We start from the raw sequence: 53,712 nt of genomic DNA, 5'->3' as shown, positions 1-53,712 counted from the left end.
ATGGTCTTCGAGCTCAAACCTATGGAAAGGTCGGCTACTTAATAAAAATTTTAAGTTGCTCAATCCTCGGCTCAAATACCAGAAAAAGGTTAAGGCTATGAAAGTTGTTAGGAAGGTGGTGAAATGCCCTGTTACCCAGCAACCTGGAGGGGCTGTTCATTTTTTGGGTTATATGTCTTCGGATGATTACCTCCTACACCGCGCTGAGCATTCAGTAGTCATCTCGGCTATTTTGGGGTAAGTGTTGTTTTCTTTTAGGTCGGCATTATTGTGCCAAACAACTCTATTAAATTCATGATAATATCTTTTCCTTAGCCAGAGTTTTGATCCTAGGTATCATTAGTTCAAGTCGGTATTATTGTGCCGAACAGCTCTCATAAGTTCATAATAGTACCTTTTTCCTTGATAAGGGATTTCGGTCCTAAGTATTGTGCTCTCAGGTCGACGGTATTGTGCCAGACCACCCCAATAAGCTCATCATAATATCCTGTCTTTTTCTTCTTAATATGGGTTTTAACCCTAAGTATCATTTGTTCGATTCAGTATTATTAAGTTGGATAATTTTAATAAACACAGAGTAAGATCTTTTTATTAACTGAGATTTCGGTCCTAGACGTCGGCCAAAGTGTAAAAATAAAAATGATTCACAAGATAGTATGTCTATTCACGGCGTAACCATTTCAGAAATAAAGAGATAGAAGAGGTGAAGTAAAGCAATAACGACTTTTATTAATATAAAGATGTATTACAACGTACAAAGAAGGGCTTAAACAAGCCTATATAGAGGGTAGATTACAAAAACAATTAAAAAAAAAAAAAAAAAACCATAACAATACAGACAAATAAACAGTCAGATGCCTTTTTAAACTTGTCTCCGAAGTCCTTCCGAACTCTGCCCCAGTAAAGCCCATATTGAGAGGAGGACCTTCTTCAGAAGAAGAGGGACGAGATGAAGAGAGAGAAGGAGGAGAAGAAGAGGAAGAAGGAAAAGCACCAGGATAGATATGATAGTGGAAAGAAGAAGAAAAAGAGGCAAAAGGAGGCACCAGTGAACGAAGAGAGGAAGAAGCAGGGGCACTTAGTCCCTGCGTCAGTCCTGACTCCTAACACGCTGGTGTCATGTTAGCTATGCTCATGAGAGAGCGGCTGGTACTGATAATGGGTGACCCCAGCTCAGTCACGCCGAAAGTTTGACGTGAAGAGCCCCTGCTTCGGATTTTGGCTGAAAGGAGAGTAAAAAGGATCTTGAGTCTCTGTCATCCTCGCCCTAACCGAGTCATTTTAAGCTTCGTAAGAATGTGGTGTTTCTGGGAGGGGAATGGTTCTTTCATTATTTACTCCTATCTCGAGTGTATCATAAGTTAAGATACAACTAGCGGATAAAGTAAACTCTGGAGGAAGCTAAAGGTTTCAGACTTTAGAAGGATTGAAAGGGTCTCTGTACAAAAGAAATAACCTCTTGCCTTCCTTCTTATACGAAGGGTAGAGCGAAAGGTATTTAATCCGTCCAGATTTCCAAGAAAATCTGTAAACGAGAATGTACCCATTCCACTTCCCCACATCGTCAACAAACCGTCGAATTTAAATAGTCTTGTAAATGTAAGTAATTAAAGGCGCATTTCGGATAATCAAACGGCAGGGACGCATTGTGAATGAATTCATAGGAATGTCTCGTAGTCCGGTATGTTTCCTGGATAGATGAAGAGACACCAGCATTAATGAAAGACAGAGTTAAACGAGCCGCAATAAAGGCTCGGCGTTACCAAAATCCTCCTCTCCCGACTAAGAGGTCGGACAGCAGGATTTTGAGGGACTATTGTGGGGCCCAATAGTTTGTGGCCCTGGCCCATTTATTCATTAGGGTCTAAAGACCTGAGCCGAGAAGGGTTATAGCCCAGGATCGGTAATACAAGTACAAAATAGTCTTGGGACACAGCCGAGGACGATTCAGTCCTCGGCATGTCCGAGATCTCACAAGAAGAAAGGGCAAAAATGGTATAGAAACAACTTGAGAAAAAATCTAAAATATCTGTGTCAATAGAAAAGGGTATGCTGGAAAGTATAACGACCAGGGAAAGCTGCCCTTACTGCCATTCAATACTCTGCACCTGACAGAGCCATACTCTCCAGCTTTTACAACCACCCCCAACCACTCTAGATATGGGCTGATGGGACAAGTATCTGTCTTGGAATGTCGATCCTACACGTGGGCGAAGGATAAAAAACACAGGCTAGTATAAAAGGAAAAGTAAGCAATCCATAGAAGGGGCTGGGAAAAATGGCCAAAAACCAGAGCCTCCCAGCCCGCCTCCAGGAGAAAGACTCCTAGGGCGAAAATGACTTAACCATGTATGAACACCACGAAAAGACCCGCCGCCTGGTGACTAAGGCCTAGCCTTTCAAACCCACGCTCTACAAATGAGATTGTTTGGGCCTTTTTACGTGCGAACCCAACACTGTCACGGATCGTTACGAATCGTGTCCTTACAAATACAAAGCCTAGAATAGCCAATACTATTTCTAAATTTAAGCTTGATTGGAATACAAAACGTGATGGGGCTACGAAAACAATTAGTATTCAAGTGGGTTGTGCCTGGAAACATAAATTTAAAAAAAAAAAATTACCAAAATTGCAAATGGGTGTGTGATTTTGGAACTTGATAAACAAAGAGGCTGAGAAAAGGAGGGTATGGGATCTGAAAATTTAAAGCAATGCAAAGCAAGATTAATAACAAAATCAAAAACCAAACCTAACATACCATATCGTCTCCCCAACGACCAGATGATTCGTAGCGTTCATCTAGAATCGGACTCCCCCAGATCTCGAATTTCTATAAGTTATAGGAAAGAAGTTCAACAGTGACTTTAACTTTGGGCAATCGCAGATCTTCAGAATCGTTTTTTGCTTTTGGGTTGTGGGTTTGATATGGTCTGATTATGGTGGTTTGTGTGTTGCGGTTGTTGTGGGTGGTGGAGGTGCTGCTGCCTACTAAGTTGTGGTGGTTGTGGGTGAAACGGGAAAGGAGAAGGGGAACGGGAGAAATAGGGTCTGAGGAAGGAGATCTCGTTGGTTTGTGAGTATGGTGGGACTGTTTTGACTGAGGAAGGAGAAGGCAGAGATTGGGTTTTGTGTTTATCGGGTTTTAAAAGTTTTATGTTGCATGAAAAGTTTTTTTTTTATGTTTTTTTTTTAAATATGCTGACATGGAAAATTGTGAGAGTTTCAAAAGCTTCGGTTATATATATATATATATATATATATATATATATATATATATATATGAAGAGTTGACAATTAAAAAGCAACTTTTGAAAAGTCACTAATGTTGGGACACAGCTCTCTAAAATGTTACCAATGCTATCACTACTAGCCGTTAGGGACTCTAAGAGACTTGTTTCCCTTTTTATTTTCTACATAAAATACACTTTCTATAATTGTATTGCTCGAGTGAGAATGCAACATCACTTAAGGGAATTATTTAGTCTGTGACTTAAGTTTTAGACAACTGAAAAACACAATATGTTTAACCTAATTTATTAGCCAAGTTGTTACTTAGGTTAATTATTCAGATCTAGGTTAAACAATCATCACATGTAACAAATACAGAGGAAAAGTAAATAGCACAAGATGTGATGACCTAGAAAAACCAATGAAACAACTCGTTTCAAGGTAAAAAGAAATGTGAGGGGAACTATCTCAAGAGAACAATCCACTATATCAAGTTGAGATTTACAATTAAGAATACCAATTCGTAGTAAATCTAACACAGTTACCAAACTGGACTCTAAACTTCACAGACTTTCTTGATCTGGATCTGTTCTCACATGAACCACCTGTTCATGCCTTGATCTTCAGTACACTTGATAGCTGAAGGCTTGGCTACAACTTTACTTCACCAGTACTAGCAATATGGATTTGATCTCTGGTAGGTAGGTAGAGTTAGAAGGTACAAAACCTCACAGATCTCATAGGAGTAACTCTCAAACTCTTAGAAGTATTGGACTCAAACTCTAAACAGTTCTCGAGCTATTGGGCTTTAATTAAAATTCTACATATCGCAATTCAATTAGTCAAGGCTTCTCTTCGATCAGTCGAGCTTGACAGATTTTCAATTCTTCTTTCAGCAGCTTGAATGTTCATGAATTTTGATTTGTATCAACTTGAGAAATGTCTAAAACACTTTAAAGACACTAAGATCTTATACTAGACATATTTTTGTTCTCAGTTTGCTAACATACAAAAAATTTAGTTCCTAAAAATTTATGCCTAAATATTTAGAACATAACAAGTTCATCTATCCCTTGCTTGTATCTCGCTCGAACGAAATTTAGACAAAAAATTCATGTCCTTTGCTCGTCACTCGCTCAAGTGAAACTCAATCTCACTTGAGCAATATTCTTAAACTCAGTTTTAATTTTAATTGGTTTTCATTCTTCTACATTTTAAGTAGGATATTCTCATATATTACAACATATATGTATATATACTTATATATTTACAACATAAAAGGCCCAAACGTTGCATCTAAAGCCGTGTATAACTACCTAATAGATAGTATCTATAAGGTCTCTTTCTTGTTTTTCATTCATAAATATGAGATTTGGTTCCATTAATTTTTTTTTTTTTTAAGTTTGAATGTAACTAAATTAATATACTTGAGGACTCCAATAATAAGTTGTGGTCATATTCAGTAGTGGGTCTTGTACGTCTTGTTTTTATTATGCTTGTGTCATTATCTAATATATGATATAGTGTAGTGTTTTAAATATGATACATTATGGGTGGCATTCACTATTGTTAGGTTCTAAAAACTTAGGTATTTATGTATTTAGAACTCTAATGTGTATTGTTAGCAAACCATGATCAAAACAATGTGTTTAGAAGTGTTTTAGTCTTGCTCAAAGTTGTATATTTTATATAAAGTTGGAATGGAGCTAATGTAGAAGTTATTGTGCATTTCAGCCTGGCTCGATCGATCGAAGTTTAGGCTCGATCGATCGAATCTCGGGTAGAATGCGTTTTTCTGTAGATTTCCAACTCAACCCTAGTTGTTTAAAACGTTTAGGGTTTTCTAATTTGTCCTAAGCATAAAAGGCAAACCCTAGCCACGTTTTAGTGTTGCTCATATTGTTGTTTGTGTAAATCTCTTGTGAGATTTAGAGGAGCTTTCCTTTACACAAACTTAGGGTTTTCAAGGATGAGATTTTATCTACACCTTGATGATCAATTCGGTTGCTGCCATTGAAGCTTAAAGAAAACACAAGCGGGTGTGCTTGTATCTGGTGGTGAATCCAAGAAAGAAGGAGTCTGTGAATTGGGAGCTTGCACGTGGTCGTGTCAGTAAGTTCTACTGGTGGGTAGCAATAAGAAATCGAGCGTGGGGGCTTGTAAGTCTTATTGTATGTACTTTGATTCTTTCAAGATAATGGATTCAAGTTTACCTTGAGGATAGCTAGGTCAAATCCTCCCCAGGTTTTTACCAGTGTAGTTTCCTGGGTGATCATATCTTTGTGTTATTTATCTTTCCGCTGCTTTGCATAATATGATTGTTTTGATTGTAATAACCTAGTATTTGTTAAATTGGACTAAGTAACAACTTGGCTAATTACCTAGGTTAATCCAATTGTGTTTGTAAGGGGTCTAAAAACCATCAAGTGGTATCAGAGCAGGTAGCTCTTCTGTTTTAGATCTTTTGATCTAAGAGCTGATCCTTGACCCTTGTTGCTATGGATTCTTGGAAATTCTTTTTGCTTATTTATCAACTTGCTTACTTTGTGTATTTGTCACTTGTTGTTTTTGTTAAATCTCTCCTTGGACGTCTTGGCCATATCATATGTGATAATAATTATTTGTGTTATACTGCCTTAACCGTCTTAAAGGCACGTGATTCTTGTCTTTGGTATTTGGATAGTGGTTGTTCCAGGCATATGACAGGAAACAAAAGATTATGCAAGACCCTCTTTGAAGGAAAGATTGAGACAATCACTTTTGGAGATGGAAGCAAATCTGTGATCAGAGGCATTGGAACTGTGGACATTCCAGGGTTACCGGTCTTTGAAGATGTTTGTTATATTGATGGACTGAAGGCAAATTTACTCAGCATCAGTCAAATTTGCGACAATGGACTGAATGTTCTCTTCACTAAGTATGAATGTGAGATACTTGATGGAGGAGGTGACTGTATGTGTGTTAGTGTAAGGACAGCAGACAACTGTTATGGATTAACACCAAGCATAAGCAACAAGTGTTTTAGTACAAAGATTGATCAAGTTGATTTGTGGCATCAACGGTTGGGGCATGCAAGTCATAAGTAGTTAGAAAATATTTCCAAATGTGATGCAATTGTTGGTTTACCTAAGTTTGAGAAGATAGATAAATGCATATGTGGACCATGTCAGATAGGTAAACAGATAAAATCTAAACATCCGTCTGTAGCTAGTGTTCAAACTTCAAGATCTCTAGAGTTACTGCACATTGATCTTATGGGTCCTTCTCGAGTTCAGAGTTTAGGAGGAAAGAAATATATTCTAGTAGTTGTGGATGACTTTACTAGATATACTTAGGTTGTGCTTTTGAAAGATAAAGCTGAGGCTCCTGGGAAGATGATACATCTGTGTAAGAAATTGCAGGTTGAAAAAGATACTGTGATAGCCAGGATCAAAAGTGACCATGGAAGAGAATTTGAGAATACCAAGCTGACTACCTTCTGCAATGAACAAGGCACACATCAAGAGTTCTCTTCACCCAAGACACCACAACAAAATGGAATAGTTGAATGGAAAAATAGGATTGTTCAGGAGATGGCACGTGTCATGCTACACGATAAAAAGTTACCAAAATCCTTCTAGGGAGAAGCAGTTAATACTGCTTGTCATACACTCAACCAGGTGTATTTCAGACCTGATTCCAAGAAGACTTCGTATGAACTCTGGAGAGGAAAGAAGCCGGTTGTTAAGTATTTCAAGATATTTGGTAGTGATTGTTACATTCTACATGATAGAGAGAACTTAGAAAAATTTGATGCAAAGAGTGACAAGGGATATTTTCCAGGGTACTCCTCTACTAGTAGAGCATATAAAGTGTACAATCTGAGAACCAAAACAGTCACGGAATTGTCAAATGTTGTGATCAATGATGAAGTATGTCCAGAAGCACATTCAGAAAGTACTGCTCCTGTTGATTATGTTGAGAAACATAGGGATGAGGAGTTAATGGTGTTGAATGATGCAGTTTCTGTGCCATCAAGTCCTAAACCATCCACTTCGGTTCATGAAACTTAACAGGCTCAACATGAGTTTAACCCTTCATCAGAACAGAAAGGTACATCCACATCTCTAGTTAAAGGTCCTTCCTCTAGAGTAAGGCTTAATCATCCCTCCTCAAATATATTAGGAAGTCTGAATGATAACATGAGATTAAGGTCAAAAGCCTTAAGTGTAATTACACACTCATGCTATCTGTCCCAATTTGAACCGAAAAAGGTAGATGAGGCACTTCAAGATGTTGATTGGGTAAACTCTATGCATAAAGAACTTCATCAATTTGTTCGGAATAATGTGTGGGAATTAGTTCCTAAACCAAAGGGTGTAAATGTAATTGGAACTAAATGGATCTTTAAGAACAAGTCAGATGAACATGGTACTGTTATCAGAAATAAATCAAGACTTGTTACTCAAGGTTACACACAAGTGGAAGGGATTGACTTTAATGAGACCTTTGCACCGGTAGCAAGATTGGAATCCATTAGGATACTGTTGGCTATAACTAGTCATCTGAACTTCAAGCTATATCAAATGGATGTCAAAAGTGCTTTCTTGAATGGAATGTTGTAAGAAGAAGTATATGTTGAACAATCAAAAGGCTTTGTTGACCCTCACAAACCGGATGATGTGTATAAATTGAAGAGAGCTCTGTATGGTTTGAAACAAACTCCACGGGCTTGGTATGATAGATTGACTGCATATCTCACTGAGCATGGCTTCAAAAGGGGATCTGCAGACACTACTCTCTTCATAAGAAAGGATAAGAACAGTTTTGTTGTAACTCAAATTTATGTTGATGATATTGTTTTTGGTGCTACTAATGACTCTCTTGCTCATTCTTTTGCAGATGAAATGAAGGTTATGTTTGAGATGAGTATGGTTAGTGAACTAACTTATTTCTTGGGATTACAGGTGAAGCAAACGAACTCAGGGATCTACATCAACCAAGCAAAATATGCAAGAAATCTAGTCAAGAGATTTGGACTAGACAACACTGCACATGCCAGAATACCAATGGCCGCCAATGCAAAATTAACAAATGATCCGTCAGGTGAGTCTATTGATGTTACATTATACAGAAGTATGATTGGATGCCTTTTATATTTGACCGCTAGTCGGCCTGATATTGCTTTTAGTGTTGGTGTTTGTTCTAGATTTCAATCTAATCATAAAGTTTCACACTTAAATGCCGTCAAAAGAATCATTAAATATGTTGGTGGAACTTGTGATTATGGATTATTTTATAGTAAAGAGTCTAATATGTCTCTTGCTGGTTTCTCTGATTCTGATTGGGCTGGTAATGTTAATGATAGAAAAAGCACCACTAGGGGGTGTTTTTATGTTGGAACCAATCTCGTTGCTTGGATGAGTAAAAAGCAAAATTCTATGTCCTTGTCTACTACCAAGGCAGAATATATTGCTGCTAGAAGTTGTTGCTCACAACTTCTTTGGATGAAAAAGGTTTTAACTGATTATGGGATATCCCAAGATATCATGGTTGTTTATTGTGATAACTCTAGTGCTATTGACATATCTAAAAACCCTGTTCAACATTCTAAGACTAAGCACATAGAGATTAGGTATCACTTCATTAGGGATCTTGTTGAAAGAAAAATTGTGTGTCTTGAGTATATTCCTATTGAACATCAGAATGCCAACATCTTCACCAAACCTCTTGATAGAAGTAAGTTTAAGACACTTCATCAAGTAATTGGTGTGATTCTGTGTCCCTGATCTGTCTTGGCCTTCTTGGTCCTTGTGCTTCATTGCTCTACCCTTTGTGACCATTGTTCTTTGGTTTTTTTTTTTTTCTTTTCTAGGAATTGCATTGCATAACATTCATGCATTTCATTCTAGGTGTTTTTTGTTAAATAATAATAAATAAATATAAAAAAAAAGGGAAGAAAAAGGAAGCAAATTGTGTTTTGTTCTATTTTCTTGGTTTTTGAGAACAAAGTTGGTCAATTTATATTCACATAACATGTCTTTTGTACCTTGTTTAGGTTCTAAAGACTTAAGTATTTATGTATTTAGAACTCTAATGTGTATTGTTAGCAAACCATGATCAAAACAATGTGTTTAAAAGTGTTTTAGTCTTGCTCAAAGTTGTATATTTTATGTAAAGTTGGAATCGAGCTAATGCAGAAGTTACTGTGCATTTCGGCCTAGCTCGATCGATCGAAGCTTAGGCTCGATCAATCGAATCTCGGGAAGAATGCGTTTTTCTGCAAATTTCCAACTCAGCCCTAGTTGTTTAAAACGTTTAGGGTTTTCTAATTTGTCCTAAGTATAAAAGGCAAACTCTAGCCACGTTTTAGTATTGCTCATATTACTGTTTGTGTAAATCTCTTGTGAGATCTAGAGGAGTTTTCCTTTACACAAACTTAGGGTTTTCAAGGAGGAGATTTTATCTACACCTTGATGATCAACTCGGTTACTACCATTGAAACTTAAAGAAAACACAAGCGGGTGTGCTTGTATTTGGTGGTGAATCTAAAAAAGAAGGAGTTCATGGATTCGGAGCTTGCACGTGGTCGTGTCAGTAAGTTCTACTGGTGGGTAGCAATAAGAAGTCGAGTGTGGGGGCTTGTAAGTCTTATTGTATGAACTTCGATTCTTTCAAGATAGTGGATTCAAGTTTACCTTGAGGATAGCTAGGTCAAATTCTCCCCAGGTTTTTACCAGTTTGGTTTACTGGATGATCATATCTTTGTGTTATTTATCTTTCCGCTATTTTGCATGATATGATTGTTTTGATTGTGATAACCTAGTATTTGTTAAATTGGACTAAGTAACAACTTGGTTAATTACCTAGGTTAATCCAATTGTGTTTGTAAGGGGTCTAAAAACCATCAACTATAAATATAAGGTTAGGTCCCCTTTTTGTTAGGAACCTAGTGGTTCCTATTAGGGATGGATAGGAATTGTAGGGGAATTGATAGAAATTGTAGGGAAATTGACTTAATTCGAGGTAGTCACCCTCCATAGAGAAATATTAAGAGAGAGGGAAAAAAGAAATGCACTAAGTAAACAATTGGTTTATTCTTCATTGATGGAAATGTGATTACAAGTAAGTATTTATAGAACTATAAACTATTCTATTGACCCACATGGCCTTATTTTAATGGTCCTATTATTCCCCTTGTGAATTAATAATTTTAATATGTGTTAAATGTGATTAAAATGTTTGGAATTGTAACTAACTAACTAAATGCAACATTACAACAATTATTATCTATATACCTATAGGAGTTCCTAACACTCTCCAATCTTAAAGGTTAGACAAATCCAAGGGCTCATTAACTAAGGTGGCTTGCCCCATCTAGAATGGGTCTCCCCCCAAATTGGTTGGGGGAGGGGGTTGGGGGTAGGGACAAGGAAGAGCTCCAAAAAGATGACCAAAGGAGAGCTGAGCCAAAAACTAAAGGAAAGTTTAGTAGAGAAATGCTTAACCAAGTTGATTACAAAAGAGCTTAGCATAGAAAAGTTCAAGAAAAATTACTAAAGGGGAGCTCAACCAAGATGACCAAATAAGAGATTAATAGAGAATAGCTCAACGTAGAGGAACTTATCAAGGAAGAGAGAAAGAATCTAGATGTCGCAAACAATAGGTACCTTGATTACACCTTTTTGACATTAATATACCATGTTTTGATGTTGTTTTGAGAATATCGGTTCTTAAAAATGATCACATATAAACGGTCAACCTTGCATACTAGGTCATAAGAATGAACATAGCCACAAGATTGGTTGAGTTCATAAAAATGGCCATAGTCACAACACTGGGAAAACAAACCAGGTCATAAGAATGCATGCAACCTCATTGCCCGAACAAACTAGGACCTAACAATTACCAAAGCCACAAAATTGGCCAACCAAACTAGGCTTTAAGATTGACAATGACCATGACCACGAGACTGGTTGAGTAAATCAAGTCATAAGAATGACCATAAGCAAGAGATTTGAAAAGCAAACCAAGTCATAAGAATGGTCATAACCACCAGATTGTCAAGAATACTAGGATCTAAGAATGACTGCAACCATGGGATAGGTAGACTAGAACAAGATTTAAGAATGACTACAACCAGAAGAGTGACCGAGCAGAGAAAGTCATGAGAATGACCACAATCATGAGATTAGTCAAGCAGATCGAAAACCCAAAATGAGAGCCAAAATTTCCCAAGTTTTCAAAGAGAAAACTAGTTGTATTATCCAAACAATAGAATGGAGAAACCCAAGCATTAAGTGCAAGGCGAGGAGCAAAACAATTAGACTTCCTAAATAAATAAGTGAAGTACAAAAGTACCCTCGGAACATGAGATTCCCTCCTCCATTAGACACATCAGGCTCAAGAATGAGATAAAATATCTTACAGCCACTTTCTCCAGGATAGCACTCTTGTTTGGTGGGACTAACCAATGGATGAATGACACATGTAAAAATAAGCCAACTCAACCTTATACTACCAATACAACATAAAATACAATCTTACCCCTCAAAATTTCAATCGCCCGCCAACTATCTACATTTTTACTCTTCCTCTGGAATCTAAGAACATAATTTCCCTTTTCATCTCTCTCTCTCTCCCTCTCTCTCTCTCCCTCTCTCTTCCATTTTAGCTGTTGTCTTTAGGGTTTTAACAACTCGCTTATTCTTAATAGTTCTAATATAAAAGGAGTTATGATTTGCAAATCTAGGCAAGCAAGATGTCAAAACCCTAAAGACAATGGTTGAGAGAGAGAGAGAGAGAGAGAGAGAGAGAGAGAGGGAGAGAGAGAGAGAGAGAGAGAGAGAGAGAGAGAGAGAGAGAGAGGAAAAAGGAAATTGTGTTCTCAAATTCCAAAGAAAGAGGGAAAATGTAGAGTAGTTTGCGGGTGATTGAAATTTTGAGGAGTAAGATTGTATATTAGCTTGTGTTGGTAGTGTAATGCTGAGCTGACTTATTTTTACACATGTCAATCATCCATTGGTTAGTCCCACGAAACAAGAGTGCTAACCTGGAGAAAGTGGCTCATAAGATACTTTCTGTCAATATGGATTTAGTTTCATAATTTGGCTTGGTAAGTGGCAATCCAATAGAGACATATGTAACCATGAATTATGCCCCAACAAATGAATTAACCACACCTCATGAATTATGCAAGAATTGTACAAGTTATACCTTGTTTCGTCACCACTTTGTGGAAAATCATTAGGTATAAATATGTTAGATACCTGTAACTCAATTGGTGAAATAGTATCTCTCTCCATAAAAACTTTTTTTCTTTTACTGCCGTGCAAAGAAAATATTTTGTTGCAAATGAACAAGATATTGAGGAATTGTCCATACGTAAAATCATAATTATTGACACAGGCCTTTTCCACATACAAAGGGAATCTTTTGGACAATTAGCTAGAGCAGCAAGTGTTGTAGCGAAACTGATTGCAAAAGAGGGGAAATCAGCCACATAAAAATTACCTTCTGGGGAGATTTGTTTGATATCCAAAAATTGCTCAATAACAATTAAACAAGTGAGTAATGTTAGTGTGAACCAAAAACGTTTGAGTAGAGCCTGATCTAAATGTTGGCTAGGTATGCGTTCTGTAGTAAGAGAAGTAGTTATGAACCCTGTAGACCATCCCCATGGGGGCAGCAAAGGGAGGGCCCCGACAATTACAACCCATTTACCACAATTGCAAAACTTAAGGAAATGGTTCTCCATTAATTAGTAACCACCTGAAAACATCCCTAAAAAGGAGAAAGGTACACATAAGCCAATATCCTAAAACGAAATATTTTCCTTCCCTTTTGTAAAGAAAGCTTAATCTCGGATTTAAGCACTCGAGAGCCCAAGGCTTCACCACCCCGGTGCCCTTTGATAAACTCTTGTGTGTTTTATAGGTGATCATGATCAAGATCATTTGTGCAATAATTGTGCATCAATAATAGAATGCGGAATTGTCAAACTAAATAGTATGGCCACACCTAGTCTCTGTCAAAATGTTATCCACATTTATATTCATTGAGAAAGTCGCTTCGCTTGGACAGACCCACTCCATTGTCAAGTCTAATCGAAAAAACTTAAATATCTCACAGTTCAAACCCTTGCTGCACATGGCGGAAAAAGACAAGATGATTTGAAACTTGGATCCACTTGTCTTAAATTTCAACATGAATTCCAGATGATCCTCAAGGTGGAAGCACATACCCAATGGTTGATACTTAGAACATTATTGTCAAGCCTTTTTATTCTTTTTCTTCTTTTTGAGAAGGTTATTGTAGACCTTGGTATTCTTGAATCTTGAGCTTATTACTACTACCTTAGGCATTTGAAATACAAAAACCAGTCAAGAAGATAGTGCAATTGACGCAATGCCCCGTTACAAATCTACAACATAGTTGCATAACTTTGCTGCTAAGCCATTATCATAAAATTAGTTGACAATTATATCTCTTGTACGTATGAACAAATCGCTGAAAAAAAATCTCATTTTAATTACCTTTGATCCAAATAGAATGACTTGCAATTTTTCCCTTTTTGCCAAAGTATCATTTTCCAATCCAAGGACAAGGAGGCTGTAGCATATCATGCTTCACTTCCTCCTAGCTAGCCATCTGCATATTGCATTGACAAACTCTGCCCATTAAACGTGGGCGGTGAAGCGATTGAGACCAGTGAGCCTCAAGATAATTAGACTAATGAACCTCAGAAGCAACAAAAATTCGACTGTTCTAGGATAGGCTGGGATAGTGAACCCAAAAGACGTGATTTCTATATAGAGAAAGCCATTCATGTTAAGTCACATCATTGGACAGCAGACTCAGCACTTGTGGAAGCAAATACACGCATGAAATGATGAAGATAAGCTCTTAGTTCTAGCCACATGCATATAATGAAGACTGCACCAAGTCATTTGCAAGTGTAAATAAAAATGGCAGGTTTTAGTACTCTTATGGCATTCAGTGTTGAGATATGACTAGAAAATATTTTTGTATGATCGTCTTGTACTTTCATTGAATTTAAACCGTGTGGACTCATTGTTCTTCAGAACTCATAAGTTTTAAAAGTAAAACGTGTTTGTAATATCTACTTGTGTGAAGAATCTTGAGCTTGTTTTAGTTCCAATTTAGTGTACAAGCTACATACCCCATGTGTCCCCTCTTACACATGTTAGCCACGGAACAAGAAGCTATCACAGTATCACCTCACTTTCTCTGCCCCCACCCTCTTTCTTAGACATTGATAATAAGCACAATTCAAGATTTACAAACATTTAGACTTCTATATATATAGAAATAGAAGCTACCCGTTTAAGCACATTCACTTTAGTCTCAAAATGGCTAGGAAGCATGACAATGAGGGGACGAAAAGAGCACCAAAGGGGCACTTTGTGGTGTACGTTGGCAAAGAACTGAAAAGATTTGTCATCCCGCTTTCTATGTTGAAGAATCCCACTTTCCAGCAATTGTTGGAGAAGGCTGCCGATGAGTACGGGTATGGTAGCCAAAAAAGCATTGTCCTTCCTTGTGATGAATTCACTTTCTTAAGGACCACAGACTTCTTGGCTAGCAGCACATAAACATTTTTACATGATTATTAGGAAATTTTAATAGTGATATTGAGTACAATAGTGACCTCAACAATATTGTCATTGACTCAATCTTGCTTCACTTCCAGTGATGCAATTTATATATCACAAACCAAACTTGTAATGTTCTATTGATTTAACGCTACTTCATCCCCTAATATATTGTGTTTCTGATCTCATCTCAGCTTAACTTTGAATAGCTATATAGCTAAACTCATTTATTTATATATATATAATCGATAGTTGGAGGAGGGAGAATTAGAACCTAGACATCTTTGTTAAAGTTGAATTATAAAGCTCGTGGCCTAGCAAGTAGGTTTGAGTAGTATAAGTTTCTTTCCAAACTTGTAATGTTCCATTGATTTAACGCTACTTCGTCCCCTAATATATTGTGTTTATGATCTCATCTCAGCTTAACTTTGAGTAGCTATATAGCTAAACTCATTTATTTATTTATATATATATAATCGATAGTTGGAGGAGAGAGAATTAGAACTCGACATCTTTGTTAAAGTTGAATTATAAAACTCGTGGCCTAACAAGTAGGTTTGAGTAGCATAAATTTCTTTCTAAAACGATTTTAAACAAAACCCACCCGTCAAAAAATGTCATTCTCTCAAAAACGATTTTAAAGATCCTTGTTTTTCCCCCATTTTTTTTTTTTTTTTTTTTTTTTTTTTTTTTTTAATAAACAAGGTAGATGATTTTCAAGGTACAAGTCAGATCAGTCTCAATAATGATTTACCAACCACTGATTTGTGCACTTTATGAAAAAAAGAATTGTTCATTTGTAAGTAAAATACTTCTACTTTCTATGAACTCATAAGGATTATATTCTGGTCAGGTTTTAAGGCAAAGTTCTCCACTCTTTTTGCAACTGTACATATAGAAACAATGGAGATGGAGTTTCAACTCGCATTTAGCGTTGCACTTAACTTAAAAGTTGGGCCATTATATGCAGTGCATATTATGCACCCATCCGTTCACCGTTCTGCCTCATTCTTTATGCCTGTCGTATTGGTTATTCATTTACATAACTTTATACCTTGAGAGAGAGAGAAAACTACAATGCCATTGTTCAACCATTCTGCTTCATTCTTTTTGCCTATCTTTTTTCTTTTCTTTTTTTGATAACTTTATGCCTATCTTATTGGTTATTCATTACATAGCTGAAAACAACCAGGAATACAGAACCCTTTAGCATGAAACAAAGAGTAAAACAGAATAACCTCAGTATCGAATAACCTTTTTTTTTCCTTTTTTTTTTTTTTTTTTGAAATACAATTTACCATATCTGGGAGAAAGTCAGATACATTTGCGTTGAAAGTTGAAAATATTCATTTGAATCTCCTATATCAAAAAGTATCTCATATCACAGTTTTTGAGTAGTGACTAGTGCCTAATATTCATTTTTCTCTGCAAAATAATATTTTATGTTGGTAGACAAAATTTCTCACTACAAGAGGAAGAAACCTCATAATTTAATCAAATTGAAGTTACAAAAGTAAGACCAATTGGCTATATCCCTTCCCTATGGCTCTCTTTTGATGCTACAATCAGCACCAACTGCAGAGCCATTCAAATGATGCCCAATGCAGTTCCATCCACTCCGCATCAAGTCTTCATTCACTCAGACATGTTTCTTCTTTTCTAGATTAGATGCAGCAAGCCGTTGTCGCTTCTTCCAGGCTGGAACCTTACCAGGGAAAGCCCACCTCAAGAGTCTCTCCCAGGAGTAGCAGGCCAAATACATGAGTAAAGCCCAAATCAGTAGCTTATTCCTTAACCCCACTGGCAAAGGCACCAATTTCAACCAGTCATTCAAGTCCCTAAATAGATCGGAAGCTATAACTGTGAAAAAACCAACAGCAGCCAAGAGGGCATACAAAAATGGTTTGTTCTCAGAGACGCTCTGGTTAAAAGGATGGCCCATGTAGTTTACAGCAAAAGTAGCCACCTGGATCATCATGCTCACCATGTATGAAACTGTATTCACCAGGTTGGGATGGAAATCGGAGTCTGGCTCGATGCACTCATCAGGCATGTGTTTCTCAGCCTCATTTACAGAAGAAATCAAGAAACATAAGTGGATTGCAAACTGTCCCAAGAGAGAAAGTAAGACGTAGGAGCAAAAGACATTTGGGTGGGGCCGTGCAGCTGAAAGAGTGGGAAGGGGACGGGCATGTGAGATAAACAGGAAGAAGGCAGCTGTGAAGACACCACTGATTGTAGCCTGGACATCTCCAAGCTTGACACCATCCAAATACATAACACTCAACACATATGCTGTAGCAAGGCAGTTAAGGCCAAGTATTTTGAACATCTGGAGGGTAGTTACTAGAGTACTTCGACCCTGACGAATTATGTCAGTGGTTGGGGCAACTGATGCATGCTTTGCAGTGAATGGTGATGCCATTGAGGCATCACCAAGCTTGACAACAGGAGCTGCATGACCATCACCCTCCTCATTTAGCTCATCCATCATCTTCTTCAGCTTTTGTCTTTGAATCTCTGCAGCTGTCAGATGGCGATTACCAGCTGAAAGGTTAGTGTCTGATCTTGTAGTACCTTTACCTTTTGAAGAGCCTTCTCCATTTAAAATGGTAGCCTTTCCAGTTGCCTCCAATGTGGGCTTCGATTTTTTTGATTTGATGGACTTCATACTTTCATCCTTAGATTTTTCAGAGGATGAGTTTCCACTTTGACTTGGAGGCACCGCATTCAATAAGGCAACTCCTACATCAGCCTGAAAACAAAAATAAATAACATGATTGTACCTTTTTCTGATGCATCTGATTTGGCAAAACTAGATACAGGATTATACTTTTTTTTTAATTGGTATATACAGGATTATAACTAGAAAAAAATTTCCAAGTTTATTGTCTATTGACAATGTAAATCCTTCATGCCGAAATTTGCCACAACCGAATTTCCAATCACAGCATAACCAATGAGATAGAGAGAGAGAGCTAGCTTTGTGCAAATAGCATCTCATTATATATATATGAAAATTTCCAAGTATATCGTCTATTGACAATGTAAATCCTTCATGCTGAAATTTGCCACAACTGAATTTCCAATCACAGCATATCCAATGTGAGAGAGAGAGAGAGAGAGAGCTAGCTTTGTGCAAATAGTATCTCATTATATATATATATACACACACACTAGCCTCCGAGCACACACGTGAGATTCTATTTTTTTTGTAAGGTTAATCATTTTCATTCATCATAATTCGGGACTGCATTTTTCAATAACAAAAATACCTACGGGTGTGATGAAAACACAAAATCGAAAAGTGGATAAAGCAATTTGAAAACCAACAAGAGAGTGGTCTTGTCTTGTAGGCAATGTTTTAGTAGGAGTTAGAGATGTATTTTTACCAGATTGTCCTCCAATCTTGCATGTGCTTAAACGTAGAGTGTAAGGGTATTTTTGAAACAGAGAAAAGTTCATCCCAAACAGGGGAAGTCTCTTAAATAGTAGTATAGATAACTGCAATTCTAAATCTAAAGCTACTCTGGCAGGGTCCTAATACAAAAGCCAACAGAAGCAGCTTCCCATATTGGGTAAAAGTGCAAACCTATAGCTGCAGAAGTAGGAATAATGGCACCAGAAATAATATTGTTTCCGTAAACCCAGAAACAAAGTGAAAAGAACCTGAGTAAACTTTGCAGGTATATACAATCATTGGCTGAAAGGAGTCACTTATAAATAGGCAAATAGCAGTGTAATCGAAATATCAGTTTTAACAGTTCTGGCAGGGTGGTTTAACCAAAAATGTTGTGGGTGGAAATCTGGTTGGAGTTAAGGGTAATATATCATCCTATAAGAAAAGATAACTTCTGAATTCTGACTTGGGAAAAATAAATATCCGTGAAACTTGAAAAGATTAAATGAAAAAGAAATAACTATCTTTAGCAACATATTACCTGCTTCAGAGCTCCAACATCATTAGTTCCATCCCCACACATCAATGTTATCCTTCCCACTGTTTTAAAAGTGGTCATGATCAGTTCTTTTTGCTCAGGAGCAACTCTTGCAAAAACCTGAGACAACAATCCAGATATGCATTACAAAGGCTACAACATCAACAACCAGTTCGACATATGTATGAATCAGAACCTTCACATAAGGAATGACTTGTAAAACAGCAGAGGTCTGTTGTAACATCTCAATGCAGTCCCCACCAACACAGAGATCATGACTCTCTGATAAAGCTTCAACCTCTTTCTCACTGAAATCAATTACACTTCTTAGATCAATCCAAAAAACAAAAAGTAAATCATAATTTGGAACAGTGCTCAACAAACTGGTAAAGCTATTTAAATGACTTCATAATACGAGATAAGATGCATGAAGCCATAGGACATGAGTTCAAAGCAAACATAGTGTCCTATGCAAGTTTAATAGGATATAAAGCCAGGATGAAATATGGATCAAATTAAACAAAATAGAGGTAACCATGATAAGAAAGAAGGGGGGCCACCAGGGGGAAGAACGAATAAAACCTTCACCTGTATTGAAACATCTGAGTCTCATCAGTAGATATCCACTCATACCCGTCACCGTTCCTCGCTGGACCAAGAATCAATGCTGGTTTTGATACAATATGAACTTGACTAGCAACATGGCAAGCTGTCAGAGCTTGGTCACCAGTAATCATCACCTGTCAATAGGAAACAGTGTCTTCATGTAGATATTTACAACTTATTTTCTAGATATAAATTTGAGCTGTAGCCCAAGCAGATGAGGGGCAAGGAGGATTGGTGTAGATTTTAGATTGGACTAAGTATTGAAATAAAGATTAAAAAAAGGCCACAAAAATAAGAATTGGGGGGGAGGGGTTTGCATAGTTTCCATAATAAAGAATTTTTTTAAAAAGGAAACAAAGAAAAATATAGTGGAAGGAGCACAAAGGAACTAGTTACTGTCTCCATACCAAAACCTTCAGGCTGAAGACAAGAGGCCTTCAGTCCATGCCTAAAAGTTTGAGCATCAATTAGATGAATTGCCAAAATTTAAAAAGAAACATGTGAATGATCATCCTGTCGTAAGCGTGTTTTATCAATTGATATTCATGGGAAAAATAAGTCTCTTATGGCTCCATTTGTTTCGATGGAAAATATTTTTCACATATGCAGATGTTTAGGGTGACTGAAACTGCTGGTCAACCCCTCATCACAATTTAGGGTTGACAGTAAAATTGAGGCACTTTTGAGAGTAAATGTTTTACGCTTTCATTTGCAATCATAACATTTTATGCCTCACCAAAAACTCATCAGCCCAATCTCGAACCCCCCACGCCCACTCAGCAGCCAAACCACCACCCTGCATTGATGTCGCCAGTCTCCTGTCGCCACCACCAGTCACCAATCATGTTTTTTTAATCTAAACTTATTATTATTATGTGTTTGGGAGATGAGAACATGTGGAGAAGTAGTAGAAAATATGTTTTGCATAGCATTTTTAGGAATGCAACCAAACACTGGAAATGTTTTAGGAGCAAAAACACTGGAAATGTTTTAGGATCAAGAACACAACCAAAAACTTGAAAATTTTTGCTTTTCCGAAAAATATTTTATATCAAAACAAACGGAGCCTAAAATTAAAATTTTAGGGATTGAGGGATAAATGTGGATGCGCACCTACAAAATCCAAATCCATCCCTAAAAAGACACTAATCAAACTTATTACCAAATACAGCTCTTAATCACACTAGCAACTTTCACCAATCAAACTTATTACCAAATACAGCTCTTAATCACACTAGCAACTTTTTTTTAATCTATAACAGATAAACCAATGCTACCATGACTGACTTCCACGGTTCCACCCTTTTTGGACAGATCTGATAGAGGGTTAAACTTCTCTCCTCACAAACAAGGAGTTGAGGGTGAGGTCATAGATTCAATCATGTATAGGTGCCTGTTTTATTTGTCAATCAAAAAGAGAATAGGTAAGGTATATAAAAAATAAAAATAAAGTCCCTTACCAAGTCATGTGAAGATGCTTTTAGTTCGGACAAGACTGTGGCTGAATCTGCTCTAATAGGACAATTGAATACCTGACATTTAAATTAAGAGCATTTAATAACAATAAATATGATAAGTAACAACTATCAAGCATTTGTAATTTTTTTTTTTTTTTTTTTTTTTTGGGGTATGAAACAACTCTTAAGCATTTGCTGCAAATATTTTTCTACCATAGGAAAGTGATAGATAATGCATGTAAATAGAACAGTTTATTGTTTACCGCAAAACCAGCAAAAGTAAGGCCACTCTCCACTATATCCCTATCCAGGCTTCTAGCTTCACTAACCTTCATGCAGGAACAAAATAAGCAACAAGTCAAACAAACATATATAAATAGATTGAACGATTTATTGGAATAACTAATGAATTAATGCCTGAGAAAGAGGAAAACCAATAGTGTTCTTGATCGGAAGAGTAAAAAGGGCAGTTTTTGCGATTCTCACCACTAAAACGACACCTTTAGACTTCAATTTAGCTCCAAAGTTAGGGAGTAATCAAAGTGTAATAACAGTTAATTTTCAAAACCACACAAGACTCAGGTTGACTTTTTGTTAATATTATTACTACATATTAATTCCAATTTCAAAACTCTCAGATATCAGGAGGAAGTAGAAACTTCAGAAAATACATTTTATCCTTTCCAAAATAACCAAAGGAGTGAAATATATAGAAGTAAAGGAATGAGAGAAAAAGGGTTCACAAACATGGCAATATAACCACATGCATTTTATCCTTTGCCCAGAATTGCATAAAACTATATACACAAAAGTACAACTAAATTTCAGACAAGTATATTATAATTGAGTCAACAACAGTTACAGTGTCAAATTACAATCCCCCCCCCCCCCCTCCCCCTTTTTTTCTAAAAAGAGAACACTGAGCTGGGCATATTTCTCAACAAAACTTGTCCACTTTTGAGGCAACTCTTTGACGTTGAAATCTTGAAAAGATGAAATGGATTTTGTCATTCTAAACCTGAAGCAATACTTTATATTCTTAGAAGACAAAAAAACATAACACACACTTTTCCTGAAAATAAAATAAAATCAAATTATAAAAAAATAATAAAAAAATAAAAACCCTCAACATAGCGGAAAACAAAATCCTATGCCACTGGGGAGAAAATAAATCTCAAAGTCTTACTGTCATATCTGGAAGAGACTTGAAAGCAAGAGCCAGAACACGAGACCCTTGACGTGTATATTTCTTGTAGGTCTCAACATATGATGATGGCACATCAATGAGCCTATCCTGAATAGTTTCAGGGGCACCCTGCAATGAGATTCAAAGAATTTTAACGGTAGAAGGGTAAAAAAATCCCTACAAAAAGAAAGAAAGAGCAGGACTGAATCTCCAATCGCTTCTATTTGGATTTTTTTATCACTAGCAGGATACTGAACAATAATCAGCTCAACAATTAACAACAAGGGTAACAGAGGATCCTACAATGATACAGTATTTTGATTTCTAAGCTTTTACACAGATTGAAATTAATCAATAAACTACATGGAGAAAGGATGTTCAAATATCAATCTATTCAAGCCACTTGCATTCCAGAATTTCCAATTATGCTTATGCAGGTACTTGCATTGTAAGGAACATTTTCATTGTAAAATCAACCAGAAATGTCACATTTTGACATTCCAACAAACTAAGAGTACCAAGCCATTGAGTTTTACTGGGAGTTAGAGGAGTGGCTCCTCAGCTTGAGTTCATAATGCCTAGGGAGGTGTTGGCCCAAGTCCAAAACCTAAAAGAGCATCCAGAGAACTCAAGGATAACCTTTTAGGTGGTATTTCAAAAATCAGAAAAATTCTAGGGAATTTTTGAAAAACTTCTTTTTCTAAAGAAAAATCTTGACGTTATATATCATAGCATATTCCCATATACAATATCGTATCTACCTATAAAATTTTCAAAATTTTACCATAAAATACACAATAACTTCTTACTTATAAGCTACCTGATTATGCAAGCATCAAGTAAAATAGCATTCCTAATCCCTACATGCATGCATACCAATTGCAGGGTTCACGAATAAAACAGACCTTCACAAAAGCAAAAAATTCCTCCTGAATGCGAACAACAACTGCCATTCTCTTCAAGTGGGATGCAAAGTGGTGTCTCTGAACAATCTGAACAGCATTGCCACTTCCCCTGCAATTTATAGCATGTCATAAAATCATTAAAAAAAAAAAAAATCTATTTATGCAGAAATTGGCTTCAAGACTTTAGTGGCTGTTTCCACCAAAATTAATAGACAAAGATACAGTCAATGACCAACTGAGCTCTTTTTGATTGCTACCTTCATTTGTCTTTACTCTGGTTCTTAAGTGATTTTTTTACCCTCTTATGCTCTTTTAATAAAAATCTCTTGCTACATGTTCTTTAACAAAAAGAACATGTAAAGAAAGGAACCAATAACAGAAGCAAAAAGCGTAGCTAAAGCAAGGAAAAAGATAAAGAGAACGAATATGTGTCCATAAAATCACATTCCAATCTCGGATTAAAGAATGAAAATAAAACTATATATAGAAATAAAGCCCAAAGAGCAATAAGACTAATGATATTGAAATGTCACAGCATACCTTTTTGGCATGGCCTTTTCATCTGACTTATAACTCCAATCAATTCCCTTAAGTGCAGCCTTCTCTAGAGGATCACCTACCTATAGGCAACAATTCTTATTATTTTGTTACAAGAGTGGGCCTACAGGAATTTGTGATATTACAGCAACAGGAGCAATTATAAGCAAATAATTTTCAAATAAAAGATTGAAAATAATGTTCATCAGTGAGAAATGAAACATAAAAGCAAAACTTCAAGTAAAATATGAACAGAATATGATTAAAAAAATGGAACTTTCTAACACAGCAAGGACTCAAAGTAACATACATACTGAACAATGCCAGCAGGGAAAGACAAAACTACTCTTTGCCAAAGTATGTTTCCAATTGTGCCAAAGGTGGATGTAAATTTTCAACATATAGGTTAAGGGTTCCATTCTCACAGACAACCAAATTACACACGGACACAGCAAGGATTCAAAGAACATACATACTGAACAATGCCAACAGGGAAAGAAAGAAATAATCTCTGCCGAAGTATGTTTTCTATTGTGCCAAAGTTGGATGTAAGTTCTTAACAGATAGGTTGAGAGTTCTTTTCTAACTGATGTTATTCTCAAGTTCCTAGTTTCTAGTAAGGGGCATCTTCTAAGAAAGTAGTCTCAAACAGTTTAACAACAACAGGTAACTTGAACCAACCAACATGAGTAAAAAAGAAGGATGAAGTGAATGAAAAAGAAGATACAAATCAATAGTTGTGAGCCATTTAAGGCTAACAAAATCTGAAGCAGCAGTCTCTATTTCATTTTCTTTCTCATACATACATGGCACATCCAATCTAAATGCCACAAGCAAACCAACCAGCCAAAAAGTAGGACCATAAAAGCACAAACTACTTTTTAAGGAAAATTTATTATAGGTTCTCCATAAGGGAGCTGACGGACATTCAATAGTGTATTCAAATATGATTGCAGAAAAATGGTCACGGTTGGCATTCCTTGCAGACCAATGATACTTGGATAATTACATCAAATTCATAAGAATCCTGAGATTGTTAATAAAAGAATTCTGATGCCAAGCACTTGACTAAAATCTTATGCTGTGAAAAGTGCAATTCTTTACCAAAATACACTATATATATATAGACGAAACAAATAGCTTTAGAAACCCAATGTAATTCACCATCCAAGTACAACAATTAGGTTTGTCACAAAACTGAAAACCATATAAAATTACTTAATACTTATTATCCAAACAATGACATCTGCATACCAGCTTGTTGTCGACATAAACGAGGGCATGGCAAGAAGCCAGAATTTCCACTGTGCGCACAGACACATTAGACATATCAGATTCTAATTCCATGCTACTAGTTAATCCACCAACTCCACAAAACTCCTGAAAAGAGACAAAGACAAAAGATCTCATAAAAGGAAACCAAAAATATATGAACAAAAAGGCATATATGAATAATAAATGAGCATCAAATCCTGAGCTCCATAGGTGCATACCATGTCATCTGATGTAAGTGTTCCAGTTTTGTCAAAACAACATATATCAACCTGGAGAGGGAGAAAGAATTAAAAACATTTAATGTAATCACAAATCAATATATGCATTAGCAACAGGTTTCTCAGCTTCATGCCACACTTACCCGTACTTAAGTATACAACCAGGAATAGAGAAAAAGGGTGACATAACAGATAATGTATAAGGCCTAGCAGAGTATTAAATGTGGATGCCAAAGCTACTGCTCATAGCATATTCTAAAACACTCCCAAGAGGGAAGATAAGACTTGTGACCAATCGCACTAATTTCAAAGATTTTCCAAATGCAGATTATTATTGGGAAAGAGCACTATCCCCCATGTAGGTAGAAACTTTACAAATAAAAACTAAGAACACACCTTTCCAGCAAATGGTATTCGGAAAGGCTCTGTACAAAATATTCCACGCCGTGCCAAAGCAATAAGAGATGTATTGACAGCTATTGATAGTTCCATTGGCAGCTCAGGAGGAATCACAGAAGTAATAATAAGTGAACAACTTAGTAGAAGCTTGTACTTGCTCCTCGTAGGATCCTCTAACCCCTACATGAGTGACATTCTCATTATCACAAATAGAAATCAAACACAGTAATGAACATCCATTTTGTTCCCCTAAGGGAACCCTAATTTACCTTTTTAAGTACATAACCCGCAGCTATTAGTGCAAATACAACTAAGAACAAAATAAACAGCCCACTTTCCCAGCTGTTAGCAGTAACCTGAAAATATATGCAAAATAAAAAAGGTCATCCCAAACACGGAATTAAAATGCCTATAAAGTAGTGTAATCACAGCTTGACAGAGAATCACAGATCAATTACCCTCTCAGTAGAAAATAAAATTGTTCGCATCAGTTTCCCCTGGCTTGTTTCAAATCCAGTTCTCAGAATAACTGCTACACAACCACCATCAGGGGTCCTCAGAGGGAAGGTCTGTCTCCAGAAAGAAAATTAAAAGCATAACTTTAAAAGGCATGAGCATGTCTCACCATATTAAAAGATTTTTTTTAACATTAACTACCTTATCAGGAGTATGCTGCAAAATCTTAGTCCCACCAAATAAAACATGGCTTTTATCTCTCTTAATTGATAACTTCTCTTCAATTCCTCTTCCCATGATTGAAACCTGGAAAAAAAATATACCATCTTAATTTTTTTTTTTTTTTTTTTTGTAAAAAAAAGGAAACTGATAATAAAACCAACACCAAATATATAAATGCCCCAGCATCCATATGCTTATGGGCCAGAAAAGACTCTGATAGAGATGAAGATGCAAATGTCCTCACATATACAAAGTTATTTTCTATTTTAGGGGAAATGTGAGCGCAGGTGGGGGCTCTCCAATACCCATCATCATCTACACAATAACATTTTATACTGGACAAGAAATTATTAAAACAGAACAGATAGAGGAAAATATAAAGTCAACAATTACATATATTAAAGCAATCAATTTAGCTAAAAGGAAAATCATGAAGAGTTTAGGGCAGCATTACTGTAAACAACCGCAAACACAAAAGAAGAGGGAGATATAACCAAGCATAAGAAAGTCCAGCATGTGACAAGTTTGATATTAGTCTACTACAATTACATGAAAACAATTGATTAAATCACTAAAGATACAATCGGCTTTTGTTTTTTCTTCTACTTCCTGTCTTTGAACATAGAATCAATTATTCTTATGAGGCATCTGAAGACAGTAATTCGTGTCTTAGAATTATGCTAACCATCAAACACTAACACAAAGCAGCATAGCACCCAACAAGATTGCCTAAACTCAAAAATTAACAACTAGGAAAAAATTTTAATAAATAACTATGCAGAATTTACTTATTAAAAAGAGGAAGAAGAGTATTTCACCCCACACAATGAATTATGCAATGTCATGCAGGAAATAAGATTACCAAAACTTGTCAGCACAATAAAGATTAAGTTATCAGAAAGAGAGAATCACCTTCCATTGTGGGGTAGACTCGCCTGTAAGAATGGCTTCATTCACAATAGCACTTCCAGCTAATATAAGCATGTCTGCTGGTACAGCCTTATCTTCTCCATTCGGGCCAGAATTGCGCCCAATAGATACAACATCCCCAGGCAGTAGATCAGTACCAGAGAGTTTAACCCACCTAAAAAATATCCACATATAATTAGACAAGCAATTACAAAAATTTTAATATAAAAATTAAAGAACCAGCTTAATTGACATCGATAACGTACTTCCCACACCGATACACCATTAGGGTCTGGCCATCAACTCTAACACGTCTTAGCTCAGTTAATGTCTTTAGCCGACTTTTTGCCATTGTTGACTCAAACATAAACAGCATGAACAGGGTGAACAAACTATAATACCAATATTCATCCAGACACCAGAGACCCACACAGAAGACCTACACGCAAGGAGAGAAAAAAACCAAGGTAGCAAAAGAGTGAAGAACTGCATACAAACATACAAAAGAAAACTGAAAATGAGAGAGAGAGAGAGAGAGAGAGAGCTGACTAAAGACAACCTGAAATACAAAAAATGGTTCCATGATGTGCTCTTTCATTAATTTCTGGAACGTAGGTTGTGGGTAATCAAATCTACATGACAAAGAAATGTAAACATTGCAAAGGAGAATTAAATTAATTAAGCCAAGACCAGTCTCAGAGAGACGAACTTCCACCAACAATGTCAACCTAATATGAGAAGTAAAATAAAAAGTCAAAGATAAGTCCACAAATTAGATCTATAAGTCAGCAAACAAAACAAAAATAATCTCAAACACATTAGATCCAATTATTCAAAGAGAGGTTATTCTCAATAAACAGTATTTTTTGGGGAGTATCACAATCAACATTAGGGTAGACATAAAAATGAACCTGAGGAAACAAGTCATTAATAAATATCAGACAAGTACACAAAACACAAGTGAACAGAGAAGAATGTAAAGCCTTGTCCAAATATTGACATACTTTGGAGCCCCTCAAAGTAAATATCAGATGGTGAATCTTAGTAGTTCATATTTAAAAGTAAAAAAAAAAGGAAAAAAAAATACAAGAAAAAAGGGTCCTAGAGGTTGTGACCAGAAGAAGAACAAAGAAAGAAGCAACTAGCATCATAAACAATGATAAAATTAATAGAATTCTAAAAATATCAACTTGCAGGAAACCTAAGTAAAAGAAAATTAAATTCAAGCATAAATGAAGAATTATTTAACACCTTCCAGCCTCATTCAGTAAATTCCAAATTCCAAAATAACTGGTATCACCCCCATCATATATATGTAGTATTTGCTTATGCAGGCATATTAAGTGTACTAGTAAGTGGTAATCAACTCAATTTGACACATTCTGTCCATCCCCATATCTTTTATTAGGTTAGATGTGACCTTCCAATTGAAATGCGATTTTCCAAATAACTTCCAAAACTGTTGCAGCCTACAGTGTGAAAATTAATACACACACGTGCGCACGCGCGCGCGTGTGTGTATATATATATATATATATATATATATATAGCTGAACTTGTTTCCACCATACTTAATTGAATAATTGGGACATAATGATAGGTGGTCCTACTTTTTCTATAACATGGGAACTAGTGTATATATTTCCTACCCATGTAACATGGGAACTACTGTATATATTTCCTACACAGCTATTCAGGAAAAGGATTTTATTATTTATACAGTCTAACACTTCCATTCAAAGGTATGAAGAAGCAAAACCAAACAGCTAAAAAAAGGTAAGGGAAAGGGTAAAAAAAGGTAACCCACACATTCCGTCCCCATTTTTCAGTAGCAGCAAATGCCTTAGCTTCGGAGCCATGGCCAGTACTTTTGAGATAGTATCCAATTGTTTCCTTGGTAGGGTAAGGAAGCTTGAAAAAGGTCTCCTTTTCCTTTGAGAAGATGAAGCATTGCTTTCTGAAATCAAAGTAAATCTCTTCCAAATCAACCGAGGATGGAGAAGAACCTGCTTGCTGTTCAAGAGAAAGATTATGTCATCAAGCAAATGAATTTCACAACTTCACTTCAACAAGATTGCCAACATCATAAGCCAATAATACAACGAAATAGATGGAACCTATTATCCACCACCACCAACCCCACCCCCCCCCCCCAAAAAAAAGATGGAATCTATTATCTATCTAATATATACACTCCCAACTTAATATTTATGTATAGGATACCTGAGTTGAATAATAACTCCTATTTCATTCTCTGATTGATATGATAAACCAAAAGGCAACAGTGGCAGTAAACACAACACGTCTGTGTGTGGCCCTAAGTAGATAAAATCAAGGCTTTGTTGAGTCCAGTACTGGCATTGATGTCAGCACATATATTGTATATTAAAAGTATTCTTTGAAAAAGGATGCCTTGCAGCTATAAGAACAAACCAAGGGAAGATAAATACACAATGATAAGGAAAAAGAAAGATGCAATTATTTTTGCAATAACAAATCCACAAACTCTATCATCCTAGGTGTCATCATTGCTCACAAACTTCAATCTGCTTTTGTTTTCCTAAATTTTAGGTGCGTTCAATGATCCAATTGCTCCCAATGACTTCATCCCTTCTTCATTATTTTCACCAGGTGCCACCATACTTGGCCCAAAAAGGCACAAATTCCAGAACCTAAAGCATAAAAGACGGTGGCACAACTAACCACATCAAGTCACAAGTTTCCAACGAAAAGCCATATCAAAGCTAAAATTCTCATCTCAATGTGGTTCACCACTTGATGAAAGCTAGAATTGAGCTCAATGTTACATTCCCTTGTAACATTCGGTTTTTAAGAGCTGGAGTACAATAATAGTCCAAAATGTTAATATTTAGAACCCACTAAGCCACAATTAGTTATAAAGCTTTATCAGCAGAAATTGACCTTAAGAAGCAAAACAACCTTTTTTCTTTTTTGGCTATTGGTAATTCAGGACATCCCCATAGAGAGCCCGTGGTTCAAACTTGGATTCCACCTGTGGTGAGAACCGAAGGTGTCTGCTAAGCCACGAGGCAGGCAGACCTTAAGAAGCGAATCAGCTTGATTTAAGTATGCACAGCATCTCAGCACTAAAACCCAAATCTTAAAATTTCTTTATAATCAGGGAAAAAGAAAATTTACAAAGAGAAAATTTAATATATTGGACTTACTAATTTACGAAAATGAAGAGGCACTACTTCTTTAGAACCAGAAAATTTGGCTGGAGTTATTTTGCATGCATCAGCATGGTGAATGTCATTAACCTGCATACAAAAATAAACCCAATAAAATCCTTATAATGCATTATATACACGTATGTTGATATATTTGTAAGCAATATTACATACCTTACTATATTGGACAAAGCATTTGAAATCGACGGACCAAGCAGTGAAAAGCCAGACCAGGATGTGAAGAGCTACAAGTCCACCTAAAACAATGAGAGCATCCCCAAAGTCTATGCTAGGAACAACGGTAGTTAACCACAAAACATAAATAATAGCGAAAGGCCACACGTCCAAGCGCCATGCCCAGTGGCTCTTCCTTAACAAATCAACTTTCTCCACCACTTTTCCTCCCACATGGAACCTCAACATCTCTCACCTTCAACCCCACTGGCCACTACACTAGAAGATTTAACAAAATGGTACAAGGATTAACACACAACAATAATCTAACCATTTGGTTGTCAAGAAAGTGCATGCAATGAAAAAATAAAAATAAAAATCCAAAATTTTCAAATCATGAGCTTTTCATTACAGAGTGTAACAGAGAACTACACAATCACAATTCACCATTTAGGTTTCCAAGACGCCAAAAATCCAATTCAACACTAGAATATAACTGTGCACCACACTCGTTTGTTTGCCGAGAAAGTGAGAGAAAAATAAGGGAAAAAACATGAATAATGAATTGCAACTCTATGTTTCCCGATACAAAGATTAGGTTTTGTTATTTAAAGTGAGTTCCTTCACTTTTTTTTCAATCGAGATTGAAACAATTTAGAATACAAAGACACCAAATTTCTTCGTTCCACAATATTCCATCTTTCTTTCAAATTCATAAGCTTTCTCGACAACCAAACAGAGAATTAACGAAATAAATTTCTTAATTCTGAACGTTAAAAATTAACAAAAACATAAAATTGAAACCCTAAAATCCTCATTGATACATATAAATAGAGAGAGATATATAGATTTGATACGTACCGAGATGAATGAAGAGAGAGAGAGAGATCCGAAACGAAACCCTTGAATAGATCGGTGAAGGTGAAGTGAGTCACAGTATAGGAAGTTGAAAGCACAAGAAAGAATAAAAAAGGAACAGATGGGATGGGGATCGTTTGCTTTTCTGGTCTCTCTCTATTTCTTTTTCTTTTTGTCCACGCCTTTTTATTTTCTTTTCTTTTTTTCTTTTTTTCATCTCTGTTTATTTAATTAAAAGTTTCCATAAAAATAAATTAATTAAGCATATATAAATAAATTGATAAATCTAAAATTTCTTATCTAATTTTTTTTGTAATACTTAAAATTCCTTCAAAAATCATTATTCATATTCTCAGAATGAAATTAAAAAATTCAAATTATGTAAAATTGATTTTTTTATTCAGAATGTTTTTGTGATAATGACTAAATAATTTATTTTTATATAATTTTAGGATTCTCATAAAGTACAGGTGCTATATTTTCAGATGGAATCGTTTTCTATATTTAGATAGATTTTTAATTTTAGTCGCAATTCACATAACTTTCTATTACTTTTGATTTATATATATATATATATATATATATATATATATATATATCTTTTCTTTTTTTTTCTTGGAGAAGATGATTTATCTATATCAATTCTACTGTATAACTCCTAAAAAAAAAAAAAAATCTACTGTATAACTTTCTCCGAAGAAAAAAATATATATATTATAATAGGTTTCTTAATAAACACTAACTTGTAACCCCATGTATATACATGTGTGGAGCCAAAGAACTTAGTGACCCCAGCCCACTTTGTACTGGGCCCAAGGCCCGCGTCAAGGAGAGGAAAATGTCCGAGGACGTACAATGAAAGTCCAAATGGCCTAGAGATGTTGCTGAGGACGATTCTGTCCTCGGCATTCCAGAATCCAGAAGGAAAGAACGGCACGCCCTCGAAGGTAGCCTCTTAGAGCACTCCCCGAAGAAATGACGAGTACAGTAGGACACACACGGAGGTATGGTGTAGGAGCAATTCAAGGAAAAGCTGTCACCTCCACATTGAATGCGCCCAACTAACGTTCTGGCCGCATTCATGAGGAAAGGACCCCTGAATAGTGCGGCATTGGTTGCCACAACTCACAGAGGGCTTGGAAAGGCGGCTGATAGGACGAGCACCCGAGTAATGACCTGCACGATCAACAGGCGAAGGGTCAAGATCGACTGAAAAGAAGTATATAATGTGAGAGACCCTCCAAGAATGAAGGATCGCGGAAAAAGAGCAGAAAGAGAGAAAAATGAGAAAACTACAGCAGTCTGCATGGTCTTGAAAATCAATGTAACCTAGTACTAAAAGTAGAAGAAGAAGAATACCAAGCTCCTCAGACGAAAGGCCCGGGGACAACATTTCTTGCTTGAACCCATTTCCTTATTAGTCAGTCCGCACCTAACCGTGTTTAGTGATGGTGGTTCAGACTAACACCTAGTTCTCAAGCCCATTCTCTAAAAATTCATTGTATTGGGCCAGTTGGGCTTGAGACCTTTCGTCTAATAGAAGGAGTGCTCAAACCCATCCTCTACAATTTGCACCGTCTGTGGGAAAAACTTGTGTTAGTAAGGACAACGATCCGGCATGGTAGGATCAGGCCCTCATCAAGCAGGCTCCCATAAGCTTGAACTAGCCAAATCCCAACAACGAGGTAACTTCCCTAACCCCGAGCGTGACCAAAGTGAAGAGAATGGAAGGTTTTGAGAGGGAAGCGTAAACATCACCTAAACCAGCAGGAGCCACTCTCGTGCGAGCAGCAATGTGCTTCAGAGACGAAATAACAACCGGGCCCTTCAACAAGAAAAAGTTAGGAGACATATGTCTTAGAAACAGAACGATATGCAGTCCATGCAGCAAGAGATAGACGATTTGAAAAGAAAGCTGCACCATGCACAGCAGAGGCAATCTCGTTCCAGACTTGATGTGCCCTCCGACGATGAAAGTGATGACGACTATAGATAAAGATCGAGGACTCCCCGAAGTGAGACCTTCTCCCACGAAGAAGAACACTACCGGAGGCGTAGGCGCAAAAGCCCATCTCCTAGGGGCTTGGGAAACGATGCCATGAGCAGGGCATTGGATCAACTCTCTAAGTCGCCTTTCACGCATCACATAGAAGGGGCCATACTTCCTCGACGGTTCCAGCAGCTAACCTTCACCGTTTACAATGGTAGAACAGACCCGATGGAGCATGTGAGCCAGTTCAACCAAAGGATGATTGTCCATTCTAGGAACGAGGTGTCGATGTGCAAGGTTTTCCCGTCCAGCTTGGGACCAGTAGCGATGAGGTGGTTTAACGGTCTGAAGACGAACTCCATAGACTCGTATAGGTAGCTGACCCAAGCTTTTGGCTCCCGCTTCGTTACGAACCGCAGAGCCCCTCGACCTTTGAGCGCTTTGTTGTCATTATCCATGCATGACGGAGAAACCTTAAAGGCCTACTCGAACAGATATTGGGAAATGTACAATGAAATGGAAGACAACTTTGACGACGTCGCCATCATCACTTTCAAAAATAGTCTCCCAGTTGATCACGACCTGCGAAAGTCTCTGACTGGTAAACCCACCACCAGTATGCGTCAACTGATGGATCGGATCGACAAGTACAAACGAGTGGAGGAAGACTAGTTGCAGGGAAGAGGAAAAGAGAAGGTTATCCTTCAGGAGATGAGGGATTTTAGGTCGGACCGGTATAGCAGCAACCGCCCGAGGAGGGACTTTGTAGGGCAACCTGGAACAACCAATGCACAGACTATCAATGCCATATTTCGAGAACCAGTACATCGGATTTTGGAGAAAATCAAGAACGAGCCATACTTTAGGTGGCCGAATAAGATGGCGGGAGAACCCTCGAAACGCGATCAGAACCTTTATTGCCAATACCACCAAGGCCATGGCCACACTACGGAGAACTGCAAAAACTTCTGGAACCACCTGGACCAGCTAGTCCAGGAAGGAAAGCTGAAGCACCTTCTACATCATTCCAGTGGTCATCAAGGCCATCAAGAGGCCAGGAGGGATGCTGCCCTGAGGCCACCCGCAGGAACGATCAACGTAATCGTGGATGCGCTAGGGAGAACAGGCACACGCCCTGCACGAGTGTTATCGGTGGCTTAACTGCCTGCCGAGGAGTCCCAACCAGGGCTGAAGAGGGCTAGAATAAGCTTTCGTCCCGTTTTGAGTTTTTCAGAGGAAGACAAGATCGGGACCATCCAGCCCCACGACGATGCGCTGCTAATCACCCCCCGAATCGGGGACTACGATGTGAAAAGAGTGATGGTGGATGGCGGCAGCGCGGCTGAGGTTATGTACCCCGACCTATACAAGGGGCTAGGGTTAAAACCAGAGGACTTGATGCCCTACAACTCCCCTCTGATGAGCTTCGATGGGAAGCTTGTCATTCCAATGGGCATGATTAGGCTGCCCATCCAGACCGGTCCGGAAATAGTGGAAGTGAACTTCATCATGGTGGACACCTACTCTCCCTATACAGCCATTGTTGGTAGGCCCTGGCTCCATACCTTAGGGGCTGTTGCTTCCTCGTTACACCAGAAGGTGAAATTCCTGTCAGGAGACCAAGTCCTTGAAATCCGTGGTTGCCAACCCACAGCAAGGCAATGCGTGGTAGCGGCCGTCTCACATCGGCTCGACGCGGAGTCCTCGGCCTCCGCTGAGGAGAATTTATAGCAACTAAAGACCTCGGTTTTGCCCCCTGACCCAACTGCCGGGGAGGCGAAATACGAAGACCTAGAAGAGGTGGTTATTGACGATAACCCGGAGAAATTCTTCCGAGTAGGGGCTCAGCTGCCTCTTCAGGAAAAGGAGGAGCTGATTGAGTTCCTTAAAAGGAATATTGACGTATTTGCATGGGATGCCTGTGACGCCCCCAGAATCAACCTAGCCTTCATCTGCCATCACCTCAATGTCAACCCGGCCATCATTCCCAAGAAGCAACCACCCCGTCGCCTATCAAAAAAGCATGTCGATGCGATTAAAGACGAAGTGGCGAAACTTAAGCATGTTGGGGCTATTAAAGAAGTCTTTTACCCCGAATGGCTGGCCAACACGGTGGTGGTTAAGAAGAAAAGTGGGAAATGACGGGTTTGCGTGGACTTCACAGACCTAAATAAGGCATGCCCTAAGAACCCGTTCCCAATGCCTCGGATTGACCAGCTAGTGGATGTGACAGCGGGCCATCCTCGGATGAGCTTCTTAGATGCCTTTCAAGGCTACCACCAAATACCACTAGCGTTGGGGGATTAGGAGAAAACGACCTTCGTGACACCAACCGGAAATTACCACTACAAGGTAATGTCATTTGGTTTGAAGAATGCGAGATCCACTTATTAAAGGATGATGACAAGAATGTTCGAACCATAGCTGGGCAAGAACATCAAAATCTACGTCAATGACATGGTGGTGAATAGTAGAGTGGTGTCCGAGCATTTAGGGGACCTCGACGGCACCTTTGGCGTCTTAAAGAAACATAAGTCGCACCTGAATGCTTCCAAGTGCTCATTTGGCGTGGGGTCAAGCAAGTTTTTAGGCTATATGGTTACCCATAGGGGAATCGAGGTTAAACCTGACCAAATCAAGGCCATAAACGACCTGAAACCACCACAAAATGCAAAGGAGGTCCAAAAGCTTACTGGGATGATCGCAGCCCTCAATCGATTCATTTCCAGGTCAGCGGATAGATGTAGGCCGTTCTATCTCTTGATCAACAAGTGGAAGGGGTTTAAGTGGTCTAAGGACTATGTGGTGGCTTTCCAGCAACTCAAGGATTACCTATCCCGACCACCTATCATGTCCAGTCCGGAGGTCGATGAAGTTCTATACGCATACATTGCTGTAACCCCCTATGTTGTGAGCTTGGTGCTAATACGGGACGACAACGACATCCAAAAGCCGGTTTATTACGTGAGTAAGTCGCTGCATGAAGCCGAGGTCAAATACCTACCCCTGGAGAAAGCCATACTAGCTGTGGCCCACGCTACGCGAAAGCTTCCCCATTATTTTCAAGCCCACACAGTGGTTGTTCTAACCCAACTACCCTTGAAGTCTATACTATGAACCGCTGACTACACTCGAAGGATTACCATATGGAGCACAATTCTGGGAGCTTTTGACATCAAATACATGCCTCGGACCTCTATCAAGGGCCAGGTCCTAGCTGACTTAGTAGCCGAATTTGCTGAACCCCCAGTAGAAATAGTGGCAGAGGAGTAGAACATGGACGGAAAATCGGTTAGAGTGATCTCTACACAAGGACCCCCGTGTTGGAAGGTGTACTTTGATGGCACAACAAATCAAAGGGGATCTGGAGTGAGGCTAGTCCTAATATCTCCCGAGGAAGCCATCATAGAGAAGTCCCTGAGACTTGGGTTCTCAGCCACAAACAACGAAGCCGAGTATGAGGCCCTGCTACAAGGAATTGCCATGGTACAGAAAATGGAGGGAAAGGCAGTGAAGATGTTCTCGGACTTAAGACTGGTAGTGGGCCAGGTAAAGGGAGAATTAGAGGCCAGAGATGCAAGGATGCAAGAGTACTTAAGCTGGGTTAAACGCTTACAGCCGGGCTTCAACTTTTTCAGCTTGTCGCACGTCCCTAGAAGCGGAAACACTCATGCGGATTCGCTGGCCACGCTTGCCACCTCCTCGGCAAGGGATCTGCCTTGAATTATTCTCGTCGTGCACCTGGATAGAGCGAATGAAGTAGTCAAAGGCATGGTCCATGTTCATGAAGTCAGAGTGGGCCTTAGTTGGATGGACCCTATCATGAGGTTCCTCAAAGATGACATCTTGCCCGAGGAAAAGTCGGAAGTGGGGAAAATACGAAGAAAAGCTCTTCGGTTCTGGTTGTCCGAGAACCACAAATTGTACAAACGCTCATATTCCGGGTCATATTTACTGTGTGTCCACCCTGAGGTATCAGAACTACTGCTTGAAGAGCTGCACGAAGGGATCTGTGGGAGTCACACAGGAGGAAGATCTCTGTCGTACCGAGCCATTACCCAGGGATATTGGTGGCTAGGGATGCAGAAAGAAGCCCTAGAGTATGTTAAAAAGTGTGACTAGTGCCAAAGGTTCGCCCCGAATATCCATCAGCCAGGTGGGGCCCTCAACCCTTTATCCAATCCATGGCCGTTCGCCTAGTGGGGCTTGGATATTGTAGGACTTTTCCCAAAGGCAGCAGGAAATAAGAGATATCTACTGGTCTACACAGACTACTTCACCAAATGGGTCGAAACTGAGCCTCTGGCCAACATCAGGGACGTGGATGCTAAGAAATTCATCTGGAGAAACATTGTTACACGATTCGGGGTCCCTTGCACCCTCATTTCGGATAATGGACTCCAGTTTGATAGTAAGGCCTTCAGAAGATACTACTGCGAGTTGGGGATCACTAACAGGTACTCAACTCCAGCCTATCCTCAAGGAAATGGGCAAGCCGAGGCTATTAACAAGGTCATAGTCAGCGGGCTGAAGAAGAGACTGGATGACGCCAAGGGAAGATGGGTGGAAGAGTTGCCGCACTTCTTATAGACCTATCGGACTACACCACGATGGTCAACAGGGGAGACACCTTTTGCCATGACCTATGGGGCCGAGACTGTTATCCCTTTAGAGGCAAACTTCCCAACACTGAGGACAAGCTCATTCACCTCGGACAATAACGACGAACTACTGGGGAAGAACCTAGATCTGATCAACGAACAAAGAAAGAAGGCAATGGTCCAGTTGGCCTATTACCACCAGAAGGTTAAATAGGGATATGATGCCAACGTGAAACTTAGACCGCTAGCACCAGGGGACTTAGTGTTGAGAAAAGTTGTGGGTGCTGCTAAAAACCCGTCATGGGGAAAGCTTGGACCCAACTGGGAATGACTATACCGAATTACTTCAATGGCGGGAATAGGAGCATACTACCTAGAAGACTTAGATGAAAGAGCTGTACCTCGTCCATGGAATGTAAATAACCTGAGAATGTATTATTATTAATAAAAGCGTTTATCTAGTTCAAATTCTAAAGTTCATTTTGACTACATGTCTCACATTCTGGCAACCATCTAAGTGTTGAACAGAACCAAGGTCTTGCATGGTCCTCGGACTCAAACCTATGGGGAAACTAGTCACTCCAAGAAAATCTAAGTGCTAGACAGAACTAAGGTCTGTGTTAGACATAACCAAGGTCTTGCATGGTCCTCGAACTCAAACCTACCGGGAAACTAGTCACTCCAAGAAAATCTAAGTGCTAGACAGAACCAAGATCTTGCATGGTCCTCGGACTCAAACCTATGGGGAAACTAGTCACTCCAAGAAAATCTAAGTGCTAGACAGAACCAAGGTCTTGCATGGTCCTCAGACTCAAGCCTATGGGGAAACTAACTACTTCAAGATTTGTAAAAACCTGTGGATACGACCTAAGTGCACGCTCGACACCTCGGATTATACACTTAGCCCCCTAGAAATATAGGTAAACGCAAACCAAGCGTCCCTTTGGTGCGGGTAAATTAGCATTTAGGGATTTAACTTCAAATATATTATGTGCACAACCATTCACACCCGTTAGGATGATTGATTCACAAACCACGAGATTTGCAGTAATAGTAATATCAATAACAGCAATAAATGCATGATTCAAAAGAGAAAGGAAGAATGGAATTTCATACATACAGTTGAAAATTTTGGTTACAAATAAATTCCAAGGTTCTTAAAACAAAAGCAAACCAACTAAAAACTAAACTAAGAAAAAAAACCAATACAAAAGTTGGCCGGGACCCCTACTTCTTTAACTTTATTCTGGTCCCTTCCTTGGGAGGCTGAACAGGATTGACCTCGGGATCCTGGGAGACATCCCCCTCCTTGGGAAGCTGAGCAGGATTGGCCTCGGAGCCCTGAGTAACATCAGCCGGGGAAATTGACTGAAGGGGCTGAACCAAGAGAGGTGGCTCCTCGACGTGAAAGTCCTGAGCGCTGACTATAGATCCGACAGCCTCCTAGGGCGCTTCAGGGTTAGAACTCCCACTTGTTTCTGTCACCTTGAGAAGTTCCCCCCCCCCCCCCCGGATGGCTCGTTAGTGGGGGACACGATCAGGGTAACCTCCTCCGGAGCACTCACCGTCTCGGAGTTAGTCTCACGGATGGCCGGAGGATAGTACACTTTCTCCGTCTTCCACAGATTAGATGAAGCCTCCACCCCAGCTTATTTGAGGGCTTCATTCCAGACTTGGGAGCAGTAAAGCCGACATACCCCAGGGATTTGAGCCTTAAGGATGGCTTGGGTATCAACCACCCCCGCGTCATAGGCCTCCTCCTCGGCTTTGTTCTTGAAGGTCTCAGCCTCCATCTTAGCCCTTAGAGCTTCATCCCTAGCCCATACCGCAACGTTTTTGGCCCCCTCCACCTCAACTAGCCTTTTCTTAAGATCAACAATCTGCTCCTCAGCAATTCCCAGCTGATCTTCAGTTTCAAGTAAGCGCTTTGTCTGGGTCTCGGCCTGTTTTTGGGCACCAGACAGGCCTGCTTTAGCGCTGTCCCTGAGCCTGGTCATCTCCTTCAGATCCTTCCTAGCCTTAGTGAGGTCAGCCTCGGAGTTCTTAAGGGTCCGAGCAGCGTCCAGGCGCTTATTACGTTTGGTCTCCAAGGTCCTGCTCTACTTCTTAGCCTCATCCTCCAGCCTATAAGTGGCCTGGACAACCTGCCAATTGGAACAAACACACTATGAATGGGAAATTGAGGAGCAAAAATCGACGGAGTCACAAGTATCAGAAGCCTTACCATGGCCAACTCTTTCCTACCTCCTCGTACCACATAAGCGCCTTTGCCGCCTCGAAAGTCCCTCAGGGAGGCATTTTCCATCAATGGCTCCCCGTGGAGCATTGGGGCAGGAAGCCAAGCCTCGGGCGCAAATTGAGCATCGACCTCCTTGCCTTGACCTTGAGGCCCAATTTTTAGCTGCTTTTGAGCTCGTGGAGCTTCGCCCTCCTCTTGAGGTGTATGAGACTTCCCCTTATCCATTGGCTCTTTGTCTTTAGAATTCCTCTTCCTCTTTGAGTCGATGGGCTCAGGCCGAGGAGGTAGAGTCGATTGGGGGAGGGGGCAGGAAGTTTGGACCGGGGAGATGGTGTCCGCGAACGGGTGGGAGAAGACCTGGTTTGAACAGGTTGAGGTTATGGCAGAGGAGGGGGAGGTTTGGATTGCGACTTTCCTGGTGCCTCCTTCCTTGGCTGGCCCTCAATTAGGTCGAACAGGCTTGTCTGGGGCTTCCTTTTAATACCCATCTCCACCTGAGAGGATGTCCTCGCCAACAAGAGATCCGCCTTGGAAAGGTTAGGGTCACCCAAGTCACCAGCGGGATCCGCGGACGGACTAGCCTGGTCAAACACACCGAATCCTTCTTTGGGCAAACCTGAATCACTCTCGGCTTTCGTTGCTTGGTGGGATGAAGAAGAGCCGGCCAATGGGATGCCCTCCGGAGCAGGAGACCCTTCGGGAATCAAAAACCCATGCTCAACTACAGTGATTTTCTGAAGCCAGGGATCGTTAGCTTTGACCACGTACTTCGGGTCGACGAATGACCTCTGGATAGGATCGTACCCCAAGATCTTATAAGCGGCCTTGACTTGGTTGTCCGCCTCGTTTACAAAAACCGCCGCCTTGAGAATAGTCTCCAAATCTTCCTTGTTGGTCAGATGGAAGTGCCATTGAAAGGCATGTGGATCTGCAAAAAGAAGGCATATTCATATCAGTAACTGAACTGTGCAAATCATGATAGCAAAAAAGATCATCCCTCTCCCACTCTAGATACCCCACCTGGCTCCCCCTCCACTGTGGGGCAAAGAAGGCCATCGTGCCACTCCCAAGACACGATGAGAAAGTCCTTATTTAACCCTTTGCTGGACTCGGGGAGGTACTGAATAAGCCGAACCTTATCGTCCCTCATCTTCAAAGAGTAGGACTTGTCTTTCAGGAGTTGGAGGTTATAGCACCAGTTTACCTCGTGGTGGGTTAACCTTAGCCCCATTTTCTCGTTTAAGACATCCACACAACCCAGGATCCTAAATACGTTAGCAAAACACTGGGTGGGGGCTAATCAGAAGTGCCTAAGATAATCTCACATTACTGGCCTCATGGGGATTCTCACACCCCCTTCTATAAAGGCGAGTATGGGGATCACTACCTCGCCCGTATTTCTCCTAAAGTGCCATTCCCCTTCCTCACAGTACCTCAGACCCACATTGAGGGGTACCCTATAATCAGCGATGAATTTTTACATCGCCTCTTCAGTCTCAACCAACTCTTTTAATTTACCCATCTCTAGAAATCGCCAAAGAGACTCAGGGGATGACGAAAGAAGGAGAGGAACAAGAGAAAGATAAACTTAGAAGAGGGAAAACATAAGTTGAAGAGAGAAGAAAACTTATATAAATGAGGAAAAGCTCCTCGGACAGGCTTTTTATGCTGGAGAGAGACTTGAGTTTGGCTGGAGGTTTGACTGAACTCAGGATATGTACGCAAGAACTCTTAAGTGCAAAGGTAAAGAGACAAGTCCGTTCAAATGGGTGTTTATACCTCCCATTAAAAATAATTGTGTGGGTTTTCCCGCCCATAAAGGTGAGGAAATCTCCACCGTTAGATCTCCATTGCCCCATTGAACGTGGGGAACGCAGAGTCGCCAGCATTTAATGAAGACACGCTTCATATACCAAGGCGCCAGGAACGTGTCTCGGCAAACGAAGAGACTCTAGCTGATGCGAACCTCAATAGACACGCTTTGAGACCCAACAAAAATATTGGAATACTTGCCCAAGAAAGCTAAAATTCAGATTTTGATAGAAAACCCTGACCCAACGTTTATAAGTGAAACGCGAACCAAAGGTATAAGTAACACCTTGACCCAATGATTATAATTGAATCACGAACCAAAGGCATAAAGTTTGAATGCCACAAGGAAGAATCCCTGATAAGTTCACAGTTCTTGAAGAACCAAAAGAAGAGCAAAGCCTCACATTTTCTGATTTTTATTCAATAATTCTCTATTACAATGAGTGCATGTTACTTATAAGACATGACTAAAAAATAGAAAATATGAAAAACGTAGTAAATAATAAAACACTAAATAAAAGTTGATTTGGTCTGAAATTAGCATATCCAAAATAGGAAAATAGCTAAAAAACGTTCTAAATAATAAAAGCCTAAAATTAAGGTAGATTTGATCTAAAATAATAAGTTCCAGAATAGGAAAAATGGCTATTAACTAATATGGGGCTAGAAAGTCAATTAGCCATTAATCCACGCCATAAATCACGTCCAATCAAAGCAGATCAGCCCTCAATAGTTTGGATTAAATTTATTACACCTTCATCTTCCTTTAGGCCAAGCTTGGAATGTCCTGCGTTAGAATTAGCCCAAATCTCTTGAATCAGCCCATTAAGTGATTCTTTGATCTTCTTGGATCTTACTTTAGTAATAGGCCCAACTGGAACATGCAATGGATCCTTGAATGCTTTGTGATTCTCATCACTAGCATTAATGGAGGACGGGACTTGACAAGCCGTGACAGAGGCCTAATGTCACCAAAACCCTCCTCTCTGTCCAAGGAGCCAGACAGCAGGATTTTGAGGGGCTATTGTGGGGCCAAAGAACTTAACGACCCCGGCCCACTTTGTATTGGGCCCAAGGCCTGCACCGAAGAGAGGAAAATTTTTGAGGACGTACAATGAAAGTCCAAATGGCCTAGAGATGTTGCTGAGGACAATTCTGTCCTCGGCATTCCAGAATCCAGAAGGAAAGAACGGCACGCCTTCGAAGGCAGCCTCCCAAAGCGCTCCCCAAAAAAAGGACAAGTACAGTAGGACACACACGGAGGTATGGTGTAGGAGCAATTCAAGGAAAAGCTGTCACCTCCACATTGAATGCGCCCAACTAACATTCTGGCCGCATTAATGAGGAATGGACCCTTGAACAGTGCGGCCTTAGTTGCCGTAACTCATAGAGGGCTTGGGAAGGCGGCTGATGGTCCCTTAAAAAGTTTGACTTTTCAAACATGACAAACAAAGTGGGACGGAGGAAGTATATAATGTGAGAGACTCTCCAAGAATGGGGGATCGCGGAAAAAGAGCAGGAAGAGAGAAAAAGGAGAGAACTGCAGCAGTCTGCATGGTCTTGAAAACCACTGTAACCTAGTACTGAAAGTAGAAGAAGAAGAAGAATACCAAGCTCCTTGGACGAAAGGCCCGGGGACAACATTTCTTGCTTGAACCCATTTCCTTATTGGTCAGTCCGCACCTAACCGTGTTTAGTGATGGTGGTTCAGACTAACACCTAATTCTTAAGCCCATTCTTTAAAAATTCATTGTATTGGACCAGTTGGGCTTGAGACCTTTCGTCCAATAGAAGGAGTGCTCAAACCCACCCCCTACAACATGAATGCACTTAAAGATATACAATAAGATGCATAATATAATTTATATATATATATATATATATATATATATATATGTATATATAATTTAAATACTATTAATAGTCATTTTGATATTTTATTAACTCTTTAAAAATTTGTAAAGATATTATTAAGTATAAAATGGAAATTATCCATGTTTTTTTATAATTATTGTAAAGCACTTTTCTTTTTTTTCTTTTTTTCATTTATTCTAAACTCTTTGATTTTTGTACTTAATAAATCACTTTAATGAATATTTATGATGTTGTCCCACATTTGATTTTAAAATTAAAAAATAAAACTCTTTAAGAATAAATAATTTAGAACAAATAGCACAAAATTAAATCTCTAATTTGGAATTCTAATTTGAGTTTCTCACAGCTTCACCTATTATTATTGTTATTATTATTATTATTATTATTATATAGATTTCTTGGTTCAAAATTCCCCTACACCCTACCAATAAAAGTACATCTTTAAAAAGTGTATGTTTCTTCAAATAAAAATGGACTACACTAAAATGAATATAAATCATCTATCCAATTTTTTATATAGAACTTTATATTCTACCAATCACAATTTATCATGTATTTATTTAACTTTCCTTGTAAAATAGTCAAAGTTTAAAATCGAAAAAAAAAATGACAAATCGAGATTGATGAAACATATAAGTGAAACACAAACTATGGTACAAGAATTTGTATTCCACCAAATCAATCTCCAAAAATTCGAAATACACTTTACAAATTCTAACCTATTGGCTACAACCGAGCAGTTACACAACACCACTTCTCCTCTATCAAACAATTTCCAAAAACACAAGCAGACACTAATAATGAATCCTTATCTACATCTTCCATTGCTTATGTTTTTTCACTTTTATTTTTATTTTTTACTTGCAAATCTGAAAACACTGGCTTTTTGCAATATGTATCAATAGATCCGATCAGGATTTTCATACCAATAGACCAAGCTCTAACGTCTTTGTCGGCTCCATCGATGTCTCCGTTGTCAATGACATTAGAGAGAAGAAGTCCAAGCAAGGCACTAACACAGTCATGCAAATCCTTAGCACCATTGTTTCGGCAATAAGCGGGTATGATAAATTATAAAAGTTACTTGCTTTATAGATTTATAGTACTGTCACCAATGTGTTTATAAACAATGGTGTTAAGGATATGCATGACTGTGTCAGTGCCTTGCCTTAGACTTCCTCTCTCTAACGTTGTTGGCTACTAAGACATCAATGGAGCCAACAAAGATGCTAAAGCTTCGTCTACTGGTATGAAAATCCTGATCGAATCCATTGATTCATATTGCAAAAAGCCAATTTTCTCAAATTTGTAAGTAAAAAATATAAATAAAGATGAAAAATCGTAGTTCCTATGGTCACTTTTCACTTGGATGAGAGCAATAAGGAGTTTTGTTTCTTTCTTCATTTTGGGAATGATTAATTTTGTCTAATTTGAAAAATAATTATATCATTTAATTGCTAAGGTGATTTAATAATAGTAGTCTCTAAGCACGGCTCACGTACATGCTCAAAAGCTCTTTTATTTATTTATTTTTTGTAAAGATTAATAATTTTAATTCATTATATATAATTTAGAGTTGCTACATTTTCCAATCACAAAAATACCTAGGGTGTGATGAATTATTATATGAAAAAATTATTTCACCCACAAACGCATAATACTCATCATACTCCTAGATTTTTTTGTGATTGAAAAATGTTGCAATCTCGAATTATAATAAATGGAAATTATTAACTTTTAACAAAAAAAAAAAAAAAGTGCATGCTCACAAGCTGATAGAGGCTTAGCGGTATAATTGAAACAATTTGAAAGGTTCACAGGTTTAATTAAAAAATTAAAAATTAAAATTTATGGGTTTAATGTGAAACTATCCCAAACTACATGAGAATTATATATTTTATTCAAATCATATCATATCATATATTATATAACAAAAGTTGGGTTTAAAAATTGTGGTTGCAACAATTGTAGAAATGACCAGGATTGTGTGAATGCTTATCTACTATCTAGATGATTATTGAGCGTAAAAATAAAAACTGAGATTCTCTTCACCCACGAATGTTGGGTACATGTAAGTGAAGTGAATTTATAGATAAAAATTGAGTTTAGAAGTCGTAGTTGTGCCATTTTTTTTTGAGAAGGAAGTTGTGCCAAGTGGTTTCATAAAATGGCAACAATTTTTCTAAGCCTTAGTTGGGCAAAGTGATTCACCAATTTGACATCAGCCATAAAGGAATAGAGTTTATCATGATTTATAATAACCCATTTTGACGTCAGCCATACAATTATAGATATTGTCAAAATTGTGTAAATACTTATCTATATGTTATTGAGAGTAAAAAAAGAAGAAAAAAAATATTAAGCGTAAAATAAAAAAAGTAAAATGTGGTTCTCTTCACCCATGAATGTTTGGTCCATGTAAGTGAAGTGAATTTTTAAGTATCAATAAAAGAAATAATGACCTCTCAAAAAAATAAAAGAAATAATGAATTTGTGGATAATCTAGATGTGGGGACACGATTTTCAACCCAGGTCCAAAATGTATGGGATATTGGTCCAGTGAACCCAGTACAATAAATTTGTAGAGAGTGGGTAGAAGAACTAGGCTTTAGTGAATGGGATAACAGTTATAATGAGTTTCCAAGGCAATCAAACAGAAACGAACCAAGTTTGTATAAGAAAGTTTGTCCTCGGCACAATCTGAGGAGCTCTGTTCTAGTATATATTGGATGATAATGGTTACAGGAGTTGTTGAGATTGCTACAGTGCTTTCTCTTCTCCTTTTTCTCCCCCCGATCTCTGGGGTCTCTACCCTTATTTATATCACATATCTTCCTTCATCTCTACCTTACACGTGGATAGTTGATGGTTTATGCTAATACTTGTTCCATCAGCCCCCTTTAGAAGTCTTCTGGGGTGGTTGTAAGGCTACAATAATACTGTGTAGAGGTCAGTTCCTCATTAATGCGGCCAGAGAGTTAGCTGGAGTGCATTCAATGCGGTGATAACAGCTTTTCCCAAGATATTTTGGGATTCTTCTTTGTCTTTTGTTCCTATAATGCTTATCCATATTTCCAGAACTTCATGGATCACACCTCTAGATGGCAGGCATCCTTTACGGACCTCGGCCTTGGCTAGCCGAGGACAAATTCATCCTCGGCACAAACTCCTAGGCCATTATGTTCAATATTATCTTCCTTATCCACTAGCATGGATTTCCTTGGCTATACTTACCTATCCTCGGACGACCCCTTATCCTCGGCTTGGGCCTTAAGCCCAAAACCCAATTGTATGATTTGGACCCATGACCCCACAATAGCCCCTCAAAACTCCGGTTTTTTCCTCTCATCTGAGGAAAAAGGTGGGGTTTTGAATTCTTAAGAGTTAATTATGTTTTGATCCTTTGATTTACACCCGGGGGAGTGCCGTTTCATGCGCCCCATATTTGTACTGTACATTGCTCCTTTCAGAGCTACCAATTTGAGGAGTTGGTTATAATTTTGGCTCTGTCTTGATACTTATAGAAAGATGTCATGTGTGTTAATTTTCTCAAAGCATGTGGTTCGAGAACTTATGCATGGCTAAGGTTTTGCTTAACACTTAGCAGGAGGTCCAAGGGACCCAACATACCCAAGGTTCTTCTTAGCAGGAGGTCTGAGGGACCTGACATAGCTAAGGTTCTTCTTAGCAGGAGGTCTGAAGGACCCGACATAGTTAAAGTTCTTCTTAGCAGGAGGCCTGAGGGACCCGACATAGCTAAGGCTCTGTATAACGCTTAGCAAGAGATCCGAGGGGATCCGACATAGCTAAGGTTCTTCTTAGCAGGAGGTCTGAGGGACCCGACATAGCTAAGGCTTTGTATAATGCTTAGTAGGAGATTCGAGGGGATCTGACATAGCTAAGGTTCTTTTTAGCATGAGGTTTAAGGGACCCGACATAGTTAAGGCCCTGTATAACGCTTAGCAGGAGATCCGAGGGGATCCGACATAGCTAAGGTTCTTCTTAGCAGGAAGTCTGAAGGACCCGACATAGCTAAGGTTCTTCTTAGCAGGAGGTCTGAGGGACCCGACATAGCTAAAGCTCTGTATAATGCTTAGTAGGAGATCCGAGGGGATCCAACATAGCTAAGGTTCCTCTTAGCAGGAGGTCTGAGGGACCCGACATAGCTAAGGCTCTGTATAACGCTTAGCAGGAGATCCGAGGGGATCCAACATAGTTAAGGTTCTTCTTTAAAGTAACTAGTTTCCCCATAAGTTTGAGTTCGAGAACCATGCAAGACCTTGGTTCTGTCTAACACTTATGTTCTCGACTTCTTTCCCCAATGGGGATTCATCGAGCCGGGCTACTAGACTCGCGAGAGCTAGCCCCTTGACATATGTACAGGGCATATACTTGATGTCAGAAGCCCCTAGAACTGCGCCCCACTTAGCAATCTTCCCCGCGTAATCAGTACTTCGAAGTGTAGACCTAAGCGGAAGCTGAGTAATGACAACAACTGTGTGTTCTTGGAAATAATGGGGAAGCTTTCGTGTAGCACTCACCAACGTCAAAATGGTCTTCTCGAGGGACTCTTGCTGGTAGGAGCTTGATCCCACCATGATTAACCGTTGCATTCACCAACGCACAAGCTCTTCCCACAGACGACGCCAATTATAGGGACACGATTTTCAGCCCAGGCCTAAATGTATGAGATACTGGCTCAGTGAACCTAGTACAATAAATTTGTAGAGAGTGGGTAGAAGAACTAGGGTTTAGTAAATGAGATAACAGTTATAATGAGTTTCCAAGACAATCAAACAGAAACGAACCAAGTTTGTATAAGAAAGTTTGTCCTCAGCACAATCTGAGGAGCTCTGTTCTAATATATATTGGATGATAATGGTTACAGGAGTTGTTGAGATTGCTACAATACTTTCTTTTCTCATTTTTCTCCCCCCGATCTCTGGGGTCTCTACTTTTATTTATACCACATATCTTCATTCATCTCCATCCTACACGTGGATAGTTGATGGTTTATGCTGATACTTGTCCCATCAGCCCCCTCTAGATGTCTTCTGGGGTGGTTGTAAGGTTGCAATAATACTGTGCGGAGGTCACTTCCTCATTAATGCAGCTAGAGAGTTAGCTGGGGCGCATTCAATGCGGTGATAGCAGCTTTTCCCAAGATATTTTGGAATTCTTCTTTGTCTTTTGTTCCTGCAATGCTTATCCATATTTCCAGAACTTCATGGATCGCACCTCTAGATGGCAGGCATCCTTTACGAACCTCGGCCTTGGCTAGTCGAGGACAAATTCATCCTCGGCACAAACTCCTAGGCCATTATATTCAATATTGTCTTCCTTATCCACTAGCATGGGTTTCCTTGGCTATACTTACCCATCCTCGGACGACCCCTTATCCTCGGCTTGGGCCTTAAGCTCAAAACCCAATTGTATGATCTGGGCCCATGACCCCACACTAAATATATTTCCTTAAATTAAGGGATAAAATTTAACAATAGTATAATTTAGGTAAAATTTTATCATTTAAATTTAGCAAATTTAAATTCTTTTCAAACTAAGTCTTTTATAAATTTCTTTCTAAAAATTTCTTTTATAAATTTTTTAAATACCTCACGTTCATTAACTTTTTATTTTTATTTTTTTATTTATAATTGTTAGAATATACTAGCATGTAACCCCATGCAAACATATGGATGCATTTAAAATTAAACAAAATTTTTATTATAAAAATATAAATAATTAGTCAATTTTTTTTAAAAAAAAAAACATGTAACACATGCATTCATGCATACGTATAGATACATTTAAAATTTGATAGGCCAAAAACGAATTGACCTATTGTGATAAATTAACCAATTAATTTAACTAAGTGAATTAATTAAGTTAATTAACATGCAAATGCGTGATAGCACAAACAAATTACCAATAAATTAAGTATGCAGCAGAAAATAAATAATACGGTGATTTGTTTACGAATGGGGAAAACCTAATGGCAAAAACCCCACTGGATAATTTTCAGGTCACCACTCCCGAAATTTCACTATTATCACAATAAGTGATTACAAGTAAAGGAATCCCAGTACCTTATACAAACTTACAGTTGAACCCTTACCCCAATACCTAATTGGACTTGTTCTGTAGTGATAATTTCTCCTTTCGATGCACGGCTAACCAATTACACGGATCCTAGTAAGCGACTTCAATCACCAACTAGAAAAGGTTGTTGGCTGCAAAGTTCTTCAGTTCATCATAACGATGAAGATCAAGAAGAAGCTTGGTCACAAAATCCTATAGTGCACATACACATCAACTTCTTCAAGAACGATGAACTAGGAAAAATTCTGTCTTCAGTCATAATTTGCTTGAACAAATTTTGCTCAACACTTGTGCAACTTGTGAACACTTTGATAGCCTTTAAAATAATCCTTTTATATGTCTAAGGTTAAGAGAAAAGAAAGCTTAAAGACACATTCACGGATTCCAAGAAAACAGATTAGAATTTCCATTTCTTTCTTAAACCTTGACAGATAGGAGCTGTCGAGCAGCTGTCGAGTACATAGACTAAAACAACTTTCTTAAGCTCGATAGATGCAGCTGTCGAGCCAAGTGTCGAGTTTTAATAAATTTGCACTTCTCAGCTTGTTTCTTGGACAGACTTGAATGACTTCAACACTTGATCTTGAAACACAATTTCTTAAAATATTAAAAACACCTAGATTTACTCAATTCCAAGTAAAGTGCGTTTTGTCAAAAGATTAGTCAATTACATAAAATAGTGACATATGTTCCTATCAAGTGAATCACATATGTCCTAACAAAATTAAATACAATTTTTATCATAAAATATAGATAATTACTTAAATGATTTTTTTAAGTAAATATAATTAGTCACATATTAAAATTATTACCTAAATTTAATACTACTTATGATAATTTTTTTTTCTAATTTTTAATAAGATAGAACGTTTGGTGATTTTTTTTTTTTTGAGAAACATGTGGTGATTTTTAAAAATTTATAATTCATTAATATTAGATTCTTAGTATTTTGAACTCATTAATTCACTTGACACAAGGATTAAAAAATTTAAGTAGACACATGGCACATACTTAAGTGAATAATTATGGTGTAGTCTCACATAAATTTAGACACGTCCAAAATTAGATTATAATTTCAAATTCTAATTCAACTTTCTCTAAGTTTTACCTATTAATATATAGATAGATGACTTATATATTTGAATTTTTTTAGTTATATAATTATGTTTTTTATGGTTTATTATATTGGACTCCTCGTTTTCTACACTAAATTAATTAATTTTACACAAAATTTTAAAAATTTAGATTAAACGAGACACGTGGCGCAATATTAAACTCTAATTGAAATTCAATTTTTACACTAAATTAACTTTCTTGGAACAAAATTTTAAAATTTAGATTAAATGAGACATGTAGCGCAAAATTAGACTCTAATTGAATTTCAATTTGAAATTTAATTGGATTTTCTCTTTGCTTTACCTATTATATATATATATATATTTATAGATATATAGATATATAGATTTCCTTGAATCAATGGATAAAATTTAGCAATAATTTAATTTAACTAAAACTTTACCATCTAAGTTCTAGAAATTTAAATCCGATTTCAACTAAAAATCTATTATAGAAAATTTCAAAACTTTTATGTATTCACCCATGGACTTATTGTACAATCCCTCTTGCACCCCATATTTTTGTTTTTGTTTTTTCTTTTTTTTCTTTTTTACAAGCTGCAACTTACACATATGCATTTGTATATGATAGTTCTGATTAAATAAATTCATCTTACTTATTGTTATTTGTTTCTAAATTTGCATGCATAGATATTATGTCAAAGGAAACCTACTATAAAAAAGCAAAATAAGGGACATCTATTTAAGTTCTTGGTTCCTGTCAATTTTTTTTTTTTAGTTATCAATTTTGAACTATATTTTGTGTGTGTTTTAAGGTTTTGGTTATTCTATGTATATAGTTTGTTAGTATTTTGATTTTTTTTTTTTCAATTGTGCTAGTTGGGGCATTTGTTCAAGGGTTTTATTTGGTGTATCATTTTCAAATTTCATGTCTTTCATGTGTTGTAGTGCAATTTGATATCAGGTTATCTTTACTTATTGATTGTTAATATTTTATCAATGTTTATTTATTTTTAAATTTTAAAATTCTATTTGTGCTTTGTAATTGTTAAGGCTTTTTGCATATAACTATATGGATTCATCATGATTTAAGGTCAATTCAAGTTCCATGTGAGTCTCTCTATATTTCAACTAAACTTTCGGTTTTTATAAAGCTGAATTGTTTTTAACTATTGAATCGGTGACTCCTCCCTCGCCTTCAAAGTCAAAAATTCAATTCGCATGTAAGTATCTCTACTTTTATTTTTTTTAATTTTTTCAATTATTTTTTTATCATTTTTAATTATTGAATTAAAGGGTTTTTCATTTAAATATGCTGTGGTTATTATTTGAGCTTTAAAGCTTAATATATATTATTATGCAAACTCCCTTTATATTGTTTTTAAGTATCTCCTTTTATATTAGTTGCATAGTTATCTACCATCTTTCATTCAATTAATTTTGGACTTATATATGATTTTTTTAATAAAAACTTAATCTTACATTACACAACATGTATTCATTATATAACTTAAAGCAAAAGATTACTTCGCTTCAAAAAACAAGAGTAAAAGATTACTTTATTTTTATTATCTATTTTATTATTTCATTTTAATTAAATTAAAAAAAATTCTTATTTTTTTTAAATTTACAGATGATTCTTGATTAAGTCATGCATTGCACAGACATAATATATCAACTTGTTATGAAGGCATATATACTTGACACAATTTTTAAGACCTTATTTTTATTATATAGTGTATAATGTATAATATATGATATGATCGTTTAATGTTGATATTTTATTATTATTATTATTATTATTTGAATGAAAATAAGCATGGATTAAGCTAAGAAAGAGTACAATTCATATTTACATGATAGGTTATAAATCATTATTTTAAAGTACAAAAATCTGCCTTTACTGCTAAGAGTGTGTACAAAGTAGCCCACCATAATCCAAAATGAGAAAAGGGGAAAGTCCAAGATCTGACATATAAAGGGATGGTGTTGGAAGCAACTGTCAATTGTGGAAGTTAATAATACTAAAGCTCCCAACAATTTAAATTAAAATACTTGTTTGGCGGGTGTGCAACAAACATTCTGCTAGCAAAAATGAACCTGAAAATAGAATGAATGATAGTATTAAAAGCCAACGAGTAGCATATGCAAGAAAGACATGTGAGTGCGAGCAAGCAAAAAGGAAAAGCTAGTGCACGAAGCAGAGGAAGTAGAAGCAATATAGCAACAATCTAAACATAATGTTTTGCACAGGAAAAGTAGGGGTTCAAGATTTAATATTGGAATGTGCCTTTCTCACAATTTTGAATTAATGCCTTAAAGGGGAAGGGATCATATGGTTCCAAAACTGGACACGTCAAATATTTGATGAAGCTATGAGCACCTTGAAGATATTCTACCATAACCAGAATGTGGTTTCTCAAGTCAACTGAAATTGTAACTAATGTGGCTCATTTACTAGCTAGGAATGTGGTAAGCTAAAGTTGGAGGATTTTGCAGTCTTATGTGGAGTACCTATGTAGCAAATGACATAAACCAATTGCAATCAAATGAGTAGTATACATTTTCCATTAGAAAAACATGGCTCGTGTGCATCAGTCCGCTGCTCGATTCCCTTCATCATAGGTAAGAATGAAGAAGCTCGAGAAGAGATATCAATGTCATGAGAGCTCTACGATCATTGACAATAGGAGCAAAAATGTCTGCGCAAGTAGAGGGTTAATCAATAAATGTAATCAAGCTTCACTATCAACTCTGTGTGATGCCAAGAGAGGCTGCAAGCTGAAGACCATCTATAATCGTCCAAAATTCAGATAAAACGTTGGTGGGCCAACCTACTGATCTACAACATCAAATAATCCATAGC

The 53,712-nt window shown here is 37.9% G+C and overlaps 1 protein-coding gene across 2 annotated transcripts; it reads right to left on the bottom strand.

The window, feature by feature from the left end:
- Positions 1–16,146: 16,146 nt before the first annotated feature.
- On the bottom strand, positions 16,147–31,322 carry LOC126703134 (probable manganese-transporting ATPase PDR2). 2 transcript variants are annotated; one of them, XM_050402054.1, is made up of 22 exons: positions 31,158–31,322; positions 30,297–30,575; positions 30,120–30,212; positions 28,739–28,944; positions 27,491–27,563; positions 27,198–27,370; positions 26,935–27,106; positions 26,002–26,106; positions 25,803–25,913; positions 25,614–25,700; positions 25,342–25,524; positions 24,946–24,996; positions 24,707–24,832; positions 23,456–23,535; positions 22,916–23,024; positions 22,011–22,139; positions 21,088–21,153; positions 20,828–20,899; positions 19,350–19,501; positions 18,958–19,069; positions 18,765–18,881; positions 16,147–17,578 (listed from the first exon to the last, which is right to left on the bottom strand). In XM_050402054.1, exons 2-22 carry the CDS (start codon positions 30,543–30,545, stop codon positions 16,463–16,465), a joined length of 3,582 nt encoding a protein of 1,193 aa, XP_050258011.1. In that variant the 5' UTR covers positions 30,546–30,575; positions 31,158–31,322; the 3' UTR covers positions 16,147–16,462. The 2 variants fall into 2 exon arrangements, with proteins under 2 accessions (XP_050258011.1, XP_050258012.1); XM_050402055.1 differs by having other exon boundaries at positions 30,297–30,570; positions 31,158–31,317.
- Between the last annotated feature and the right edge of the window lie 22,390 nt (positions 31,323–53,712).

This window comes from Quercus robur, chromosome 10, assembly GCF_932294415.1.
Source record: "Quercus robur chromosome 10, dhQueRobu3.1, whole genome shotgun sequence".
Taxonomy (NCBI): domain Eukaryota; kingdom Viridiplantae; phylum Streptophyta; class Magnoliopsida; order Fagales; family Fagaceae; genus Quercus; species Quercus robur.
The sequence above is the reverse complement of the archived record's forward strand: the minus strand, read 5'-3'. Positions and strand labels throughout refer to the sequence as shown.

Bases quoted from the DNA above. Each gene is read 5' to 3' on its own strand.
- LOC126703134 (XM_050402054.1), bottom strand. From the start codon at position 30,545: ATGTTGAGGTTCCATGTGGGAGGAAAAGTGGTGGAGAAAGTTGATTTG. The intron at 26,107-26,934 runs GTGATTCTCTCT...TTTTTTTTCCAG, and splicing joins AGTCTACCCCACAATGGAAG to GTTTCAATCATGGGAAGAGG. The intron at 25,914-26,001 runs GTAGTTAATGTT...TTCTGGAGACAG, and splicing joins TGCAGCATACTCCTGATAAG to ACCTTCCCTCTGAGGACCCC.